At 36.1% G+C, this 72,089-nt stretch overlaps 3 protein-coding genes across 4 annotated transcripts in view; all 3 read left to right on the forward strand.

Annotated features, from left to right (window-relative positions):
- LOC115416261 (vacuolar protein sorting-associated protein 35-like) overlaps nucleotides 1-10,658 on the forward strand; it is a 24,184-nt gene extending 13,526 nt beyond the window's left edge. The window contains 9 exon segments of the mRNA XM_030130012.1: nucleotides 257-353; nucleotides 1,159-1,307; nucleotides 3,193-3,400; nucleotides 3,524-3,679; nucleotides 4,742-4,864; nucleotides 4,962-5,141; nucleotides 6,002-6,241; nucleotides 8,378-8,521; nucleotides 9,853-10,658. Of these exon segments, the coding sequence (XP_029985872.1) occupies nucleotides 257-353; nucleotides 1,159-1,307; nucleotides 3,193-3,400; nucleotides 3,524-3,679; nucleotides 4,742-4,864; nucleotides 4,962-5,141; nucleotides 6,002-6,241; nucleotides 8,378-8,521; nucleotides 9,853-10,032 (1,477 nt within the window). The 3' untranslated portion in view covers nucleotides 10,033-10,658.
- A 1,711-nt stretch (nucleotides 10,659-12,369) lies between these two features.
- On the forward strand, nucleotides 12,370-21,645 carry LOC115417153 (UPF0547 protein C16orf87 homolog). 2 transcript variants are annotated; one of them, XM_030131161.1, is made up of 4 exons: nucleotides 12,370-12,665; nucleotides 15,599-15,698; nucleotides 17,807-17,992; nucleotides 20,981-21,645. In XM_030131161.1, the coding sequence occupies exons 1-4, from the start codon at nucleotides 12,600-12,602 to the stop codon at nucleotides 21,097-21,099; spliced, it is 471 nt and encodes a 156-aa protein (XP_029987021.1). In that variant the 5' UTR covers nucleotides 12,370-12,599; the 3' UTR covers nucleotides 21,100-21,645. The 2 variants fall into 2 exon arrangements, with proteins under 2 accessions (XP_029987021.1, XP_029987022.1); XM_030131162.1 differs by having other exon boundaries at nucleotides 17,813-17,992.
- A 3,551-nt stretch (nucleotides 21,646-25,196) lies between these two features.
- Nucleotides 25,197-43,071, forward strand: LOC115416115 (alanine aminotransferase 2-like). Its single transcript, XM_030129832.1, has 11 exons — nucleotides 25,197-25,650; nucleotides 27,857-27,946; nucleotides 29,528-29,636; nucleotides 31,856-31,989; nucleotides 32,997-33,240; nucleotides 33,455-33,534; nucleotides 35,928-36,064; nucleotides 37,651-37,825; nucleotides 39,228-39,383; nucleotides 40,691-40,803; nucleotides 42,375-43,071. Exons 1-11 carry the CDS (start codon nucleotides 25,363-25,365, stop codon nucleotides 42,529-42,531), a joined length of 1,683 nt encoding a protein of 560 aa, XP_029985692.1. The 5' UTR covers nucleotides 25,197-25,362; the 3' UTR covers nucleotides 42,532-43,071.
- Nucleotides 43,072-72,089: the final 29,018 nt, after the last annotated feature.

Here is a 72,089-nt window from a genome sequence, read left to right on the forward strand (position 1 = left end):
CGGCCTGTTCTAATGGTAGTCCTTATAGGGTTAATATTCGCTTCATTAACACTAACCCAGACAAACCAAACACTGACTGGAACAAAACACAAACCAGAGCTTTAGTTTGAGTTTAATTTGAGGCTGAGTTTAGGGCAGAACAGTGCAATCATTGTCTTCACCACTAGATTTCACTAAAATTAAGACACTAAACCTTTAATTTCATTAGTATGTCTCGTTTTGTCTTGTACATGAGCTGTGGTTTTTCTGTTTTTAGACTGGCCCTGTTTGCTCATCGAGAAGACGGACCTGGAATTCCAGCTGAAATCAAACTGTTCGACATCTTCTCTCAGCAAGTGGCGACCGTCATCCAGGTCTGTCTGCTATTAAACAACATACACCCATTTTTTAAAAATTCAGCCATTTGTTCAATAGGAAAATTTTCAAATCGTTCTGATAGAATAGACCTATTCTTTACATAGACATTGCATTGAGACAAACTCACTATAAAAATAGACAATTTGGGCTTTTTTTTTTTTTTTTTACACTGTTTCCTTGTGTGGTTTTTTGTTTTTCCTGTTATTTCCAGTGTTGTGAGGATTTTCCTTTATTTTTTTTTTACTGTGTTTTACTGAGTTTTGACCATGGAACTGCTTTATGCAGTTAAACAGGTGTCAAAAAACAGCTGGACTGATTTAGAAAAAAAGAGCCCAAAACTAAAACTACTGGGCCCAAATTCAAATCCTTGTTGTTGTTCAGTGTGTTCCAGTTCACAGTTGATGTTTGACATCTTAAATCTCTTATTGATGTCCATTCTAGTGCCTTATTTAGTCCAAACCTGTCAAACTTCAGTTACTCTCTTTTTCTGTTCTTCCACCTGTTTTGACCCTAAAACACAGAGTAAAACAAAACCACTGAAGAAAAGGAACACAGGCACATACTCATAGCAGCTTTAATGAACCTGAAACAGACACAGATTCACAGCAGAACCTTTACCTGGAATCAGGGCTCAGGGGTTAAAGGGTTAATGTGAACAGTGTGTAAATAGATGTAATTTAATTAGCCTTTTATGCTAAACTGTGGACAGAATGCATGTGTTTTCTCTGGTTGTGTTGAGTTTAAGGTTTTTAATGTGTGTTTATTTGTGTTTTGACTCATGTTTTCATCCTCGTCCTCCAGTCTCGTCAGGATATGCCATCGGAGGACGTGGTCTCTCTCCAGGTCTCTCTGATCAATCTGGCCATGAAGTGTTACCCTGATCGTGTTGACTACGTAGATAAGGTCCTAGAGAGCACCGTGGAGATATTCAACAAGCTCAACTTAGAACAGTAAGTCCAATCAGATTTAACACACAATAATATAGACGATGGAGAACAGAAGCCCGACCTGTACTGATTTATACTACTTTTAATACTTTTTCCCCTCTCGCTCTTTGAAGATTGAGGTAAAATGTGGTGGTCTATCCTTGTGATTGATCCTCTGTTGGCAAAATAACACTGTTGTCTTATGATGCATCAGTCTAGTGTTTATCCTAGAGCTCTCATAGGTCAGTGAAACTGTCAATCACCTCCGTTTACATTAACTTAGGTTTACGTTGTTATGTGCTTTCTGAAAACTGGTTCTTACAGCAGCAGGATTTATTGCTTAAATTGGCTTAATCCCTTAAATCCAATTTAAGATCAGTGTTACATTATTTGAAAGGTGATTGAATATCGACTTTACTATTGTAGTATTGAATTTATGACTGAATGGGGTAAGTATATAAAATAAGTTTTGCTTCTTCTTACTCCTTTTCAGGCATATAATATACAGAATAAATCAGATGTATATATGTTCAATTATTAAGGCATAGGTCTTAAGTATTCACATGATAGATTACATGTATCTATATATTATATACTCTATCATTTTATTATATTATCTATATCTGTAATCCACATAGCATCTATATTTATATACTCTTATTTTTTTTATATTGTTTGTCTTTTGTACTTTTTTACTTGCACTTTATTCTGTTGCTGCCTTAGCCAGTTCTAATATAATATAATATGTTAAAATATTATATTATATACAGGGTGGGGAAGCAAAATTTACAATATTTTGAGGCAGGGATTGAAAGACAGTGTATGACCAATTAGTTTATTGAAAGTCATGAGAATTTATTTGCCACAAGAAAATGTACATAATAGAAAATGTTTTTATTCTATGTGTCCTCCTTCTTTCTCAATAACTGCCTTCACACGCTTCCTGAAACTTGCGCAAGTGTTCCTCAAATATTGGGGTGACAACTTCTCCCATTCTTCTTTAATAGTATCTTCCAGACTTCTCGTAATAGTTTTGCTCATAGTCATTCTCTTCTTTCCATTATAAACAGTCTTTATGGACACTCCAACTATTTTTGAAATCTCCTTTGGTGTGATGAGTGCATTCAGCAAATCACACACTCTTTGACGTTTGCTTTCCTGATTACTCATATGGGCAAAAGTTTCTGAAAAGGTATGGATAATAGTGTTAGGTATGATTATGACATCAATATATGTTTGTTTTCAAAACAATTGACGTAGTGCCTGCTGAGAAAAAACAGCTAAATGTTCATTGTAAATTTTGCTTCCCCACCCTGTAAATAGATTTCTTTGTATGTATTTTGGAGTGTAGATTTCTGTATGTGTACATGTATATCTTTTTTTTCTTTTTTTTCTTTCCACTTTCACATGTTCAAAATAAATGATCAATCAATCAAAAATATCACTCCCTACAATAAAAACAAAATCCAACAAACTAATAGAGCTGGGCAATATGGAAAAAATCATATCATGATAATTTTTTTCATATCAGACGATATCAATATGTATCACGATATAAATTAAATCACTATTTTCATCAAGCTTTAATTTTCCCTTACTCATAAGTTAGTTGTGAAGACATCAGAAGGTTATCTTTGATTTAAATACGATTTATTTTCTGTCAGAGGTTGAACATGACAGATGTGCTGAAGAATATTATCCAACTGTTTCAGATCAATAAAACAGGTACATATATTTAAAACTAAACCCTGACCAGCAGGAAAAAGCTACACACTAATGATAACTTCCAGTCACTTGTGAATATTTTAAATTGGAAGTATTACAGATGGCTCCTTTAAAGACAGACAGTGGACGTCGTTTCCTGTATCGCTCTTATTTAACCCTTTAACCGTTCTTCTCCTTTGTACAGCATAGCCACTAGCAGCGCGGTGTCCAAGGAACTCACCAGACTGTTGAAGATCCCGGTGGACACCTACAACAACATCCTCACTGTACAGCAGCTCAAGCATTTCCCTCCACTCTTTGAATACTTCGACTACGAGTCACGCAAGAGCATGAGCTGCTATGTGTTGAGCAACACCCTGGACTACAACACCACCATCGTGGCCCAGGAGCAGGTCGGATCCACAGCTCGGACCTTTATGATGTTAAAATAATATACGTAACGTCTCATTAGTTCATATTAGGAGTCAAAACGCGCCGAATACAAACTAAAGCCTCCTCTTCCACTGTGTGTGTAGGTGGATGCCATCTTGAACCTGGTGTCCACGCTGATCCAGGACCAGCCAGACCAACCGTCAGATGATCCAGATCCGGAGGACTTTGCTGAGGAGCAGAGCCTCGTAGGACGATTCATCCACCTGCTTCACTCTGAAGACCCCGACCAGCAGTACCTGGTGGGTGTTTACGGGACATTCACATTACCACTATTACTATATGACACAATAGTGTAGAGGCCTGCATTGGCTGAGGGGAGGGGTGGAAGTGGGTGGAGCAGAGAGCAGCAGAGTGCAGTCGGTGAGAGAGAGAGAGGCAAGATTTTTATAACTTTTAGCAGCATTTTAGTGAGGATTTAGTGGTGAATTCTTGTAAATAATCATATATAATATTGATAGTGCTGTTTTGGAGTGTTCTACTAGTGCCATGTTTTTGTCAAGTTTAGCTGTTTTTTTTTTCCACTGTTTTTATTTGTATTTTTGTGTTTTTTAGAGTTCATTGATAGTTGTATTTTAGCTGTAAATATTATATAAATGTATCTTTCAATGTAAATCTATTTGCAGATCTATCTAGTGCATACACACATGCAGTTTATGTATTTGAATCAAATGATGAATGTTTTTGTCAGTGAAATGAGGGGCTCTGTCTACAACTAGACAGAAGGTGAACACAGACTATCACAGAATAGAAATGACTAGAAAGAACTAAAAATAAGAAGAACGTGGACACAGAATGATGTAGTCAAAGTAAAATGTTTGAACACGTAAAATAGTTGAAAGTTTGTTTCTTAAAGCTCAAAGTTTCGTTATGAACATCTACAGTTGTTTTTCATAATAAATACGATAAAAATTAGCATCTGCTTTTTTTATTTTTGTGCTATAACACGCTGTTTTAAGTATTTATTACATATAATTATAATTAACGGCCAGATATTGAAAGTTAAGATCTTGCAAAAACGTGAAGGAATTGGCAAAAAGACATTTTGTGGCACTTTTGTTGCAAAAATGTAAAGAAATCTAGGGCACTTGTTACAATGGGAGTCCTTATAGGTTTAATTCTACTAACTGTGTTTTAACATGTTAGACTCAGTGTTTATCATTTATTTGAGCTGGTTACACTACTCATACAGACATATTGGTGGATGTTCTGTATAAAACTGTACCTTTTCCTCCTAAACCGTGACGTATTTCAGGTCTTTGCTGTTTATCTTGTTCACTTACATGTTGTGTTTTTTCCGTCAGATTTTGAATACGGCCCGGAAACACTTCGGTGCAGGTGGAAACCAACGAATTCGATACACACTCCCTCCTCTGGTCTTCGCTGCCTATCAGCTCGCATTCAGATACAAGGAGAACTCCTCGACGGTTCGACACCGTGTTTTATTTCTGAATACATTTGCATTGTGTTTGTATAATTCGTCTGTTATTAAATGCGTCACTGATCACAGTTGTTTCCCATTAGGACGACAAGTGGGAGAAGAAATGTCAGAAGATCTTCTCCTTCGCCCACCAGACTATCAGTGCTCTGATCAAGGCCGAACTGGCAGAGCTGCCTCTTCGACTCTTCCTGCAGGGGGCGCTGGCTGCAGGAGAGATTGGCTTCGAGAACCACGAGACAGTAGCATATGAATTCATGTCACAGGTAAAATGTTTAATAGAATTATCAGCCCAGTGAAGGAGCATGATCCTGATTCCATAGAACAGATGAGACTTTAGTGATCCAACAATGGGGAAATTCACTAGTCAAGACAGCAACAGAACAAAGTGCAAGAAAAAAAAGTGCATGTATAAAGACAATGCAAAATCAGAATAATAGTAATCAGAATACTTTATTAATCCCAGGGGATGTGTGTTAAAGTTGCTCCATTCAACTAGAGCAAAAAGTAGTAGGAAAGAAATTATTAATACAAAAAGAAAAAATATATCTAATCATTACACACACACACACACACATATATATATTATTGCTACTTTGCTACTTGTTGTTTCTACTGTTACTTTCCAATGCGCAATTGCAATTTTTCCATCCTGTTTTTTTATAATTACTGTTTTTCGATTTTCTTGTGGTATTTCTTGTGTGTATATGTGGTGTATGTGCTGCTATTTGAACCTCAAGGGTTCTGCCGGAAGGATCAACAAAGTTCTGTCTAATCTAATGGAATTTAATATCCCAAATATGCATATTAAAAACAAAACACAGTTAGAAGAGTAGTTTGTACAATATGTACTAGACAGTATGATAATTAAAAGAAATATATGTAAATAAGTATGCAAAAATATTGTTGTGTTTTTAAAATTATGTGCTTATACAGTAGAATTAAACAGTCGTAGAAGTAAATAATACAACTCTGTAGGATATATACATTTATCAGCTCAGAGGTGCTCCTTCTAATTTCAACATATGTATAAAAGCATTTTGCCCAAAGAATACACATGAATTTTGGATGTTTATTGCTCCTTCTCATCCATCATCCTTGTCCGTTTCTTTTCCCTCACCACCAGGCGTTTTCTCTGTACGAGGATGAGATCAGCGACTCCAAAGCTCAGCTAGCAGCCATCACACTGATCATCGGTACCTTCGAGCGAATGCGATGTTTTAGCGAGGAGAACCACGAGCCTCTGAGGACCCAGTGCGCCCTCGCCGCCTCCAAACTGCTGAAGAAACCTGACCAGTGCAGGGCCGTCAGCATCTGCGCCCATCTGTTCTGGTCAGGACGCAGCACCGACAAAAACGGGGAAGAGGTGAGTAGGAGCGGGGTTTGTCTTCAGGGATTCAAACACTGAAGGAGGGTTGTGAGGAGGGTGTTATAAGGATTTAACAGCCTCAGCAGTCATGCATGTGTTTAGTGTTTTAGACATTTTTAATGTGGATGTGTGGATGAAATCATATTGTCTGTAACTTATGCTGCTGCTGTCTTGGCCAGGACACTCATGCAAAAGAGATTTTTAATCTCAACGAGTCTTTTTTCCTGGTCAAATAAGGTTAATAATAATAAATAATAATCAGACCAACTTTTGAGGAGAATCAAATTTGTACTATGTGAATAAAATTGAATTGTGTGAGTTATACAGGGTGGGGAAGCAAAATTTACAATATTTTGAGGCGGGGATTGAAAGACAGTGTATGACCAACTAGTTTATTGAAAGTCATGAGAATTTATGTGCCACAAGAAAATTTACATAATAGAAAATGTTTTTATTCTATGTGTCCTCCTTCTTTCTCAATAACTGCCTTCACACGCTTCCTGAAACTTGCGCAAGTGTTCCTCAGATATTGGGGTGACAACTTCTCCCATTCTTCTTTAATAGTATCTTCCAGACTTTCTCGTATAGTTTTGCTCATAGTCATTCTCTTCTTTACATTATAAACAGTCTTTATGGACACTCCAACTATTTTTGAAATCTCCTTTGGTGTGACGAGTGCATTCAGCAAATCACACACTCTTTGACGTTTGCTTTCCTGATTACTCATATGGGCAAAAGTTTCTGAAAAGGTATGGATAATAGTGTTAGGTATGATTATGACATCAATATATGTTTGGTTTCAAAACAACTGACGTAGTGCCTGCTGAGAAAAAACAACTAAATGTTCATTGTAAATTTTGCTTCCCCACCCTGTATATGTGCAAATAATGTGATTTGCTATTAAATACAATAATAATGTGGAGGAAAAAAATGGTGGGAACCTTAAATCACATATCGTCCTGCAAAAAGATCAATGTATGATATTTGCCCAGTAATGTTTCTAGATATCACTTCACTTCATTTTATTAATTTTCCATTAAAGGGGGATTCAGTTTGTGGCAGAATTGTCACACACGTCACATTTAGCAAATAAAGAGGATAAAAACACAGTATGAGCAGCAAAAATGCATAGAAAAACAAGCATGAACAGCAAATGTCACATTGGTAATAAATAATTACAATAAACTGTAAGCATTAACAGTGGTAGCAATTATGCTGTTTGTTCTACTGTTCTATATTCTACTATTTAACCACATAATTTTATTTTTTTAAACTTTATTTATAGAACTTTACAACATTTAACAAATGTAACACCTATAATTTCAAGTAATGTGTTCATAATACACAGATTGACACTGGACATGATAAACAAACAGAACCCATAGGAAAAAAAAATGATACTACAAACAAAACGCACACAACAAGACAGCGCATTCTGGTACATTTAAGGAAAGAAAATAAATAAACACTTCAATCACAATATAAACAACTAAATGTATTTACAGTTCCAGGCCCAGTAACATATTCACATAGTAACCACATAATTTTAATAGCACAACACTTATTTATGTATATTTCTTTTAATTATCATATTGATCATATATTGTCAAGTACATATTGTACAAATTGCTGTTCTGTGTTTTATAGAGTTTTAATATGTATATTTACATATATATACAGGGTGTCCCATAAGTCTCCATACATAGGAGACATAATACATATGGTTCTAACATGTATTTCTTTATATTTCTTCTTTATAGTTCTTCAGCAGTGGAGGACACGCATTGAAATGTGTTCCTGACAAAATGGCAGTCATATAGAGCATATTATATAAATAAAAATGGTTTATGTCAAGAAACGTTTATTTTTCCTATGTGTGGAGACTTATGGGACACCCTGTATATTTATTTTTATTTTTATTTATTTATTTTTTAAATTTATTATTATTTTTTAAAATCTTGTCATGATAATTTCTTTCCTGCTACTTTTTCTTCTACTTGAATGGAGCGACTGTAACACACAATAGTTTCCCATGGGGTTAATCAAATATTCTGATTCATATTTTTCTCTCATTTCTGCTCCAGTACATTCACTAATATTTCCACATCTAACTCATTAACGTTGTCTTTTTAGATCCGTGACGGGAAGAGGGTGATGGAGTGTCTGAAGAAGGCACTGAAGATCGCCAACCAGTGCATGGACCCATCACTGCAAGTCCAGCTGTTCATCGAAATCCTCAACAGATACGTCTGCTTCTATGAGCGAGAAAACGACGCGGTATGAAACCAGAAAACTGTTCCTCTTTTTGCTTTAAACGACCCTTAAAAGCTATTTTTATACCTGTAGTTAGCAGTAAACTCTTTGGTAAACACATGAAAAAGAGATGATCATCTCTTTTCACCCTGTAACAGGCGAGTTTGTCTTAATGCTTTTCATGTCAGTTTTTCAACATAATAAACGACGCAGGGAACTGAAACTATTCCCTTCAGATCAGTAGAACCTCTTCACTGTGCTGTCATGCTAGTGAGGATATGAAGAACAAGATTGCCGTTGGGTAACATTTATGGCAAATTTAGTGAATAATGAACCCGCTGGGCTTCACCACAGATGTACTATTTTAAAAAAAGGTTGAGAAATAGTGTTACTGTCATTTTATCATTATTATCATTATTATTATATATCTTTATTTAGATGGGACAGTGCACATTAATGAACACATTTGCACATTCCATTTCAGTATAAACATGTAACTATGCCGGAGTTAGCGTCAGTGCTAATTTTCATCCGCTGTCCCCACTTAATAAATAAATAACAGTGATCTGTGCAATACAAAGTGATACAGTGGAATAAGTGCAGTACAAAGCAAAACAGTGTAATATATTCCAAAACAGTACAGTTCAATACACTACAATATCGTACAAAATGACATTTGTGCCTACGTGTCAAAGACTAAAATAAACATTACTACTTAAAAGACAATACTGTTGATTAGACAATGGATATGAATAACCCTGATGACTGCAGGATCATCTGAGTTAAAGTGGTTGTGTGTCGTACTGATGCTCCTAACTCTGACCGGCAGGAGTACCAGAACAAGTTTAGGATCAAAACCACCAGTGCATCACCGCTATGTATTTGCAGACAGTCAGAATAAAGTGTAAAGGTCATTGGTAAAACCTCTACAAAAGACAGTAAAACTAAAGGTGGAAAAAATTTACTTAACGACAATAAAACCAAGGTAAAAGATGCTAAATCCAACTAAAGGATGGTTAAACTAGACTAAGAGATGGTTTTAAGAGACTAGAAGTGGGTAAAATATGTATAAAAGACAGTAAAGCTAAACTACAAGATGGTTAAAACAGACTAAAACCTGGAAAAACTAAACTAAAAGGTGGATAAAATAAACTCAAATTGAAAGCACTGTGTCTTATAATGTTCACATGCTGATAGTTTACATTACATTACAGGACATTACTGTGTTTTGGCCCCACAGTAAAACCACAGTAGCCAGTAGTGAAGTTTCCTTTAGTTGATCGTTTATTCCTTTTGTCTTAATGTCAGTAATGGAGACCAAATCCAACACTGTCTGTGTTTATTTTCCCGTTCAGGTGACCGTCCAGGTGTTAAACCAACTCATCCAAAAGATCAGGGAGGATCTTCCCAGTCTGGAGGCCAGTGAAGAAACGGAGCAAATCAACAAACATTTCCACAACACCCTGGAGCACCTCCGCCTGCAGAGAGAATCCCCCGAATCCGAGGGCCCGGCGTACGAGGGCCTCGTCCTTTAAGAAGGAAACACGTTCCAGTTGGATGTGATCTGCATACGTAAATGTTTCACGAGTTTATGAAAATATAACGACAAACACAAAATGACATCCGCTAGGTCAGGAATACAAACATGTGTTGATGATTATTTTTGTCAAGAGCTAAAAGAACTCCATTTTTTTTTTTTTTTTTTTTTTTAAATTCATTTTCGGCATCAATATCCTCCTAACCGACCTTCACTGGCATCATCAGAACCAGGTGTAGAACTGCACTTCTGTAACTGGCACTTGTGACACCATTCCTTTATGAATATGTACTTGACTCATTTGTCTTTAACCTACATGTATTCGTTTTTTTGTTCGGTAGGTGTATATGCGCTCAATCTCACCCCTTTAATGTGCACATTCTTCAAGTTACTGTATTCGCTCAGTGTGCAAAGGTCAGGGAATCTACGTCAAGGGTGTCAAACACGTGGCCCGTGGGCTAAAACTGGCTGCCAACAGGTTCCAATCCAGCCCATGAAATAGAGAAATTACACTAAAGGTATTAACAGTCAAGGATGTATGTTAATAAATGTGATAATAACCTGTAAATAATGACAACTTAGAATTTTTCTCCTTTTTTTTTGTTTTAGTTTGAAAAAAATTATGAAAATAATTTGATGTACAAACTATCTTTTTATAAATAATGTGAACAAGCTGAAATTAAAAGAAAAATAAGTGGAATTGTACCAATATTCTGCCTGTTAGTACATGTTTTGTGTATTTGTAGATCCGCTGTGATCTTAAAGTTATAATGCACATGTATAAATGATAAACTGAGGCAGAATATTGTTAAAATTGCACTTGTTTTTCTTATGAAATTTCCGGTTGTTTCTATTATTCATTTTTTTAAAAACATAGTTTGTAGATGTTAACATTTTCGTCATGTAATTGTACTTTTTTCACGCTAAAACATAGAGAAATGTTTGGAGTTGTCATTATTTATAGGTTATTATCATTATTATTATTATTATTGTACTTATTTGAGATCATATTGGGTTGAATGTGGAACCTGAACTAAAATAAGTTTTGACAGCCCTGATCTACGTGTATAGATGCCCGATTCCATCCCTGAACGGTCGATAAATACAAGACTGATGTTCTTTCTACGTATGTTTCAATAAGAACATATGCAGCAATGACTCAAACTACACTGTTCGCATTTATTTAAGTTATAGATATTTTACAACGTCACTATTTGGCCATTGTTTTCTGTAACGGAGGGGTATGTGGGCGGATTTTTGTATCCCTAGAAAGATCCTAAGCAGTGTTTCTTCTAATTTAACATCACATTTGTCTTTTGGTCGCTCTGATTCTGTTTATTTTTGCCTTTTTCCCTGGATAATTGACACATACAGAATCCCTGCACCGTGTGTTTGTACGCTTTACGCTTCAGTGTGCCTGTATTTCAGATATCTAATGTAAATGGATCCCACCAACTGCAACGTCAGGCTTGTATTGTTTAATGTAATTTACTGCGCGGTATCTGTGTCTCTTTTCGGGGAGGGTAGGGGGGCGCTAGTTTAGGACTAGTTATTCATTTCTTTGTGGCAGTATTTGCATTAATGCTCCCTTTATGAATCTGTGTGTAAACGGGCTTGTAAATCAGATTTAAAAGAAATACTAAATAGCAATTATCAATGTCATTTACTGAAATAAAATTGAAGTTATTAACAAATCATTTTGGTGTTTTCATGTGAGAGCTGATGTCTGTTGAATGCATTCAGTTAATTAGTTCATTTTGGATTAGCACATGCTGAAGAATTAATATAAATGTATTCGCAGGCAACCCAGAGATGAAGGTAATCAATAGAAAGAAATCAGGCTAATTATTGAAAACCTGAATGTTTTAAAATGAGTAATTAAAATTTTTTTAAGCATATACATTTTAAGAACTTTTATTTTAAGAATTAAATTGTATTTATGAAAATGACTAAACCATATCTTACCATATAAATTATTTTTATTTTTGTTATTAAAGTATTAAATAACTTAATAATAAAGTATTAAATAACGTAATAAAGCCTTAAATAACAATAGCTGTATTCATGCAGTTCATACAACACGTGAACGCCTCCTTCAGTTTGTAGTATCTGTTTCGTTCCCACAACTTTCACCAATTTTTCTCTTCTCCACAATATCTACAGGGATATAAATTCACCCCGTCTAAGTCGTCTGTTTGTGGTTTTCCTTGTAATTATACACTGAATGCTGTAAAAAAAAAAAAAAAAGAAAAGAAAAGAAAAGAAAAAAGGGGGAAAAAAAGCTTTTTTAAGTATTCGTCATTTAACTATAGACGTTGAACGCGTCACCCCAGCGGCTTCGTTTGCGCATGCGTGTAACATAGCATTATTAGGTGAAGAAGTAGCGTGAAAATTTCTCATAAAGTCTGTGTTTTTATACATTTTAATCAATAATATCTGGATTATCTGTGCATGTTTCATCTACGAGTCGCCGTATGTCGGAGTAAATCACCCGACGTGCCGCCCATGTATTTTGGAAACGAGTATTAGCTTTGGACCTGTCGTTGGAAGAAAGAGATTAACGTTATGTCGGCAAATAAAACAAAGAAAGTCAAAATGGCCACGAAATCGTGTCCCGAATGCGACCAACAGGTGAGTCCGTCTATTCAGCTGTTTGGGGGTTTATTTCTGATCATGTACTTTGTTGTCTGTAATATTAACACGCATAGAGAAGTTGTCAGACCTTGAAATTGGAATGGAGATCAGGGGCAGAAGTTAGCTAGCTAATGTTGGCACTGATCTCCTATTATTCACACAATAAACTCTGACACCTTTATTCATATTTACTCTTTATATGTCAGTATTGCATGATTAAACATGCACCTAAATCATATTATGTAGATTACTACTTTAACCATGGTGTCAAATCAAAGTTATCACTGAATTTAAACTATTTAAGCTACAAAAGTAGGCAGAATTTAATGTAAAACCCATTAAAGTACATGTTTAATTGGTTATTGCCTCTAATTTAGACATAAAAACTAGGCATAAGAAGGATTAAATAAACCAGAGATTGTTCATATTTGGGCTGAGATTGTGTCATATTTTTCCCCAGATTTTACAACAGCAGGATAAGACTCCCCTTACTTGGAAAACATCCCATATGAGTCAGAGTTTTACTATTTGGATTGTTCACATGAAGTATTAACATATGGTAGATTCAAATCACTAACTACTAGTTGTTATCCTTTTCTGCATAAAAAAAAGTAATAAATAAATTTAGGTGATTTTCACTTTTGTAATCATCTAAAACTCTCTGAAATTTGCACTGATGTCAGTGTTTTATGTGAAAGTTGAAATGTCTGTGTTATAACAGTTGGTTTAACTCAGTCCAGCTGCAGTACTGTGGAAAAGTCCTGGTACAACATCAGGTTCAGTAATAATACATTTAACTTATGAAAAACTTTACATTTATACAATCTCAAATTGTACAATAAAAATAAAAACAGGAAACCACAAGAATTAAGCAATAATTTGTAGTTTTTTTAAGTTCTAATGTCCACACATATACATTTGTCTCTGTATTTAGATCCAATCTAGTGTACGTGAAGTATGAACAGCAGGAAAAAATAAAGTTTAATGGAAAAAAACACCTCCTATAAACCATAGTGGTTGTATTTAGTGTGACTACCCTTTGTACGTAACATGCCTTTAACCTTTTTGTTCAGACAATATAAGATTTATAGGATTAATTTTCTGATGCCAGTAACAAATGGACCAAAATAATCAACATGAAATGAAACAAAGATTAACTGGGAAAAAAATGGACAAAACAATCAACAAATCAAATAAAAAAATCAACAAATGGAACAAAAATGAACTAAATAACAAACAAATCAATGAAAAAAATGAAGAAAGTGAAAAAAAATGAACAAAATGATCAAAAATTTGCATAATAAAATAATTAACAAAGTTAACAACATAATCAACACAATGAGCAAACTAATCAGCAAACTGAACAAAAACAAACCAAATAATACGGTTTGATTCAACACATGTCAGATGTTTTAAATTGTTGTGCTTCTTATCATGGGGTCAGAGGTCACAATAAATAGTGACATTAACCTTTACAACACATTCAGTTCAGTTTTTATTTTCAGTTTCAGTTATTATTTTAAGGCTGGACCCATATTTCCTGTATTTTTTAGTTGTGTGTAAAGAAAAGAGAATGAGAAATAAATATGTATGTTCATTTCTACTGTGAAAACCAACACATTACTGTTTTTCAGATCAGTGGCTCTAATGCAGAGACTTGTAACAGGAAACTATATTAAAAATGCAAGGGGTGTACGCAGTTTTGGAAGCTACTGTAAATCGTGTCAGGACTTGTCATATTGAGTAAATCTGACGTGTCTTTGACTGAGGAGGCTGGTTTTCTCTCACTTCTGAAATCTTTTGTTTTTCAGTGTCATCTTGCAGGATTTGATTTAATTCCATGGATCATTCTCTTATTTCTCACTTTTTAAGACAACAGACATCTATTTTCTGTATTTCTCAGATTGTTCAATAACAATTAGGTTAAAATTTCTTGCTTTATCTTTTACTCCAGGGTTTCACCAGTCTCTGTCGTGTAATCAGAGTAACTTATATGCATGTATTAGACATATTTGAGTAGATATTTAGAAGCACTTTAACATTATGTAGAGCAAAATTTGGGGAGATAAAATTTTAGGTTAAAAATGTCAAATTACTGCTTGTTAATATGTGGACTTTAAACATATCAATTTTTTAAGCTTTACGCGAACATTCAAAACATGCGGTTCTCAACAGAAATTAATATTAAGTAGGACAAAACCTTTAAGATATTATGTTCAACTATGCTGAAAATAAATTTTGGAGTAAAATATTGAAAAGTCTCTGTTTTATTGACATGAGAATGTGGTAACATGTGGACAGGTTGCCATAGTAACACGTGGACAACTCTTTGCCATTGTATGCATCACCCAAAATATATCCAAAGATCATTTCTTTCTGAAAGTTTCACTCAAATATCTGAATTATAAGGAAATTGAAGATTTAAAAATGGGTATTTTTGTGGTAACGTGTGGACAGGGCCTTTTAAGCAACTCACAAATGTTCAAACTCATAAATATCAATAATATTTACAATATAATGAAAATCTAATTCTTGAAATTTAACAATCATCTATATAATCAACAGATTGAATACATTTTCACATTTTTAGAAATAATTTTTAGCGTCAAATTCAAGCTATGGCTATGGTGTAAAAAGTACAATTGTTAAAATCAATTGTAACTTTTTTCTACAAGTGTTTTTTTTTTTAAAGGAGAACAGTTCCATAAAATAGACATCTGTGGCTAAACAATGAGGCCAATTGATAAATGATGTGTGCAATTTTATTTTTTCATGTTGATGTTCACTTTTGCTTGATCGGACCATCCAGTATTTGGAATACAACGCAAGTGCAGTTATAATAATTATTTTTAGTCAATGTTACAGATATTTCTATGTCACAGAAGCCTCATAATTAACTGTAATCTATTGTTTCTTTGCTTATTTTCCAGATTCCTGTTGCGTGTAAGTCCTGTCCATGTGGTTTTGTGTTTATAAGCAGAAAACTCCTCAATGCCAAGTTAAATGAGCGCTCCCCCTCAGCCATAGCAGGTAAAGCTCCGCACACGTTGGAATAATGTGTTAAACTGTGATTTGAGCCGGTGTTTAATGTGTGATGAGCAGAGGCAGTTATTCAGGTGCAGGTTTTATTATTGAACGTACGCTGCCCACATGTTTCCACTTCTACTCAACCAGGAACTGTCTGTCTGTTATTGTGCAGAATAGTGTCATTAATATGTGTGTTTTTGTCTGCATTTTTACTGAATGACTCTGATGTTTGTACTGAACGTCCAAGAAACACTGAGAGTCGTTTAGAAAATGCATTTATAAGTCATAAAACCGCAAAGAGACCCATGTGGAAAGAATTCAGCTGGAAGGTTAGGGTGAGATCCTGTAGGATTCCCTCGATCACATTTAACTTTGGAAAAAAACAATTCAAATCTGTGTCAGAGAAACTGTCACTATATTGGGGATCATACACATAGTCTATGGGACTGGTCCGTCCTCAGACCACTTTGGCAGGGGGTTCTGGGGGAGATACAACCATGCTAAAACATAACTTTCCATTAGAGTTTGTTAATTGTATAATAGGGCTACCCCTGGGGGAAGGTCTATGTAAAAGGATGTCAAATTAATACAAATTCTATGATTAGTGGCAAGAAAAATGATAACCAAGTCATGGCTCAAAGTCCTCCCCCTTCACTGGAGCAATGGCAGGAGGGTTTGAAAAATATATAGACTACCTAATGGAGAAAATTACAAATTTGATCAGTTTAGTGATATTTAGGCCCCGGTAATCAACCATTTTGGTAGGACAAAATAATATTTTATGTCTGTGAATAAAAGTTAGGCTGCTGTTTTTAAATGTAATTCTCATTGTCTGTTTTCTTTTCTTTTTTTGGGATGGATAGATTTAAAACTAAGTATTTCTATTGATTTCTACTTTACTGGCTGCGACATTGCCATTTATTTGCATTACACCTGAGTTCTGATTGTTCAAAAGATGTAAACTATGGTGCACATTTATTCAAGTAAAATACGTTTTAAAAAAAAACAAGAACATGCATTTATGTTAATAGTTGTTGGTGAAATTAAGTTCCAACTCAAACTCATTTCTGCAGGTGGAAACAGTCCCAGACCAAACGTACACAAATCTGAGACGAGAGCTCTTCAGAAATTGCAAAGTCTCTAGTTCACATGTAATTTATTTAGCTCAGTTTTCAGCAAGAAAATAGAACAGTAAGGCAATGCAAGTGCATTTCTATAGTACATCTGATGCATGAAGGCAGGTTAGTGTTTCTTTAGACATAGACAGATGTGATTTGTCATTCAGATTAACATCAAAATGAGATTTTGATACCCCATGTTAAGGTGATGTCATCCAGCTTCTGACTAAGGTTTATACTAACAACCTTATTTTTGGAAGTGGACATTATTTGTTTGCAGTGATTGTTGTTGTATTGTTTAATTTCCATCTTATGTTGCCTATGGAAGTTTGTAAGAATACACATACAGCTGAGAAAAAAGGAAAGAAATTAACTGAACTGTATGTAAATCTATACATTGTATTGTACTGATAAAAAAAGAAAATCTAATAAAAACTAAGTTCAAAAAAAGAAAATAAGACTTTGATGCAGGAATAAATAAAACAGACACTATATATACAAGATAATATAAATATGAATACAAAACAAGGATGTAGATGCTTGGTTTATGTTCAGTTAATGATATATTTTACAGTAAAAGTCACTTTTTCTTCAGTTTTCTCAGTTTTGATAAAATAACCTTTGAATTTACACTGAGCTTTAATGAACATCTACATAGACAGTGAATAAAATATAGGAAAATACATGATTTACACTGAAAAAATGCAAAATACAGAGGATAATATTATAATAAATTGTGAAAAATCACATGGGAAAGAAAAAAAAATCATTTTGAAGTTGTGACAAAATAACTGTGGGTCTTTAAGGGTTAATGCTCCTGTTAAACCATGTCCAGTCATGTCCAATATACGGCTGTGTGACTGTCTTAAAGTATTGTATCTATAAAAACAGTGATCATGAAGCACTGCAGCGTCTCTTAATTAAATCATAAAACTGATCTGAGACGTTTATAAAACCTCTTAATACGTGTTCCGATGTATTTGACGTTTTCTGACTCAGAAAAACTGGAATCAAAGCGAAGGAGGACGGAGCGAATCCGCAGAGACCGGATCGACTCGCCTTTACCCAATGACATGGAGAACAGGAGACGGTCTCGGGCCAACAGCCAATCAGATCCCGCCCGACGAGGACGAGGACGACCCAAAACAGTGGGGATGAAGAAACAGGAGGACGACAAAGGTACAACAGGGTCCATTTGGCTCATGTGGAAGGAGTTCTCCATCAATAGTTTCATATGGGTATCAGACTAAATAGTATAACCTTCATTTAATGCTGCCTTCAGGTGCTATCGGGAAGACGAACCTTTCCCCTTGTGAATTCAAAATTACAAGTGCGTTGTAGTCAAGTGCTTTTGTTGCCGAAGGAAAATGAAAAATGACTGACACAAAATTTATCCTGACCTGTTACTTGGTTAAAAGAGTTTTGGACGTGTTAATTCATCTGATGCGGCACTTTTATTTATTTATTTATTTATTTATTGCAAGTTGTGTATGATATAAATGTGTAAAATTATCAGCTAACAGCAGCAGAACATTAATAAAAGCATAGTTTATAAACTTTTTTCCCAGTTCTTCAGTGGAAAATACGATGTGAGGGAGGGCATTCATGTGCAATTTTGAAGTTCATAACTAGTATTTACCATAATTCCCATAGCACATGAAGGCATCATAAGGTGAACACCCCATTTACAATAAAACAAGAAAGCTAGTTAATTCTGGAAACAACAATAAAATCTACCAAATAGAAGACAAATATTACACTTATATATGGTTCATCAGTGGTAGTAAAAGCCGAACAAACACTAAAAAGATTCAATTAAAATCAAATAAAACATAAATAATTAAACTGAGCAAAAGCAGGAACAGTTTTCAGTAAAATCTAAAAGTATTTCATGTTCTTCTGACTTTACTTTTGCGAATCAACAGGTTTTATATCCACTCAGATTCCTTCAGTCTGAGTCAGACACACAGACACAGGGTGATGGTGCATTCAAGGGCACCTTGAAAAATTAGAATTCGCTATTAAGTGTGAAGGTGAACGGACTGATTTTGTAATTTGTTGACAGAGAAACAAGAGAAAGAAGAGACAGAGGTGGATGTCTTTTAAAAAAAATGTGAATAACATGAACAACCTGAAATTTCTTCAGAAAAATAAGTTCAATTTTCCCTATATTCTGTTTTTGCTTATCATGTCCACATGTACATTACAACTTACAGATCTCAGTGGATCTACAAAAACACAAAACATATAATAACAGGCAGAATATTAGTGAAATTACACTGATTTTTCTTAAGAAATTTCAGGTGATTCACATTTGTTTAGGTTATTCACATTTCTTGTAAAAGGATAGTTTGTAAATGTAAATAATTTCATCATTTCTTTACACTAAACCTTAAAAAAGAGAAGAAATGGTCATTATACTCACATGATGGTGAAGCATGATTATTCCATTCATGTTCTGTCACTAATTTCTGTTTCTTTGACAGATTTATAATACAGGGTTCATACAGTGCTTGAAATCCTTGAAAATGTTTGAATTTCAATGTTGTGTTTTCAAGGTCTGAAAAGTGCTTGAATTTTAGTTTCAATGCTTGCATTTCTAATTCTGTGATGTGATTTATTTATTGATTTTTAATATGAACTCAAGCCAAAGCTACTTACAGAGAGGTGATACATTTTTAAAAAAACTTTGTCAAAAAAGAAAATTCCCATGTGTTCTCAGGTGGACATGTGCATCTTAATCTTTGTCTCGGTGCGAGTGTGTCTGAAGATCGCCAAGTGGCTGTTCCCTATTTTTTAATAAAACGTCATGTGCTCTTTTAATTTCTAAAATTTTTGCTACGATGAAACATAATTTTAGACGTTTATGGAGACTGACCTGATGAAATGACGTTGTATGTCACGCCAGTTCTGTTATACTTATGTATTTTCAACCTTTCGCATGTTATTCAACGCCATTTGATTGCGTGTCAGTTTACACCATGATCTCCAGCTCACATATCCCTGACCCTAACCCTCAGTGTGTGGTATTTGACATATCTATTCAGGTTGGACAGGCGGCTACTAACAGTGTGACCACACACACAGAAAGCTTATAATGAGTACAGATAAAACACCAATCAAAAGTGATATGTATACTGAGGTGAGTCATGATATAACGTTGGTTTATGGCATAATACCATGTACATGATTGTGATAAAAAGTAAATAAAACAATGCTGAGTATTAGGGATGTAACGATTACAGTTATAGTGATAAACCACGGTAAAATTTCCGACAGTTAATATTACTGTTTAAATTCAAATTATCATGATAACCGTGTTCAATTACCGCACCTTGAAAATCACGGTGATACTGCTTATTTCCTGGACAAGCAGGTCAGCCTAACATGTTTTAATTCCTCATTCTTTCAGCATATTTACATTTGTTCATTAAACAGTTCAGGAAAATATGATTGTGTTTCACTTTCTGTTTGTGTGTGTACAATAGTGTACATGTGTGACACTGTGAATGATTTGATCTGGAAAATGGCCAAACAAGCCCCACTATCACCTCTCCAACTACTTTTTTTCCCACTCAAACACCACTCAGGAATCAGTTGAAGAATTGATAAGGAATTGGATTGGTAAACAGAATAGACAATGGCATTGCTATAGATCAAATCCTACTAATTCCCTCCCCTGGTGCAGATATCTCTTATGGCCATAAGGTGCCATCTTTAATGCACATTTGTATGTTTGATGTTTACATGTTAATATTTTAATGTTTCTTCAACAGAAAATAGATTGTGCATGTTATTTCATACTTGGTTATATTATTTCAGTGTGTGTATCAGTACTTTTTGAACATTTTGAGCACATTTCAACAATACTACGATAATAATGATAACCGTGATAATTTTGGTCGCAATAACTGTGATATGAAATTTTCATATCGTTACATCCCTAGTGAGTATGTGTATTCCTGTAGATCTGGATTTGACCCCAATGATAAGATGCTGTGTTGGAAAAATTTGAAAATGACCCTTAAACGTGCTTGAAAAAGGCTTGAATTTGACCTTGAAAAATGTGTATGAACCCTGTACAATAAATAAATCTACATAAAAAGTCTCATTTTTAGTAGAATGTAGAAGCAGGTGGAAGTATTGATTTTGTTTTTTTATTCACAGACAAACAGGAGAAAGAGGTGGACGTCTACGCCAGTCTGTCTGATGAAAAGGCCTTCGTGTTCTCTGTGGCTTTAGCTGAAATCAACCGTAAGATCCTGGGTCAAAGACTCATCTTATAGAAAAAAAAAACAAGCCTAAATGAGCCCAGAACACAGAACCTACAGAAGGAGACGAATGGGACGGAGCGAGGACGACCAAAGACGCACAACTGGAGTTTCCAACAGCCCGGCGCCGGTTTCACCTTCCACAGACACGTTTGTAAAAGGACTAAACGCATCAGCGCAGTTTCAAACGAGTCCGCTTCACCTGAGGTACACGGACGGTTACGGAACGAGCACCCTCAGCTCCTCATCAGTAGAACTAACAGACTTCTGGACATGTTGGTTTGTTACTAAAGAAACCCAACTGTCTGTGAACGCATCGTCTCCATCAGTGAATGTACAGGACGCCTCCGACCCGACGTCACATCAGATTCAGACTGAGAACATCAACACACCAGTGGATTTGAACTCCATGAACTGTTGGAAATGTCCAGAACTGTACCTGTGACGTGACGTGGTCGACTGTTTATGTCACGGCCAAATCCACACTAATAGTCATATTTGTCTCAACGGGTTTTTACCGTCTTTTCAGTCTGTCCACGTGACCTTGTACCGGATATCTACGTACACAGTATAACAGAAACAAACACCAAATCTGACTGAAACATAGGTTTGTTTGATGGCGTGGACGCTGTGGATCTTCACATGATACTGGATGCAGCAGATGGAGGTGTTTGAATGTGTCATGAAGCAGCAGCACATTCATTACTAAACTGAACTTCAAGTGTTTTGTTTTTTTTGTTCAACTCTATTGGTTGTATTATCTACACCAGGGCTGTTAAAGTCAGTTTAGTTCAGGTTCCACATACAGACCAGTATGATCTAAAGTGGATCAGAACCAGTACAATAATAACAGAATAACCTGTAGATAATGAAAATATCCAAACAATTCTCTATGTTTTGATGTGAAAAAAGTAAAATTACATGATGACAGTGTTTAAATCTACAAATTTTCCTTTAAAAAATTATGAATAACATGAACAACTTGAAATTTCTTAAGGAAAATAAGTGGAATTTTACCAATACAATGTCTGAGCTTCTGATTTATACATGTTTATTACAACTTACACATCACAGTGGATCTACAAATACACAAACCATTTAATAACAGGCAGAATATTGGTGCAATTACGCTTATTTTTCTTAAGAAATTTCAGGTTTTTCATGTTTGTTCAGGTTATTCATGTTTTTTGTAAAAGGATAGTTTGTAAACATAAACATTTTAATCATCTCTTTACACTAAAACAAAAAAAAGAGAACATTTGGAGTTGTCATTTATAGCTTATTGTCACATTGGTTTGTTTGTTGAACCTGAATTAAAATGAGTTTAATTCTTGTGTAGTGTTTACATTTCATGGACCGGATTGGACCCTTTGGCAGACGGTTTTGGCCCGCGGACCGTATGTTTGACACCCCTGACCTACATGTGTGTCCATGTCTGCACTGATGGTCTACTCATACCCACATCCTACAGTGTTTCAGATGTCGTTCCAGCTCCACATGGACTCCAACACAAACTGGGACTTTTCAGAAGATATTTACAGAAGTCTGTTTCAGTGACAAGAAACATGTTAATGTGAACGAGACGTTAAAATATGTGTATTAGTGTGGACGGACGAATCACACCCACATGAGAACGTGTTCAACAAAGCAGTTTAATAAACCTGAGCTGCTGTGGAATGACTTGTGTTTTTTGTCTGAGGGTAAATATCACATTCAGTCGCATTAAATTATGAGATTTTGATGCCAAAAGCTTAAATTGGAAACAGAATATCGTTTAACCCATAAAGACCCAGTGCTTTTGTAGTGGCTGTTCCTTTGTAACTTTTCTCTATTTAACTTTTTGTAGAACATTCATCACCATGCTCGTATTATTTTTCACATTTTTCTTAAAACACCATAAACTCCCACGGAAACAATTCATTCACGAACGTCGGCTGAGAAGGAGTTTGTGTTTATAATGGATGATCTAAATGATTCCAATGAAAATTATCAGCATCATTAACCATCCGGTATCCAGGTGAGCATCATATGCACACTTTACATTTCATGTTATAAAAGCTTTTTTTTTTTTTTAGCAATTATTTTTCCACTGTTGTTTTTAGTTAGAATTAAAAAGTTGTTCATTTTTGTCTGATTTTTATGATTACCCAGCCACTAAAATCAGCACATTGTAAACAATAGAAAGTTACTACATACACCCTTCTATCAAGTGAGTAAAAATGCACATTGATTCATTTTAGTATTAAACATTTGACCTAGCACAAAAAAAAAATGCATAGTAACCAATGTTACTGTTAATGAAAACATAAAAAATAAGTAACCCAGTTTTTATGTAGTATATCTACATAAAAAAAATAATAATAATAAAAAAAAAAGTTTTCCTGTCTGGTTTAATGGTTCCATCTTCAGACAGTTAACAGATCATTGACAGAGACTGTTACCATGACGACACCTCTGTGACTTTAAGGTGTGTAGTCTATAGATTTTCAGTCTGATCCTTCAACAGTTTTACAACAAATTCACCCTTTATTCACCTGGAAAATTATCTTCAAACTGACAGACATCATATGTGGAAATGATGGAAGAATCCACACAGGATCTAAACATTTCTTGTCTCAATTATTATTCCAAAATAAAACCACATGGGACACAACCGGAAGGGGCGGGGCTTCGTCTCAAAATAAAATTCTAATTATTAATTAAATAAATTCTCTCCGCATATAATATCGTCATCCGTATGAGGTGAAACAAACTAATTCTGTAACAGACTTAATAAATCTTTATTTTATCTTTTTTTTTTGTCTGATCAGTGTTTTTTCTGACTCACGTGGATCTATTAAATAGATCCACGTGAGTCAGAAAAAAACACTGAACAAATAGATTCTATTTGTTTAACACTAGGGTCTAAATGCAGTATTAGATGAATATATTTGTGTATTTGTACTTGGATCTGATATTATTTCGTGGGTCTGGTTTCCTGTCGGGCCATCCACACAATCTAAACATATTTTATCTCAATTATTTTTCAAAATAAAACCACGAGGCACAAGCGGAAGGGGCGGAGCTTCGTCTCTCTCTATAAAATTCTAATGATTAACTAAATAGTTTTTCTCCGGATAGCATGAGGTGGAACAAACTAATTCTGTAAGGGACTTAATACATCTCTATTTTATTTATTTATTTATTTATTTTGTCTGATCAGTGTTTTGTTTTGTTTTTTTCTCTGAATCACGTGGATCTATTTGTTTACCACTAGGGTCTAAATGCAGTATTAGATGAATATATTTGTGTATTTTTACTTGGATCTGATATTGCTTCGTGGGTCTGGTTTCCTGGAAGTCCATCCACACACGATCTAAGCATTTCTTGTCTCAATTATTTTTCCAAAATAAAACCACATAAGGCACAAGCGGAAGGGGCGGGGCTTCATCGCTCTAATTCTAATGATTAACTAAATAGTTTTTCTCCGGATAGTATGAGGTGGAACAAACTAATTCTGTAACGGACTTAATACATCTCTATTTTATTTATTTATTTTGTCTGATCAGTGTTTGTTTTGTTTTGTTTTGTTTTTTTTCTGAATCACGTGGATCTATTTGTTTAACACTAGGGTCTAAATGCAGTATTAGATGAATATATTTGTGTATTTGTACTTGGATCTCATATTACTTCGTGGGTCTGGTTTCCTGGAGGGCCATCCACACACGATTTAAACATATTTTGTCTCAATTATTTTTCAGAATAAAACCACGAGGCACAACCGGAAGAGGCGGGGCTTAATCTCCATATATAAAATACTTAAGATTAATTCTCTCCGCATATAACAAACTAATTCTGTAACGGACTTAATATATCTATATTTTATTTTATTTTATTTATTTACTTATTCATTTATTTTTTGTCTGATCAGCGTTTTTTTTCTGAATCACGTAGCTCTATATGTTTACCACTAGGGTCTAAATGCAGTATTAGATGAATATATTTGTGTATTTTTACTCGGGTGTGGTATTAATTCGTGGGTCTGGTTTCCTGGAGGGGGACCGGGTGGTTAACCCCCCAGGGACATGATTATCCCCCTCCTCTGGTTGTGATCCGGTTCCACACTCATAACCGTGCGCCCCCGGCGGGCTTTGGAGATGGCGCAGCGGCGATCGGCACACGCACGGACTGCCTAGCACCCCCTCCTGAAATAATTTTAAAAAGAAAAAAAAGAACCAAAACCACCGACAACAGCCCCGGATCCCTGTTGGTGGACCGTCGAACCGAGCCGCCGGAACTATGAGTCTGTCCCGGAGGTCTGCGCTGGTCCTGCGCCGGAGCCGGTGCTTTTATCCGCGGCTGTGGGAGCAGGGCCGCGCCGGGGCGCACGGGCCTACCCGCCTGGAGGACGCACCCAGGCGGTTCAGCACGGCCGAGGTGTCCAAGGTAGAACCCGGAGACCCCGGTAGGATGCGGGAGAGGACCCTGACCATGGCCACCCTCAACCCGCAGGTGAAGGCCGTGGAGTACGCGGTCCGGGGACCCATCGTCCTGAAGGCGGCGGACATAGAGAGGATGCTGCAGCAGGTGAGCATCCCAAAGAACACACTAAACACACACTAAACACACTAAACACACAAAACACACACCTGCTGGAACATCTACAGGAGACACAACCACATCAGGTGTTTCTTTGTGTTGCTGCAGAGCTGCAGAAGTTGATGGTTCATGTGTTGATGCTGTTGAAGGCGCAGACTGGACACATGCACTCACATCTGTGACTGTTTATTAACATTAGCATCATTCTTATTCTAGTTTGTGTGTTTTTTTACATTAAACACTGGGCATGTCTGTGTCTCAAACCCATTCTGATCCTAAATAAACTGATCCTGAATCTGCAGATGGTTTAGAAATGACCATGAGGACACATTCAGACACAGTTGCATCATCCTGGTTCATCCTGTTCAGTATCAAACTGACGCCAAATGGATCAGTTTCATTTCAAAAACATCCATAAATATCCTGGGATGTGATGTTGAAACCTCCTCTGTGTCTCTGTAGCAGCTCACACAGCTTTTAGACTTTTATTTACTCTGTATTCTAACACAAAACTCATCGTCTGTGTTGTTTATTGTGGGTGGAAATCAAACAGGAAGCAACCACAAACAATTAGAAAATAAGAGCTGAGAGTAAAAAGGGAAGTGACAATCGGTTTCAGTGACAGGTCTGTGTATTTTTAAAACTGTTTGTATATAAAAAATTTTTAAAAAAAAATACAGATAATTGGTTAAAAAAAGTATATTTTAGAAATCCAGGATGGTAATGTCAGTGTTAGAATGAATGAATGAATGAATAAGAACTGTTTTGTTCTGTTCTTTAATTAAACTTCCTTTGAGTTGTGCGTAATGAGAACATATACATTAATACTTCTGCTCCTCCATTGTGATTCTCATTTATGTTTATTTTTGTCTTTTTTTGCCTGTATTGTTTGGTTTCAATTAATTTTGTCTCATTTTGTTCATTTTTCATAGATTTTGCTGTTTTTTGTTTGGGTTTTTTTTTGTCATTTTGATGGTTATATTCATTTTGTTCTTTATTCTGTTTTTGTTTTTGTTTTTTTACTTATTTTGTTGCTTATATTTGGAATTTTTTTAAATTCATTTGTTTAATTATCTATCTGACAATCTGACATTTTTCCATTATTTTGTCCATTTCTATTAATTTTATTTATTGTTTTGTTCTTTTGTTGCTTATTTAAGTTTATTTTTGTCCATTTAATATTTTATATTCATATTATATTTTTGTTCGGCTAATATAGTGGATGATTATTTAAAATATGGGTGCTTCTATGAAACTGGGTTTATTTTAGTATCTGTCACTTTTCCATCTTTTTAGACCCAATAATAAAAGGTAAATGTTGACATATTTCCCCCCAAGATGGACCTAATGATGACCTCAGATAAATGCAAAAAAATTATTCTCCTGCTCTGAGCCATCCCATAATTAATGAATTTATAATAAAATATTGGGTCCAAAAATAGGACCCAAATATGGACATTAAATCTCCCTAGGTGTCAGTGCAGTAGATGTGAAAACGTGTGTAAATGGTCTTCTATAGACTCTAAATAAAGACACTGTGTTAAATGTGTCAGTCCTAGTGGTTTTTCTAATCCACACATGTGGGTTTTTCATCATTCTCAGTCTCATTCCAGGTTTGGTGTGGAACCCATCATGTCCACTGGTGTTACATGCAGAACCTGCCCAGTTAAACACAAATAAATCGCAAATGATTTTTCAAGAGCAGTCATTTTTGTCAAACACTCTGCCTTGAATAATTTGTTCAATTCCCAAAATGTACCTGTGAGAGAATACAGAGATATTCAAAAAAATAGTAGCGTGTTATTTTCGTGTCCTTTTGACTGTGTTACATACAGATTTTTGTATTAAATGTAATGTAAAATAATATAAAAATGTGTTTTATCTGAAAAATAGTTTCTCTTTTATTTCATTAAATATTTATTTTTCAAATAGATCCAAAGTGCTTCCAAACCTGCTTCATAACATTCGTCTACATCTGGTTTGAATCCTGTTTTTAGGACCAGTTTCATAGAAGCACCCATATTTCTTCCCTCTGTGGTACCACTATGCCCCCCCCCCCCCCCCCCGGTATCACTGACTATAACAGCGTGGCCGATGGGGGTGAATGTGATGTCGATTAAAATGTGTCTGAAAAGTGTTAGAATTAGTATTTTTAAATTCCGGATCACTAAGGTGTCATCTTCTGTGTCTTCAGGGAGTGAAACAGCCGTTCTCTGAGGTCATCAAAGCCAACATCGGTGACGCTCACGCCATGGGTCAGCAGCCAATCACCTTCCTCCGTCAGGTGAGCGTTTTACCTGCGCTCAGGTGGTCATGTGACCTACTGTCAGCAGGACCATGTAACTGTAGGACGAGGTTCATTTTACACAGATGAGTGATGAGCGGAGGTGGACGAGGCTTTGGTTTGACCTGCCTCACACTTCGTTGTCAGAGCGTTTTTATTCAGACCAGTGAAAGTGAAATTTGAGTTTTATGTGGAATCTGATTGATTGTTTTCAAGTTTAAAAACAATGAAATGCTGTTTAGCAATTTCATTAGAAGGCAGCGGGGTACAAAATAGAGTTAAAATAAAGTTAAAATGTGTTTATCTTCATTTACTCGTGTATATGTACCTTTTTTTCATCTCTATTTTCTAGTTAGCATTTTCTTTTTTTTTTTTTTCTTTTTTTTTTGGGAGGGGGGGGGGTTCTTAAGTTGCCTACCAGTTCAGAAACTGTATTGGAATACCATAATGGGAGAAAGTGTGGGCCCTTTTCTAATGATGTGTATGTATGTGTGTGCATAAGTATGTATGTGTGTATATATGTTTAAACATTTATATAATTTTTCCTTTTTTAAAATTAATGTTATTTTTATTTTAACTCTTTATCTACTTTCTTTTCATTATATACAGGGTGGGGAAGCAAAATTTACAATATTTTGAGGCAGGGATTGAAAGACAGTGTATGACCAATTAGTTTATTGAAAGTCATGAGAATTTATTTGCCACAAGAAAATTGACATAGTAGAAAATGTTTTTATTCTATGTGTCCTCCTTCTTTCTCAATAACTGCCTTCACACGCTTCCTGAAACTTGCGCAAGTGTTCCTCAAATGTTCGGGTGACAACTTCTCCCATTCTTCTTTAATAGTATCTTCCAGACTTTGTCGTAATAGTTTTGCTCATAGTCATTCTCTTCTTTCCATTATAAACAGTCTTTATGGACACTCCAACTATTTTTGAAATCTCCTTTGGTGTGACGAGTGCATTCAGCAAATCACACACTCTTTGACGTTTGCTTTCCTGATTACTCATATGGGCAAAAGTTTCTGAAAAGGTATGGATAATAGTGTTAGGTATGATTATGGCATCAATATATGTTTTGTTTCAAAACAATTGACGTAGTGCCTGCTGAGAAAAAACAACTAAATGTTCATTGTAAATTTTGCTTCCCCACCCTGTACTTTGTTATGACTTACTGTCATGCACTGAAGAGCAGCATGTATAACTCAATTTTATTCTAATGAAAAGTTTAATAACAAAAATAAATAAAGTTAAAATGTCACCCCAGTTCTAGTGAAGTTGGGAGGTCATGTAAAAAATAAAAAGAGAACACAATGATTTTCACATCTTTTTAGCTTACCGGCCGACAGGTCGTAAGCTGTTGTCGTCATGTGGCATCTGTCATCGTTATCATCGTCTGTCATCTGTTACAAAAATTTAAATCGTCTTCTTCTCTGAAAGTACAATTTCGATTGACTTCAAACTTGGTATACAGCTTCTTTATGATGATGTCAACAAAAGTTAGTGAAATTATTTGGATCTGGATTTGGTGCTGGTTCTGGTTGTGGTTCTGATCCTTGTTCTGGTTCCGTCCTGTCCCCAGGTGGTGGCTCTGTGCTGTTTCCCTGAACTCTTGGACAGTCCAGTTTTCCCCGATGACGCCAAACAGAGAGCTCAGCGGATCCTCCAGGACTGTGGAGGCCAGAGTCTGGGTCGGTTCCTGTTCCATCATTTACCTCCTAGAACATACACTAGAACCCAAACCGGTCACTGATACCGGAGTCAATCATTCGTGGGTTTAATGTGATGTGGAAAGTCCATCTGATTCCATTCCACATTTTATTTCACCTTTAGTTTTAGAGTCTATGAATGTTTTTACTGTTGCATGGGACCTCTTATATTTAAGTATTTAAATATTTATTTGTTTTGTTTCTGTTTTGTTTGTTTGTTTATTTCTAATTAGGGCTGGGCAAGTTAATGAGTTATTACCACGTTAACACATTCATTAAATAATGCCGACAATTTTTTTTATCCCATGTTAATGCCGTTTTATTATAACTCCTGTTCTTCTGCCTCTGCTTGTGTGCGTGTAGCGATTAGCTCGGCAGATAGACAACAGGTTTACCAAGAAAAGCCGGATGCTGAAAACTTCTGATCAAATCTTTTACTTGAGACTCACTGTAAAACTGCAACATACAGACAAAATATGCCTCAGTTCTGTTCATTGCCTTAGTACATTTACATGGCATTATACATTTAAATGAATGGGAAAAAGATAGCTAGCTCGATGCTAACTTGAATGGGAAAATCCATAGACACGCTAACGATTAGCATTTACAGATTAAGATTTACGTTTTTTTATCCAGAAACAAAGGTTCACATCAGAGATATTTGATACTATTCATTCTTACAACAACTGAACATAAAATACTCACAGGCAAACGTTTTCGGGCCGTACAAACAGAGTGAAAGAAATGTGTCTGTTAGTTCCTTCTTATGTCCGAACTGGCTACGGGAACACCGAAAGGACAAAACATACGTTAGTGCAATTTATTCCGACCACTAGAGGGCCCCCTTTGCTTGCTTTTAACAACTGAACATCACATATTATTGGGCTTATTGGTATTAGTACTTATTAGTGGGCTTAAGACTCCTGTCAGTCACTCACAACCGGAAATAAACTGGTGTGGACATAAACATGGAGAAAAGTACCGGTCTTTTCCGTGAACATTTTCATTTTAAATGTCTTCAGATGGTGGGGTTGAGAAGGACAAAGTTGTTTGGAAGCACTGACATGTGGAATTATTTTTTATCACTGGAGTACTTCAAGTCTGAAATATCACTTAAAGGCAAAACACGCTGTTGATGCTGGCAACCCCCCCTGCATATAACTATGCGATTAATTGTGATTAATCGCAGAAATCCACGCGATTAATTGCGAATAAAAATTTTAATCACTGCCCAGCTCTATTTCTTATATAACATTAAAACCAAACAACAAAAAGATTTATATATTGAAAAGAAAAGGAAAACATTTGAAAAGGAGCAGGATGAAGTTTAATTTAGAATCTCCCGCCCCCTTACCCCATCGTTCTACCTCCCCTACATTCCCATGTCAGATCTCATAAGTAACTTGTTTAAAATATCAGATTTGTAGTTAAAGTTCTTTAGCGTCGTTGAGCAAAAATTCCCAAATTGTTGTGTCATCCCAGTGAACTGAGAGGACAAGAGACTCTGCATCTTTGCCCTGATTTTGTTCAATCACAGGTGTTTTCAGACGGGTAGGAAGGTCAAATACATGATTGACAGCTACAACAACCAATCACTGATCAGATTCTGTGAGCTGTGACCTGGACATTAAATAAAACACAGAAACATATGTTCTGTTAAAAATAACCCTGAAGTTAAAGAAAAAACCCCTGAAGAGTCAAATAAACTTGATTCTCCTCCTGTCTGTTCTTATATCCGTGGTATTTATGAAACACTAGAATAGGGTTCTGCTGCTACACTGACTGAACACATATACCTGATGACAGAAGGATTTTTCTTTTTTTATAACTATATATTTTTTTGGACTGTGGTGTACAGTTTAAACATTGAATATTCACTTGTACAGTTTTGTTTTTACTATACAATTTGAATACATGTTATTTTGTCCAGGGCCATAGCCTTAAACCAACTTTTTCCAACATAGACCCATCATCCTTTTGGCCTGTAATTTTACAAAGTCTAAGAATTTGTAGTTGGAGATTCTATTTAATGTTCTTTGGATTCAGGTGTAGTAGAATCAGCTTGGTGTTGAACAGGATGTTCAAGGATAAAATTGTCGTAGTGTTCATGATTGAATGACTTCTTTGATCTGTTGATGTGTTTTTGTACTTTTTTTTGTATCTGTTTGTGCTTATTTTTTTTATGTGTTTTTGTGGTCCAGGTTCGTACAGTGCCAGTCAGGGGGTGCAATGCATCCGTCAGGACATTGCAGACTACATCTCCCGTAGAGACCAGGGCGTTCCTTCAGACTGGAATAACATCTACCTCACCACCGGGGCCAGCGATGGCATCATGGTAAGAACTACAGCAGGTCAGAAGTGAGGAGTCAGGAACGAAGAAACACCAGCACTGAGTTTAAGGAGGATCTACTGGGTTATCTGTGGTTTTTATCTGACTAACCGATGGTTCTGAGATGATGTGAAGGAGCTGTGTCTGTTATCGTCTTTACTAGCATGTTCTTCAAACATCTTCTCATTATGAAATTATATATGTATCTTCCGTGAGACAATGTCTACAAAATTTGTTCAGTTTTGAGAAATTTTGATTTTTCAACTTTTGATATTTGAAATATTAAATCTGAAGTATTAAGATTACTTCTAATGGTCTGTATGTTGATGGTTTATAACATGTAAAGGGTTAAAGATATCAAAATAGTTACTACTGAGCACTGATGGGAACGCATACACGGACATGTATACTGTGTGTGTGTGTGTGTGTGTGTATATATATATATATATATATATATATATATATATATATATATATATATATATATAGGCAATAAATCTGATTATTTGGTTTATTTTTGTTTGTTCTTTTTTCAATTATTTTATTCATTTTGTGATTAATTTTAGATTAGATTCAACTTTATTGACTTGTTCATTTTGTTTTTATTTGGCTTATTTTATTAATTTAGTTTAGTATTTTGTTCTTTTTTTCTATTCATTTTTGCTGCATGATTTTTTCTTGTTTTTATTTTTGTTTGTGGCTCATTTTTCTTATTTTTGTTCAATTTTTAACCTCATACAATTGTCATAAATCTCATGTTGTCCGAACAAAATGGTTAAAGACATGTTAAATGCAAAGGGAGGTCAGACTAAATCCAATCACTTTGGTTTATAGAAGCTGTTTTTAACCTGGAACTAGTTTTTCCTGCTGTTCATACTTCACATATATCAGATTTTATCTTTAAAACTATGGTCTAGTCTCATTAGTGCACCAACAGCACAACTGCACCATGCATTAAATCATTCTGTTCTTGTTTCTCGTCTGTTTTAATTGACTGCATGTGTCGTCTGCAGAGCATCCTCAAACTGCTGGTCTCAGGTCACGGCAGCTCCAGAACCGGTGTGATGATCCCCATCCCTCAGTACCCGCTCTACTCCGCCGCCATCTCCGAGCTGGAGGCGGTGCAGGTTAATTACTATCTGGATGAGGCTAATTGCTGGGCGCTGGATGTTGAGGAGCTGCAGAGGGCTTATCTGGAGGCCAAACAGCACTGCCAACCCAGAGTCCTATGCATCATCAACCCTGGAAACCCCACAGGTAGGATGGTTGAACCAGTTTAACCAGTTAACCACTGGGTCAGGGGATCTGAGTGGGTGGGTATGGAGGGGAATGGAAAAAGGGGCAGGATCCTATTGGATCAGACAGATGAGGACAAATTTATTATAGTTATTAGATTAGATTAGATTATCTGTTATATCTCTCCTGTTGGGTTATTTTAATTATTTTAACAGTTCTTCGTTCCGTTGTGCAGGTCAGGTGCAGAGCAGGAAGTGCATAGAGGAGGTTCTGCACTTCGCCTATGAGGAAAACCTGTTTGTCATGGCTGATGAGGTAACCACTACTACTACTAATCCTACTATAATGCACGTTCTGTGTCCGTCCAGTCGGTCCGTGTCCGCTCGATGTTGCAGCACAGGAGGGCGTTTGTACGGGTTTTCCTCAGCCTTCACAGGCCCGATCACTGCCAAATGAATAGAAACATCACCTGACTATCTACTAGCCACAGTTTTATGTCCGTACTCAAATGTTGTGAGGTATGCTGGGCAATTTTATCTGTCCTGGCTCGCTCAGCCAGGCACAAGAGATGTGACGTTCGCGGACGACTCGAGTCTTTTGAATGGCTTTTGTAAGTGAACAGTAACAACCGATTCGTTGCGATCCGTTCATTTACATTCGTTCTTATATTTAAATTCCCCACACTGCCTTCATGCTTCACTTGTGTGTCCATGAGTCCGAGTTGTCTGAGCTGCCTTCACCTGAACAACTAATGACATCTACGAGTTTGAGTTGTCCGCAGCACACCTCATCCACTTGAACGCAGCTACATGCACAGCTAATTTAGGGGAGGAGTTATCAGTGAGTCTGACTGACTGGACTGAAGACATTTACCGCTGTATCAGGGAGGAGCGACTGAAAAAAGTGGAGATGTGGGATTAACTGGAGGAGCATCTTCTTCTGTAAATGCAGATATGCATTCATGTGGTGGAAACGCCGGGCCCTGGTGGACCCCAGCCGGGCCCTGGTGGACCCCGGCCTCACCACAGTCCTGGTATTCAGTACCTGTCTGCTGTTCTACTTATGCTATGGGCCGTCAAACACGCTCAAAAATCTGTTTCCTTTTACACATTTGAAGGTTTTTCGAAAAAGTAACGCAACAATTACTTTCCCTGGTAACTAATTACATTTATAAAGGAGTAATTCTGTTACTAATTCAATTATTTTTTTTGAAAAGTAATTAGTAACTATAACTAATTACTTTTTCAAAGTAACTTGCCCAACACTGGTGGTTACGCTGCCGTTCATGAAATTTCTACTCCTACCAGCCCATGGTACAATGTGAAGGCTGCAGTTCACTACCGCTGTATGAATGTAATCATGCCTGACAGCCCAAACAAATACATACTCTTCCTTTCATGCCTCACATGTTGCCTCAAATAATCACCTGCACAATGCATGATTAAATGGTAGTTTACAAAAGGATAGTGGTGGCAGAAAACTTCTGCTTATCATGCTATTGTACATTGGCACCACAAGTACAATGCCACTAGTTTTACTACTACTAATAATACTACTAATACCACTAGTACTACTAACACTACTAGTACTAATACTAACACTATTAGTACTACTAATATTAATAATACTAACACTACTAATGCTACTAGTACTACTAGTACTAACACTGCTAATATGAACACTACTGGTACTACTAATACTACTAACACTACTCATACTACTAGTACTACTAATATGAACACTACTGGTACTACTAATACTACTAACACTACTCATACTACAAATACTACTAATACGAACACTACTGGTACTACTAATACTACTAACACCACTCATACTACGAGTACTACTAATACGAACACTACTGGTACTACTAATACTACTAGTACTACTAATACTACCAGTACTACAAACACTGCTAATACTACTAATACTGACACCACTGATACCATGAATACTACTCAGCATAATCTTTTAGTCATTAGTCCTCATAAAAAACAAGTTTTTAAAGCACACTTTTGTGTAGTTCTTCACACACAACACATGTATTTTAGTGTACTTTTGCATAGTTTTTGTATATTTTAGTGCATTTTCATGTATTTTTCATGTGTTATAGTGTGTTTTTCTGCATGTTGGTGTATAGTAACCATGTCTAAATATAACCAAGTCAGAAATTCAGCTTCATCAGACCTTCCTCAGACATACCCCAATTATGTATTTAGTGTATGTTATGTACATTCTAGTTTAGTTTTTGTGTATTTCAGTGCATTTTAACTTTTTTTATATACTTTACTGTATTATTTGTGGGGGTTTTTTGTTATACATTTTGTTTGTATTTGTATTTTGGTGGGGTTTTTTACATAGCTTTTGTATATTTTGGTGGATTTTAGTGTAATTTTTTAAAATCTATTTTAGTGTATTTGTTTGTGTATTTTGGTGTATAATAACTATGAGGCCTATTGTACTAGTATTTCTGTGAATGGAAGGTCTGAAATTTGACCAAAGACATTGACACAGACGTCGTAAAAACTCATAGATTTGGTTTCCTTAAAGCTCAGGTCCTGTTTCTGCTGCTGTGTGTCTCAGACATGCTGGTCCAGTAGTCTCATTGTAACACAACTGGACCTGTGGTACCACAAAGATGGTAAATGGAACTTAAATATTGTATTTTTTAATAGTTTTCTGTCTTCCTGTGTGGTGTTTTCCAGGTCTACCAGGACAACGTCTACTCCTCAGACTGTGAGTTCCACTCCTTTAAGAAGATCCTGTATGAGATGGGCCCGGAGTATTTCAACAACGTGGAACTGGCCTCGTTCCACTCCACCTCCAAAGGCTACACCGGAGAGTGAGTGTCCTCCGCTGATACCGTCAGGGTCTGGTTCACAGTCTTATCCTGTTCTTCATAGACCAGAGTCCATCCTTCTGATCGATCCTCTTATGTATGGATCAGTCTATGATCAGAAAAGGTCCAGATCGGTAACACATGGACTCACATGACAGTAGATTTATTAGAAAACTAAGGACAATAATAAAGAAAAAGCAACATTTATGCCAAATAAACTTTATTTCCATTTATCCCAAAGGTGGATATTTAGTGGAGCTCTGTTCAGTTTGTGTTCTACTCTTATGGAAATATGTATATAGTCTGTTGGGTTTTATTACCTCTGCCAAGGAGGTTATGTTTTTGTTGGCGTCTGCCTGTCTGCCTGTCTGTCTGTCTGTCTGTCTGTCCGTGTGCAAGATAACTCAAAAAATTATGGACGGATTTGGATGAAAATTTCATGAAATGTTGATACTGGCACAAGGAACAAATGATTACATTTTGGTGGGGGGGTGGGGGGGCACTGATCTGCCTTGGCGGAGGTCTGTGCTCTCTTTTCTAGAAAAGTACTTTTTTTTTTTTAATTAAACCATTATTGATAACTAAAGCAGTAAGTAGAAGGATGCAACATTTAACAGAAATAAGCATCATATAAATTCAAGTATTGATGCAACCAATAAGCAGGTAATCAAAAAAGTGTATAAACAAAAGTTAGCAAATATTTTTTTAAAAATTAATTGCAAAACAGGTTGAGGGAACGTTCACATTTGTGATATTTTGCTAAGGCTAATGTTTTATAATACATTTTGAATTCTTTAATAAATATGTTAAAGTTAGGGAGGGATCTGGAGAACTTTGTTTTATGAATATGATATTTGCCCATCAGTACGATTAGATTAAATAAGAAAATTAAAGGTTTATTAGAACATTCAAATCTAATTATCATTTCACCTGGGGTTAGGATTTTTTTTTTATATATATAAACCTTTATTTCAAAGATTACAGTTAACAACTAGAGGCACTTGGAGAGTGCAGACCTCCACCAAGGCAGATCAGTGCCCCCCCCCCCAGTGATCACCACCAAAATTTAATCAGTTGTTCCTTGTGCCAGTATCAACATTTCCTGAAATTTTCATCCAAATCCGTCCATAACTGTTTGAGTTATCTTGCACACAGACAGACAGACAGGCAGACAGACAGACACTGACAAAAACATAACCTCCTTGGCAGAGGTAATAAAGTCTAATCTGATTTAACCTAATCGAATGTAAATCCGTTAAAACCTTTGACTTGCCATATTTCTGTGACTGAACCTTTCTTTCATTCTTATTTCTCTGTATTCAGTGTTAAATTCAGGATGACTCTTCCTTCTCTTCATCACTTTAAACATTACATTAGTCTCTGCATTAGGGTTTCATCTATTCTCTTCTTTTGTATGATTTTATTTTCCTCTGGACGTTCCATTTTCTCCATCCAGTTTCTCTATATAATGTAAATAAACCCGTCTCATCTTGTCTAATCCGATCTAATCACATTTTAACATTTAACATTTGACTTAGCACAAAAACATGATAATGTATATGAACTCCTGTTGGTGTGGGTTCCTTTAGGTGTGGGTTCCGTGGAGGATACATGGAGATTCTGAACATGGATTCACAGGTGAACAGTCAGCTGGTCAAACTGTTGTCTGTTCGTCTCTGCCCCCCCGTGTCTGGACAGGCGGCCATGGACGTCATCGTCAACCCCCCCGAAGAGCATGAGCCGTCCTACAGCCAGTTCAACAAGGTCCGTCTAAGAGAGTACTTTAGTCCACTTTTACACAGTTTGTGTGTGTTTTAGTGCATTTGAGCATTCTTCATATAATTTAATGTATGTTTTTGTGTATTTTAGTGTTCTTTTACATGGTTTTGTACATTTTAGCTTCTTTTTTTGTATACTTTAGTGTATCTTTTTTTTTTTTTTTTTAGTGTATTTTTATGTATTTTTTTGTGTATTTTAGTGCATCTCAGCATTTTTTGTAGACTTAAGTATATTTTTTGTGTGTTAATGTACTTTTACATAGTTTTTGTGTTCTTTTGTGCATTTTAGTTTTTTTTTTTGTAGACTTAAGTTTATTTTTTTGTGTGTATTTTAGTGCATTTTTGCACTCTTTGTATACTACAGTTTATATTTTAGTGTATTTTAGCATTTGTTATATACTTTAGTTTATTTTTTTGTGTATTTTCTTGTGGTTTAATGTTCTTTTACATGTTTTTTGTGCATTTTTGTATAATTTAGTGTATTTTTTGTGTAGCTTTATGTATTTTTTTTAGTGTATTTTAGTGCATCTCAGCATTTTTCATTGACTTAAGGATATTTTTTGTGTAAGTGTATTTTTACAGTTTTTGTGTTCTTTTGTGCATTTTAGCATTTTTTGTATACTTAAGTTTATTTTTTGTGTATTTTACTGCATTTTTGCGCTCTTTGTATACTATAGATTATATTTTAGTGTAATTTAGCATTTGTTGTATACTTAAGTTTATTTTTTTGTGTATTTTCGTGCATTTTTGCGCTCTTTGTATACTATAGTTTATATTTTAGTGTATTTTAGCATTTGTTGTATACTTTAGTTTATTTTTTTGTGGTTTAATGTTCTTTTACATGTTTTTTTGTGCATCTCAGCATTTTTCATAGACTTCAGTATATTATTTATGTATGTTAGTGTATTTTTACATAGTTTTTGTGTTTTTTGGTGCATTTTAGCATTTTTTTATATACTTACGTTTATTTTTTGTGTATTTTTGTGCATTTTGTATATTTGCGTATTTCAGTATTTTTTTTTTTTCTATATTTTAGTGCATTGTAGAGTATTTTTGTGTCTTTTAGCATATTTTTTTGCACATTTTACTACATTTCATTGTATTTTTTTTGTGCATCTTAGCATATTTTTGGTGTATTTCAGTATATATTTTAGTGTATGTTGGTGCATAATATCTGTGAGGCCTGTTGGACTGTTATTCATGTGAATGTAAGCTCTTAAATTTGACCAAAGATGACAAGGTAGATATCTTAAAAAGTCAGAAATTCAGCTTCATCAGACCTGTAGATAACCTGATTGTATATTTAATGTATTTGGTCGGAGATAGTGACGTTACAACTTTTATTTTCTATTTTTTATTTTTGTTTTGTTTCATTTTGTCTTGACCAGGAGAAGAGTTCCGTCCTGGATTCTCTGGCTCATAAGGCCAGACTGACGGAGCAGATCCTGAACTCGGTGCCTGGAATGAAGTGTAACCCGGTCCAAGGAGCCATGTACGCCTTCCCTCAGATCTTCATCCCACCAAGAGCCATTCAGGAAGCCCAGGTCTGGAACTGCACACAGGACTCATTCATGTGGACTCATAGTCTTATAAGTTCTGCAAATATACCATGTATGTATTCTAATAATTAAAATCAGTGATCAGACTTTAGGTCAATTTAGGAATTTAGTTTGAGTTTATTCATATAATTAATAAACTGTCCCAGCACATGAACCTGGAAATAGCAGGTAAAGCTTATTGAAAACTATAACACAGTACTGGGCTTTATTTGTAGGGGGCGCTGTTGAGCCTTTTTCCAACAGATACAGGCGTCAGGTTTTCTGAAGTTTTCAATGCTGAAAGAAAAACTACTTCAAATTAGGATTGTCTAATAAGAAAAATAATCCTAAACATCCACTGGTGACCAAAACCATCTAATCCTATCAATCTGTGTCAATAATTGGTGTAAAATACAGTTCTTCATCTTTTCATGGTCATCAGATATGACCCATTTGGACGTTCAGAGGCTCCGTAGTTACCATGGAAACGCCGTCATCTTCTACAACATTGATTCACCAGTAAAACCTGTGGAGTTGGATCAATGACAGTGGATGGACACACTGGGTTTATAAATATTAAATAATAAAGTGAACAAAAACTTTACAAATCCTAAATAACATGGAAAAAATAAGCAAAAAAATTAACCAAAATGAAGTAAAAGAAGAATAAAATAAGCAACAAAATGAACAAAAACAGTCAAAGTGATTAATAAAATTAACAAAAATGAATAATAAGTCAACAAAATAATAAGTAACATGAACAAAATAAGCCACAAACTGAACAAAATTGAAGAAAAAAACAAGAATTAGCCCAATCATTTAATGACAGTGGATGGACACACTGGGTTTATGTTTAGTTAATGATAGATTTGCACACCAAAAAAAAAACCCACTTTTTGTTTTTGTTTTTTTCTTTTTTAATAATAACTTTGGAATTTACTCTGTGCTTTTATGAACATCTACATGATCAGTGATTTAAATGTAAGAAAATACATGATCTACACTAAAAAATGCAAAACATGGATGATAATATTATAATAAATGGTGATAAATGATTTAAAGAAGGTTAAATAGAGAGAAAAATTCATTTGAGAACAGACACAAAAGTAGCAGTGGGTCTTTATGGGTTAAATATTTATATTTATTAAAGCACAAAACTACTAAATGTGGGTCATTTTAAATATTAGGTTGTGTGTGCGTCATGTATTTAACCATCTTTACTTATATTTAAACCCCTGTATTATGTACTAACAGACTAAATGAACAGATAAATAATGTTTTAATTTCTGCTGTTTCTCTCCTTTTCTCTCCAGGCTCTTTCTGTGGCTCCTGACATGTTGTACTGTCTGAAACTCTTGGAGGAAACTGGTATCTGTGTTGTTCCAGGAAGTGGGTTCGGACAGAGGGAAGGAACATATCACTTCAGGTTAGAACGACTCACTTAACGACCGACACGTCACATTCAGGCTCAGATGTAAACTCTGAATTCTCTATACTCCACATGCTCATTCAGAGTCCGTTCAGACTGCAGGGGAAATGTGACCCAAATCTGATTTTTTCACCCATATGTGACCTGTATCCGATCTGTTAAAGACAGTTTGAACGGCACTAATCCAACCCAGACCACTTTCATATGTGGTCCGAAATCTGGTACGTATCTGATATTTTGCAATACGACTTCAGTCTGAACGGCCAGGTCGCATTTATCCACCTTTACATCATTGAAATGCGACAACCGTCACAATTCTGCGTTCCAGGAGGAGGAGCGGCAGGAAAAATATATTTACTTCCATAAACGCAGTGTGTGTCTGCGTGGTCATGTATTCCATCAGGACCTCTTTTGTGCATGTTGGTCACTTCAGGGTCACTTTCAGTTCAGACTCAAAACTGATAGAAGTCGCATTTAGTAGGTAATATGAACAAGCACACAAAAAAATCGGATTTCACCAAAAAATCTGAATTTTGCGTTAAGACCTGTTGTCTGAACATAGCATTAGATTAGATGAGATTCGATTCGATTCGATAGAAAATTATTGAACCCTAAGGAAATCAAAATTCTAACAGCAACCCAATACTGAATATATACACATAAAAAATATTATAAGACAACAAGGAAAGGAAATAGTAATAACAATAACTATTAAAATAGTAGTAGTAATAATAATAATAATAATAATAATAATAATAATAATAATAATAATAATAATAATAAATAAAGTAAGTATGTTATATTAGAGTATGCACACTATGTGTATGCATACGTGTGTGTGTGTGTGCTTTGTTGGTAATTTAGTTTTCTTACTGCTGCTTATCATAATACTAAAAATATTGATTCTCCTTCTCTTCCTCCTCCTCCTTCTTTCTTCTCTTCCTCCTTCTTCTCTTCCCCCTCCTCCTCCTTCTTCTTCTCCTCCTCCTCCTCCTTCTTCTTCTTCTTCTCCTTCTCTTCCTCCTCCTTCTTTTTCTCCTCCTTCTCCTTCTTCTCTTCCTCCTCCTTCTCTTCTCCTCATCCTCCTTCTCCTTCTTCTCGTCCTCCTTTTTCTCCTCCTCCTCCTTCTTCTTCTCTTCCACCTCCTTCTCCTCCTCCCCTTCGCCTCTTTCTTCTCTTGCTCGTCCTCCTTCTTCTTCTTCTCTTCCTCGTCCTCCTTCTTCTCCTCCTCCTTCTCATTCTCCTTCCTCTCTTCCTTCTTCTTCTCCTTCCTCTTTTCCTCCTTCTTCTTCTCTTCCTCCTCCATCTCCTCCTTCTTCTCTTCCTCCTCCTTCTTCTTCTCCTCCTCCTCCTTCTTCTTCTTGAGAAAACTAAATTACCACCACCAACAACAAACAAACGTTGCTCACTGGAATAAACATTTCACCACAGAACTCCCACAGTTCACCTTTTATAGAACATCCTGAACCTGCACCATGGCCCATAGACAACTATGTGTGTGTGTGTGTGTGTGTGTGTGTGTGTGTGTGTGTGTGTGTGTGTGTGTGTGTGTGTGTGTGTGTTTTCAGAATGACCATCCTACCAGATCCAGAAAAGCTGAAGGTTCTCCTGGAGAAGGTGAGGGAGTTCCACCTGCGATTCCTGGAGGAGTATTCACACCCGGAGCCTCAACTCAACATTTGCACTGAAACTGAACACAGAGAAACGTCCAAACAACCCAACTGACGTCCAGCAGGTGGCGCTGTCTGGAAACTGATTAGTGGACTTTTTCAGGAGGATTGTGTCGTAAAGAGTCTTAATTCCTGAAACTCTCACAGTGGTCTTAATTTTTAGTCGTTCATCTGTACCTGCTGTACCAGGATGCTCTTTATATTAAACACATTCTCTGCCAAGGACTTCGACCCCTTAAAACTACATATATCCACACAACCATGAGAATCAAACTTGATTTTTCCCGAAATATCTTCATAAGACCCATATTTGAAGATCTCATCCTACTTTAGCTGCTTCATAACAGATGAAAGTGACGAATCTGCAGAGATGATCTGAGTTTATGTTTAGTTGGTTGGTTTTTAACCTAGAAAGACCCAGTGTTACAGTTATGGGAGCTCCCACAAGCATTTTTCTCTGTACTTAACCTTCTTTAAGTGATTTATCACCATTTATTATAACATTATCTTCTGTATTTTGCATTTTTCAGTGAAGATAAGGTGTTTTCTTATATTTAATTCACTGATCATGTAGCTGTTCATTAAAACTCAAAGTAAATTCAAAGGTTATTATATAAAACTAAAAACAGAAGAAAAGGGACATTTTCAGTAAAGTCTATCATTAACTGAATATAGAACAAGTGTCTCCAACCACAAACATTCACTGTCTAAAGGAAAAACACACAAACAGTAAGAGTTCACACTAAAAATACCTTATGTTGCTTTGAAATTGCACTAAAATTGCACTATTTTTAGACAAAGAAATGGTCAAAAGTGGACTTTAACCCTGAAAAATGTAGGAGTATTACTGTGGCAGCTGCTAAATTAAATTTTCCTCTAAATTTAGTCTTTCCTAAGTTATTTAACATCATTAATTCTAACATTATCCTCTTATATTTTGCATTTTTCACTAAAAATCAGGTATTTTTCTATATTTAATTCACTGATCATGTAGCTGTTCGTTAAAACTCTGAGTAAATTCAAAAGTTATTATACACAAAACAGAAAACTGAAGAAAAAGTGACATTTAGAGCAAAATATATCATTAACTGAACGTAAACCAACTGTGATGTTTGGGTCTTTATGGGTTAAATTCAGTTCATGTTTATTTTCTTGTGAACAGATCACAGATACTTTACATTTTTTGACTTTTTCTACGGCGCCACCATCAGGTCAGTATTTCTAACCACTGTATTTCAGTGAACTACTGACCCTGCCGTGTTAGCATGTTGCTATGTTAACCTAAGATGGTGAACTGTCTGCTTAGCATTAGCATGTTAGCATATTAACATATTAGCTTCTAGATAGAAGCATTAAGCTCAAAGGGTCCTATAAACATCCCATAATGCTGTTTACATGCACTGACTCCAGTTTCGTTCCAGTTTTGTTACAGAGTATGACTTAAACCTATGTAGAACTGTACGTGTGAAGGATCGTACGCCTTCATGAAGGAAAAGAACTACAGTCATTTGAGTTTTTAATTTATCATTTTGTCATCAAGGTGCGTAAATAAAAGAATAACATGCATTGATCCATGGAGCAGTTTGTCTCTGTCTACATACAGTATATATATACAGGGTGGGGAAGCAAAATTTACAATATTTTGAGGCAGGGATTGAAAGACAGTGTATGACCAACTAGTTTATTGAAAGTCATGAGAATTTATTTGCCACAAGAAAATGTACATAATAGAAAATGTTTTTATTCTATGTGTCCTCCTTCTTTCTCAATAACTGCCTTCACACGCTTCCTGAAACTTGCGCAAGTGTTCCTCAAATATTCGGGTGACAACTTCTCCCATTCTTCTTTAATAGTATCTTCCAGACTTTGTCGTAATAGTTTTGCTCATAGTCATTCTCTTCTTTCCATTATAAACAGTCTTTATGGACACTCCAACTATTTTTGAAATCTCCTTTGGTGTGACGAGTGCATTCAGCAAATCACACACTCTTTGACGTTTGCTTTCCTGATTACTCATATGAGCAAAAGTTTCTGAAAAGGTATGGATAATAGTGTTAGGTATGATTATGACATCAATATATGTTTTGTTTCAAAACAAGTGACGTAGTGCCTGCTGAGAAAAAACAAATGTTCATTGTAAATTTTGCTTCCCCACCCTGTGTATGGTATCATCCTCATCTATCCACCAAGAACAGCACAAGAGAAAAGTCTATTTAAATCTGTTTTTATCGACAAATGTTACATTCTAACAGGGTTTTAACACCTGTAGACAATGTGTTTAATTTCACATTCCCCCAAAATGCACTTTTTGTCTAAAATATCAAAAGTTTATTATATTTAAAGGAGGGAAAAAGGAAGGAAAGAAAGTCCAATCCCATGCTGTTTTGTAGTTTATTACTTATAGAGGTTTTTCCAACTAGATAAAATGGTGTTTTTGGTTTTAATGATCAATCTAGTGCTTTTCATATATCTCCGTTTAAGAAAGAAAACTTTCGTGTTGAATTTATGGATGGACAAACTCTTAAAGAAACTTTAAAGAAGAATGTTTTACACTTTAATATTTTTCATTAATCTTTTTTTAAATATTTCAGGTTTGAACAAAATGTTCTCATGTAAAAATGCGAATATAACTTATCACTTACAATCTGATGCTGATGTTTTTTCTTTTTTATCTTTATCTCCTGGTTTAAAACTCAATGACAAAAAATAATCACATGAATTTACTGAACTACTTTCAATAATTGCTTACATTTTCAACATCTGCACCTTTTCTATTTTTGCTGTCTTAACATGTATATACGGCATGGGTGTCAAACATATGGTCCGTGGGCCAAAACCAGCCCACCAAAGGGTCCAATCCAGCCCATGGGATGAATATGTCCCATACAAATATTACACTGAAGAAATTACTAATCATTTTAGTTCAGGTTCCACATTCAGACCAGTATTATGATGGCGTATTAGGGCCACATAAGAAAATAAAAACACTGGTCATAATGAGAATAAAGTTGTAAAATATTGAGATAAAATCCATTCTTTTATGAGAATAAAGCTGAGCACAAAAATAGTCATAATTTTATGAGAATAATGTCATGATTTAAAAACAGACAAGAAAAATATATTTCACGAGAATAAAGTCGTGCCCACTTGTCGCATAATGAACTTGGAACATTTTGTGAGGTTCTACTTTCATTTGGGGTTTACACACAAAGGCCAAATACTGAGCCTATTAGCTCCGCCCACCATCAAAACATTAGCATTATTCATAGGACTTTGAAGACAGTTCGCACACATTTGGGCTTGTTTCGTCGTAAGAACCGAATGGATTTGGAGCAAATTACTTAACTTACTTAAGGCATACAATTTCTAAATTATGACTTTTATTGCACTATTGCAAATTTATTTTCTAAATATTATGATTTTAATCTCATAAAAGTACAATATTTTTGTTAGATTATGAGTTTTTTTTTTAAACTACGACTTTATTCTCATAATATTATGGCTTTATTCTTGAAATATTACGACTTTATTCTCATAATATTATGGCTTTATTCTTGAAATATTACGACTTTATTCTCGTAGTGACAAGTGTTTTTATTTGTCCTATATGGCACTAATATGCTGTCATACAATATGATCAAAAGTGGGTCAGACCAGTAGAATACTATAGTACAGGGGTCACCAATCCTGGTCCTCGAGGGCCGGTATCCTGCATGTTTTAGATGTTTCCCTCTTCCAGCACACCTGACGGTCATTATCAGGCTTTTGCAGAGCTTGAAGATAGGCTTATCATTTGAATCAGGTGTGTTGGAAGAAGGATACATCTAAAACATGCAGGATTCCGGCCCTCGAGGACCAGGATTGGTGACCCCTGCTATAGTAATAACCTCAAAATAATGACAACTACATGAATAAAAACGTGAATAACCTGAACAAATATGAACAACCTGTCATGTTTTAATTGAAGTTAGTGCAATTTCAATAATATTCTGCCTGTCATTAAATGTTTTGTGTATTTGTAGATCCACTGTGATCTTTATGTTGTAATGTACATATCATGATATTATTTTTACATTGATATATTATTACCCCCCCCCCCCCCCCAAGGGAAGGCAAGGGCTATAATTTTTGGTTCAGTTTGTTTGTTTGTTTGTTTATTTAACACTTTAGCAGCAAAACCATCAGTTGAATTCATATCAAATTGGGTTTATAGATTGCCAGTGACCCAGAATAGATGACATTACATTTTGGGAAAAGTAGGTCAAAGTTAAAAATTTTTTATGAATTCTTAAAATCTTTTTTTTTTTCCCCATTTACTTATAATGGGCAAAATTAGTAGCAAAACTATTGTTTGAATTCATACTAAATTGGGTTTATAGATTGCCTGTGGCCCAGAAAAGATATGGTTACATTTTGGGAAAAGTAGGTCAAAGTTCAATTTTTTAGTGAATTCTTAAAATCTTTTTTTTCCCATATTTATAAAGGGCAAAATGTCACGTCTATAAAAACATAAATTTTGTTTCAATTTTTTTCAAACTTGGCACATATATAGAGGCAACTGATATGCTGACATCAGCACACGCATAGATATGACGACATCAGCTGGATACCAAAATAATCTACAACACATGTGAGGGGCGGGGTTTGTTGTGCCTGGAACCACTGGTTATTATTTTATAGTTCTGACCCATTTGGGATCATAATGGTCTGCATGTGGAACCAGAACTAAACAGACTTTGACCCCTTTGGGACCCTGTCTACAGTGTCTGTGTGGGATGCTGGTCCCTTGTGGTCCTTAGTGGACCCTCTGTGACCGGCCCCATCAGCCCCCTCTGCCCCCCCTGCCCTGTCCCTGTGTACCCCCCCATCCCACCCCACACCCACCCCACCCCTCTCTATTTTGGTGCTTCCTGGCGCTGCCAAGCCCCTGACGTAATGGTCCTCTGTTAATGATTAGCATGTGGAGAGGAGCCTCAGTGTGGAGACAAGTCCGCCATGACACCACCGGAAGTAGAGACCACAGGCCTTCAAAATAAAACAGCTGCAGTCTGACAGGGGTTATTTGAGGTTGCACAGAGGACGGAATCTCCAAAAATAACAGCTGGATTTATTTATAGAGGGGGGAAAAACACCAAAATACACTGATGGAGTCTTAGACAGCTTTAAGCATTAAACTACTGGTTTATTGGTGTAAAATTTCATGTCAGTAAATCTTCAAATCATCATAATAAATCAACAACTGACTGTATGGCATCAGTAACTTTAGTTATTTCAATTTTCTACAGTTTCATGTTTCTAATCATTGGATGTCAAGAGTAAATATTCTATATTTCACTCAATTACATTTGTCCGTCAGCTTTAATTCCTGTAAAAAAAAAAAAAAAGAAATAAACACATGAAATGTACAAGTAAACATGTAAAACATATAATTTGCTTGTTTTATTACGATGCTGTATGAATACTGACTACAACATAATACAGCATAGTTTTTAATTAACTGACAAAATATGACACTGTAGTGTTACATTACATGTATTATTTAGTGATTAAAAACACAGTAATAGACTTCTAATAATATGATACTCCTTACAGTAAACAGAGTACTTTCAGTACTTTATGATATGATGATTTTAATGATAATAATTCAGCATGTTTTGTTCTACTTAATTTTCATTTTGAATTCAGGATTTTTTTTTATTATTATTATTGTAATTAACTGTATTTCTACTTATTCTACTCCTAACCTAATGCGAGAACTTATTTACATTTTTTCTTAATCTTCCTCTTCTCTTTACTAGTAATGTTAACATCACTATCCTCATCAACAACAACAACAACAACAACAATAATAATAATAATAATAATAATAATAATAATAATAATAATAATACATGTATTAATTTCTTTTACAACCACAGTACTATTTGTACTTGTCTAAAGTTATATTCACATCAGATATAGTACCTTATATATAGATATAGTTTTCAATTAATTAAAACTAAGGTGTTAATAATAATAATAATAATAATAATAATAATAATAATAATAATAATAATAATAATAATGATAGTAATGGGGTGACACGGTGGTGCAGTGGTTAGCACTCGTGCCTCACAGCAAGAAGGTCCTGGGTTTGATTCCAACACCAGTCGATGGGGGGTGGGACCTTTCTGTGTGGAGTTTGCATGTTCTCCCCGTGTCTGCGTGGGTTCTCTCCAAAGACATGCACTAATATGTTGATTGGTTAATCTAAATTGCCCATAGGTGTGAATGTGAGAGTGATTGTTTGTCTCTGTATGTCAGCCCTGTGATGAACTGGCAACTTGTCCAGGGTGTACCCCGCCTTCGCCCCTATGTAGCTGGGATAGGCTCCAAGCGAATAAAAATAATAATAATAATAATTATTATTATTATTATTGTTTTTGTTTTGTAGTAGTTGTGGTAGTAATGGTAATATTTTTCAGTCGTACAAAACCCAAATTCTAAAACCTGAGTAAAGTTTTTTTTTTTTTTTCTCTCTCTCTCTCTCTCTCTTATGAATAAAACAAGACTCTCAAAGGAAGTCATAGCTTTTATTTTGAAATAGCAGACCGGATGTGTCTTGTGCCGCTGCCGGTGATTGACAGCTGAGTTTTAGACCAGAGCAGGCCGAGTCAGTCCCAGAGACACCGAGGGAAAGTTAGTCAAGATGGCAAACCCCGCCGGCCCGGAGTGAAGGGGCGCCGCTCCCCGAACAGCCCAGCCTGTCGCCCGCCCCGACCGACCAGTACCATGCGAACCGCGGCCGGAGGTAAGCCCCGGGGCTCGGCCTGTCCCTGAACGGACTCTCCGCGGAGTTCTGCTAACACTCTGTCGCTGTCTTCGGACTTTGTTTCGGCGGTAAAACACTAACGTTCACCCGGAGAAGAACCGGAGAAGAACCGGAGTGTGAGCGCGGACTGATCCGGGCTCCGTGGTGCGTTTGAGACCGGTGTCGGAGTAAGTTTTTTAAAAGTGTGGGGTCGGTCCGAGTTCGGTTCGGGGAAAGTTTAACCCGTGTTTGTACTCTGGGTGTTCTTTCTCGTTTTTTTCGGCGGATGGGACCCGGTGACAGACCCAGACACCGGAGCTCTGAAGCGGCTCCAGCCCGCTCCGTCCCCGGCGTCCCTCCGAGCCCCTGCCCGGTGTCAGACCCAGCTTTACCCCGCTGATCTGTGACTAAACACCCGCTCGGAGCCTCTAATGTGTCCCCTGACATCGGTAACCCTTCCTGCGTCCTTTCCTTTTGGAAAATTCCGGGATGCAGCGCCACTGGCTCAGACAGCTGTATTTTTAGGAATGGGTGGATACCAAAAATTATTTATTTTTGTCTCGGTGGTGAATGCCACAAGCCTGTGCGCGTAGGGAACGGCGCTGAGGCGACCTATAAATGTGTGTTTTATTTTTTCAGAGCTGGTTTTTCTTCAAAGAGTCTCTGCAGAGCTGAAGCAACAGGAACACTGCTGTTTCTGTTTCTGTATTGAACTGAGAAAGTGTCCGTGAACGCATCAGTAGCAGCTGCTCAGGGACAGGTTCAAGGTGTGTTTCCTCATGTGAACATGTCTAACATCTCTGTCCATGTATGTCTGCAGGTCTGAGAGGGATTCCCTGAGGAGAAAGGCCACTGAGATCCAAGCTGATGTGACACAGTGTCTGCTGGGAGAACGCTGACTCATCAAATCCCAAACCCTCTGGAGCGACTCAACGTTTTCAAGACAGAAGAGGACGCTCTGACAGAAATATCTCCCAGAAGGCCTCTCTCCTGCTGCTCCAGCTGATGCCAGAGCTCAGAATGGCACCTCAGAGCTTCAGCTGAGCCCCATCCCCTCCGTCACCCCTTGAACCCTCCCACATTCAAAGGCTTCAACACTCCCTCCGTCCTCCATCACTTACACAAAGTTTGGGGGAGCCTCACCTTTGGCCTTGCCCTCAGTACACCCCCCTCCCCCCCCCCCCCCCCCCCCCCCCCCCCCCTCCCTGCAGACCATGATGTTTCGTGATCAGGTGGGCGTGTTAGCCAGTTGGTTCAAGGGCTGGAATGAGTGTGAGCAGACAGTGGCTCTGCTGTCTCTGCTGAAGAGGGTGAGCCGGACCCAGGCCCGGTTCCTGCAGCTCTGTCTGGAACACTCCCTGTCGGACTGCACCGAGCTGCACGTCCTGGAAGGAGAGGCCAACAATCCAGGTAGGATGCCACAACACCTGCTGATGCATGGATTTTTAGTGGTGGGAAGATCTGGGGTGTAATCATGAGAGTCAAGTAAAATGCTCTGATATTTGTCCAAATCTTCAATCTGTGAACTGATGGTCTGATGATGCGTTCAATGTCTTTGGTTTTGAGTTCGAAAACCAACTGTTTGGCACTGGGTGATGGTCAGGTTTGGAGTGGAAGTTGACTTGCTTATTATTCCTTTGTCATTGCCATAAAAGTGGAAATTTTGACTTTCATGTCACTATAGTTAGCATTCTTGATATGGAGATCAGGAATATGCATGGTCTCAGGACTGACCCCTGAGGAACACCACTGTTTACAGCAAGTGAACCAAAAATGAAGCTGACTGTCTGTGCACTTCAGTTCTACTTGGGCAGTAATTATCAGGTAGGATGCCACATTATATGGATGGATTCATTTGGATGGGAAGAACACTGAAACTTGCTTTTTCAGAGATGTAAACACGTGTAATCATGGTTTCGAAGTGATGCCAGCTCTTTAGTTTGGGCAGTCAAATCGACAAAATATCTATAGCCATATGTTGTAGTTCCCTGTGGGAGTCAGTTAGGTTTGTTGTTGTCATAAAAGTGGAAATGTATGTTGGAATCATAATCATTAACATTCTGGATTTGGAGTATAGGAGTAGGAGTGGTCTTAGGTCTGACCCCTGAGGCACACCTCTGGTTATAGCGAATGAAACAAAAATGGAGCCGTTTGAAGCTGGAGACTTAAGTTCTATGTGAGCAGTAGTTATCAAACCAGCTGACGGTGTTTTCTGACGCTGATGAGTTTGTTTTTTTTCCCAAAAATATCTGATACATGGTGTCAAATGCTGCTAAAGCGATGAAAGGGAATGACTTCGGCAAACCTTGTTAACGGTGTTGCAGTGTTAAAGCCAGTTTGTTTGATAACTTCACGAACATATTCTATTTATTATTGCTGTTGTTTTGTTTTATTGTATTGCTGCACTAAACAGATCTAGTTTGGTACAACTAAATCAACTGCTATTTTTTGATGGACTTTACATATTTTGCTGCCGACTTGAAGCTGGCAGGTTTATACTAGAAAGATTATGTCCTTTTCTGGCAACATGACCTGAGACATGAGAGAGTAAAACTGCACCTACTGTATATGGCCATGTGGTCAATTTAATGCTGATGAAGCAAATGAGGTGACATCTAAACACTGCAAGTAAACCGTAATTAAGTCAAACCCAATCACAGTGCTGCTTTAGTCTCGTACACTTAGCCTAATATCGACATTGTTGAAGACATTTAATACCGCGTTTCCACTACGTGGAACCGGCTTGACTCGGCTCAGTTCGACTCGACTCAGGTACCAGGTCCTATTCCTGTAGACCATTGCCATTACAGGATACTACCGACTTTACAGAACCTGGACATCATAGCGATGCGGTGCGTTACTTCTGTGTCGTCTGCTCAGAGAGTCGCTGATAAACTCATTTGTTTCGTGTTGTCTTATCAAGCTCATGCTGAATTTTTACGTCTGAACCTCCTCGACAAACCATAGTGTAGTTTTCAGGCTGTTATCATGTGTATTAGCCTACCGCTATATTTACTGTAAACTTCCGCATCTGTTTTTTGTAAAATTGCGGGTCACAGAGACGACTCTCTGACCAATCAGTGGTCTGCAGTGTTTACACGTCACGTTTTAGTATCTGCTCCTCAGTCCTGGAATCTCGGTGGAGGTGATACCAAAAAACTAGTACCGGGTACCAGATTCCAGGTCCTTTTTTGTAATGGAAATGCAAAAAGGCCGAGTTGAGTCGAGTCGAGCCGATACCACATAGTAGAAACACGGCATTAGTGTTTACTGATAGTTGTAAAACCAGCTTAGAGGATGCAGTACTGCCACCAAGTGGACTGGAGTCACTACCCTTTTAGTCATGGGCTTTGGTAGTCTCATTTCTTTTCTTCTAATGTACTGGTTGGATTCAGTGTTTGGCTTCATATCACATATCAACCCAACCCTGTTTATTTCTAATTTCAACTTCCCATTTGATCCTTTTCTGTTGTTTCTGACCCCACTATTTCTCTAAAGCAGAGTTTTCAAACTCATTTCTTCTAGGGGCCAAATTCAGCCCAATTGGATCTCAAGTGGGCCGGACCAGTAAAGTAATAGCATCATAACCTATAAATAATGACAACTTTTTGTCTGTGTTTTAGTGCAGTAAAAAGCCTGAAATTATGAAAATATTTACATTTAAAAACTATCCATTGACAAAAAATGTGAATAACCTGAATAAAATGAAATTTGTATGAAAAATAAGTGCAGTTTTAACAATATTATGCCTCAACTTTTCATTTATGCATGTGCATTTCACAAACATTTGGTAACAAGCAGAATATTGTTAAATATTTGGAATTCGGAACTAAAATAGGAACAATTTATCATTCAGTTTGTCATTTGCCCAGCTCATTGTTCTTCTTGGTAGTTCTTCGAGGATCAGTTGGACTAGTTTTGCTTCAAAAGAGCAAAACTAAACTAGTCCAGTTAATCCTAGAAAAATGGAGTTGTCGCTGTTTATAGGGTATTATGTTATTATTTTACTTTAGATCTTATTGGTCTGTTTGTGGAACCTGAACTAAAATGAGTTTCACACCCTTGATTGTTAATATCTTCAGTGTAATTTTTTCACTTTGCAAATTCATCCCACGGGCCAGATTGGACCCTTTAGCAGGCCAGTTTTGGCCCCTGGACTGCATGTTTGAGACCCCTGCTCTAAAGTGACAAATAGGGGTGTGTATTGGCAAGAATCTGGCAATACGATACAAATCACAATACTAGGATCATGATACAATATATCATGATATATCATGATACTGTTAAAAAGGCAAAAAAAAAATTTTTGTTTCTTTTTTGCAAAGGATTATTTCTTTGAAGAATTGATTTACACCAGAAATATGCACAAATGCTTAACACATTTTTATTTGATCAGAACAGGATCTGATGCTGTATCACAGCATTTTCCTGTGATAACACTTAAATTATGTTTTACAGACATTACAGTTTAAGATCCTGTTCCTATTCTATTAGTTCATAACTAACATCAGAACATTATTTTTGTGCAGTCCCATCAAATGAACTAACATTATTTAATAAAAGAGTGTTAAATGATAATAAATGAAATATAAACAAAAAAGAAAAACAAAAAACAAACATGAACCTCCACAATATCTGGATTTGAATATATACCTAAAAATATTGATACAGTACTTTTTGATATCGATGAAGAATTGTGAAATGAAATATTGTGATATATTGCACAACCGATATTTTCTTACACCCCTAGTGACAACCTGAACTAATTATTGCTCATGCTAATTGCTAATACTGCTCTTCAGTTTCTTAAAGTTGATATGAATCTGGAAACGTACTTGACAGTGAACTGAGCTGTTGTAGTTCAGGTAAATCCTACTGCAGTGTTTATTGTCATTTATTGTGTTTCCAGTGTATCTTTTGTCACAGTTCACCATCCGCACATACCTGTATTTCATGTAGATCCATTCGTTGACCCAGGTTCTGTAACTTGTTAGTACTTTTTGCTGTATCCGTGCCTATCTCTGTACAGTATGAGCTCAGCTGTTCGGCAGTGCCCGTCCATAGTGCCGTAGTGCTCCCGTGGTTGGTATTGCGCCAAGGCACCCAAAGGGGGTGGGGGGGTGGGAATATGGGGTAGAGTGGGGGGGTTAGGTCTGGCTGGGTTCTATTGCATCAGACTGCAGCGTGTCCATGGAAACAAAAACCCTGGCAACCAAGCGGGCTCATGAAAAATAGAATGAAGGGGTGCTGGGATGGAGAGCAGGCGTCTCTGTGTAACTATGGCAACATCTGCATGCAGTAACACATATACAGGCTTAGCGTGGACGCCGCGGGGCTGACATAAGGCCCCGCCCTCATTACAGAGAGTTTCCATCAGGGTTTACAGTGGGCAGCGGCGGCTCCGTGAACACTGGGATCTGTGAAGGGTTAAAGATGGAGTTATTAATGAGGGGTGGCGTCACACACATAACTATGGGCTCATGTTTTTCATCTTTTCTCTCCGTTTTACTCATTTCAGCATAAAACTGTTCATAACACCATATGTCATATGATCATAATGTTCAGACTTTGGCTCAAACTTTGGACATGAGGATAAACTGAAAGATTTTGGTGGAAAAAGCCCATATTTTCCACATCATTGACCAACACTCAATTCAGAAAACTGCATGAATATAAAGAAGCACTGATATATCTGCTGATATTTGCTGATTTCAACCAGTATTGGTATCGGCATGCAATATAGAAGTCTCATATATTTGTCTATGGTGTTATATTTAAGATTTTTTCATAAAAGGCTTTGTTAACGGGGGATAAATAACAACAAAAAGCAAAATAAAGAAAGAGAAAATCATATGTTAAGCTTAATTTTAGTGTCATCCAAAACACTACTTATTTTCTTTTATTTCAGCTGTGTATAGACTTATTATGTATCCCATAAGTTATATATTAAAGCATGAATAAAAAATACAATCCAGAGTCTCAGGAGAGCACAATAAAATAAGGACACATGCTGGTTAGACCAATCCTATCAGAGACATATGGCAATATGTAAAATATAAAAAAACATATTAATTTGTACATAAAAGAGATAAATAAGTTCATGAAAATAGAAGGCATCTAATCCAGTGTATAGTAATCAAGAGTATAATAATTTTGGATTTTTCATAGTTTAGTTTTATTTAGTTTAGACTTTTTTTTCCCTCTAATTCAGTTAGTTTTAATTAGTTTTTAGTTGGGCTGTGTATTGGCAAGAATCTGGCAATACGATACAAATCACAATACTGGGATCACAATATGATATGTCACAATATATCATGACACTGTTAAAAAGGCTATTTTTGTTCGTTTCTTTTTTTAAAAATGATTATTTCCTGGAAGAATTGAGTTACGCCAGAAATCTGCACAAATACTAAACACCTTTTTATTTGATCCCAACAGAATCTAATGCTTTGTCACGAAATGTTCCTGTGTTCAAACCGAAATTTTGTTTTACAGACATTACAGTTTAAGATCCTGTTCAAATGTTCATATTCTATTAGTTCAGAACTAACATCATAACATTATTTTTGTGCAACCGCAACAAAGGAACTAATGTTATTTAATAAAACAGTGTTAAATAATAATAAATAAGATGTAAACAATAGAGATATAAAGATATAAACAAAAAATAACCTCCACCATATCTGCATTTGAATAAATACCTAAAAATATCGATACAGTACTTTTTAATATCAATACAGTATTGTGAAATGAAATATCGCGATATATTGCAGAACCGATATTTTCTAACACCCCTAGTTTTTAGAGCAGGTTTGCTAGTTTTTATTAGGTTTTTTTTTTTTTCTAAATGCTTAGTTTTAGTATTGGTTTTAGTTTTTTCATATCTTTTATCTTCCTCGCCGTCATATTTAAAGAAATCCCATACAAAATTCGACTGCTTTCTCCCAACTTTAGAGTGGGGACCAGAAGCTGACTCTAAACGACAACTGACAGTCCGTGAAGTGCCGTATGGTGCCGCTAGCTAAAATTGCTTAAGTGAAATAAACCGATTTCATATCAATCTGACATCGACAAAGACGAAAACAAAGGGAATTTTATCCATAGTTTGTATAAATTTTAGTTAGTTTTATAAGCACACAATACGGTTTCAGTTAGTTACTGTTTTTTCTTTTAATTATAGTTTTTATATATATTTATTTCATTTAACAAAATTGTTTTTCAATTCTAATTTTTGTCATTTCATTAGTTTACGTTTACAATAATAGCCTTGATAGTAATAATAAGTAATAATGTTGCAAACCCTAATAAGTCGTGTAACCTTCTGATTCCTTTCCTTTCCTTTCCTTTCCTTTCCTTTCCTTTCCTTTCCTTTCCTTTCCTGTTTATGCAATCAGGTGTTATTTGCTGATTTTGTGTTTTTGTGTGTGTATTAATAGCATAAACACAGTCAGATAATTCAGTTGCATGTCTTAGTATTTAGTATCCCTTTCTTCTTGGGCTGAAGTCGTCCTCCACCTCCGCCTCCAAACCTCGCCCTCTTCCTTCAAGCCACACCCACCGCTTGAATCCCACCTGCGTGTGCTCGCCGTGGCGTCCTTCTGCTGATTCAGCGCAGTGTGATGGAGGCAGCGGCCTGTCGGAGCTGTAGACTTAACGTCAGGACACACACTGAAAGGGTTAGGGGGGTTACGAGCTCGTCTGGTTACGTGATCCCTCTGGTATGTTGTGGTAGCTTGTTTGAGTGCGTATGTGCAAGGGTAAGGCTAATATCGGTTTACGGAATCACTGGGACACTATTATCCTGGATCGATTGCTGGATATCCTCCTTTTCTAGACTTATCTGTAAAAACGATCGTTGTTTAGTAGTTTTGGTTGAAGCAGGTGGTAGAGGTCGACAGTAGGTTTAAGACTGTGGGGAAAAAGAAACACTTCTGCAGATAGATAGATAGATAGATAGATAGATAGATAGATAGATAGATAGATAGATAGATAGATAGATAGATAGATAGATAGATAGATAGATAGATAGAAAAAATATGAAAGCTGAACAAAATGGTCAAGAAAGTGAACAAAAATAAACATAAATAAGAAAAAGAACAAAATAAACAAAATTAATAGAAATTGACAAAATAATGGAAAAAAGTCAGATTGATAGAGACATTAGTTACTCAACCAAATGAATAAGAATTACAAATATAAGCAACGAAATGAGTAAAAACAAATGAACAGAATAAGGAACAAAATGGACAAACATAAGCATCAAAATGAGTAAAGACCAAAAAAAAGCACCAAAATCTATGAAAAATGAACAAAATCAGTCAATATTAATAAAAAACTGAACAAACTAGATCAAAAAAGGAAGAAAAGTAAGCATAAATAAGTAGCACAGTGATGGGTAGATAGATAGTTTTTTTTATTTCAAACATGTTAAACATTCCCAGTACTTCCACAGCACTTCTACATTTCCTTTTCCTCTCATGTTTGTAGAGCAGAAGTATAAACTTATATATTCTCATTACACACAACTCAAATTAATTAGTTTAATTAAAGAACAGAACAAAACAATACAGCTGTATTTCTGTCTCTAAATGCTTCCTCATCCTTATATTTGTGTAAAACTTGTATATTCCTTTAAACTGCTTTATGTTTTCACTTTGTTTTAATGCAGCTGTTTGACTGTTCCATAATTTTATTTATTTTATTTTTAACAGTGCTAAATTCAGTTTCTTTTTTCTCTCTTTACAAACAATTTCTGTAATTGGAAGTAATTTATGTGTTGCTTTAAATATTAGCTTCATTTTAGAGTTTTGAATCTTAAAAAAGCTCATTTGTTTGGTCTCTATATCTTGCATTATTTTTCAGTCTAAAGGCCTTTTTCTGCATTTTATATATTATTCGTATATTGGTTTCATCTGTGTTTCCCCACAGTTTAACACAGTAACTCAAATACAATAAAAATAATGTACAGTATAACATATGTACTGCTTTCTGAATGAGGATATGCCTTGTTTTGCTCCGTACCACCTTCCCCAAACATATTTAACGTGTGATTTCCAGAAGATTTTTTTTTTTCTTCATTTTGTGCAAAGTGAACAGAACTTCACGTCATTTTAATTTAATGTAAAGACTCTTAAACTACTGAAATCAAGTCAAAATGTGACCAACATTACATCTTCATGGTTTTCACCTTGCTTTGTCAGCAGTGGGTATATTTTATGTGTTTTCTTCATTTATTTATTTTGTTCATTGATGTGCATTTCATCAGCAGACATTCAGTAATCATCAGGTGAACAAACATTTACACACCCATGCTCGAAAAGGAGCAGGATGAAGAACATCTTATATTTCCTGCCTCCTTCTAAATAATAATAGCCTTAATGGTTAGCTATACACAACTAGCGATAAAGTCATACTGTATAAAGTCAGACAAACCAAACAAAATACATCCAAAGATAATACAAAATCAGTACAAAACCAAGTGCAAAACTACATATCCATGAAGTACAAAACAAACAAAACATAAGTAAATATATACCTGACCAGATGATGCAAAACAATGACAATACCAAACCAAAATAAGTAAATAAATATGTCACAAGATGATGTTATGTATTAATCTTTTGTCTTTTTGTTCTGCGTTTTATTCCCTGATTGATTCCCCAATGGTTCATCGTTGTTTGTTAGGTTGAAATCATTCCCAATGTTTGCTTTGTAATTATAAAATTAACAGATAATCACCTCAAATGCACCAAAACTAAGGAGTACAGTGACACAAAATGTGTCAAAATGTAAAATTGCCATAAAAATAAACACTCACAGTAGAGGATCCCAGTGTTTTGTGTTATAAATAGATTCGTTTCCTGTTCTTTTCTATGGGAATGAAAAGCTTAAAGTCTGTTTTTAGAAGAAAATGAAGTGGAAACCATGGAAACCTGCTGCTTTAAATCACAGGTTCATACTTGGTCCATTTCATGAACCTGTTGTACGGGTTCGTAGGATCCGGTTCTGGTGCAGAAAGGAGCCTCGGGGCATTAAAGGGTTAACCTGCAGCTGGACGTCTGGGGCTGAGTGGAAAAGCGCAACTATTTGGAAAGCAGTGTACAAATGAATGGAATCCTCAGTGACCTACTTCTGTGAGCGCTCAGAGGACGCCTTGTTTTCAGACTCGGCCTGTGATGCCTTTATCGGAGACTTCGGAGGTGAACATATCAAAGCGTCCACATCGCATCCCAGCGCTCTGGCTTAGTTATTATTTACACGGTTACATGTTACATTAAAGCGTGACTTTAACCTGTTCTGCATCAGTTTGAAAACGACTACAGAGTCTGTACCAGCATCTGAACGTCTAGGTGTGGAGGTGGACAGGACATGAAGATCTGAATGGATTAGTCAGAGTTTTTATTTATTTATTCATTTATTTAACTGGTGTATTTAACCCATAAAGATTCACTGTCAAAAGGAAAAACACAACAACAATAAGAGTTCTCAGTAAAAATACTTTTTTTTTTTTTTTTTTAGAAATTACACTAAAATGACACCATTATCAGGCAAAGAAAATGTAAAATGTGGACTTTAACTTTATAGTGATATTGATCCGACTACATTTTAGTGTACTACCACTCAATTAATTTCACTGAAATGTTTTACATCCCCAAATAAGAATAGTTGGTACAGTGTCAAAACTGTATCAACTAAAATAAAGTCAGTAACACAGTAGGAACATGAATACTTCACTTTCAATCCGTACCCATATTCAGGTAAAACACAGTCAAGACAAATAAGGGAATTTGTTATTAAAATAATGAAACATCTGATGTGTAAATATGTATATAGTCTGTATAGTTCTAATTACTATTATTAGTTTTTTTTTTTTTACTTTATTGCCATTATCAGCAAAAGATAGGTAATTAACAGTACAGAACAAAATTACCTTGACAGTGGCTTTCACCTTATATAAATGTATGTATGAGATGTCATACAATAAGAGGAAAGCCAAAAAAAGGGGGAAAAAAATGCAGCCCTTTCATATATATATCTTCCATTTGTATAAATGTATATTCCTCTGGATTACAGCGTAAAGATAAATGTACATTCCTATCATATATATATACTCCTACATTGTCCACATTTAGACATACATATTACAGTATGATGAAACCTATATGTACATGTACCATCAAATATATATCCACCTTCGATTACATCAATGGGAAGAAAGAAAAAAACCCTGAGATAATCAAGAACTGAAGCCCATCTCCTTTTAAAAGTAGGGAGTTTTAGTTGTAACCTGGGCTGTTCAAGCATTCCATCATATACACGTTTGACTTTTTGTAACCACTATTATTATTATTTTATATTGTTTTTGCACTATCTTGTTTTTTACACTCTTGCGCTCATTCTTTATCCTGTACACTTTTTCTTGCTGTTTATTCTGTTGCTGCCTTAACTATGGAATTTCCATGTGTGGGATCAATAAAATCTAATGTAATGTAATCTAATCTAATCTAATCTAATGTGATGAATTGGTGGTTTTAGTGCTGATTTGGTCCAAAATCAGCGTCCAGGAAAGGTCTAAAACCTTTAGGAACAAACATGGACCGTGAACCACCAGTTGGACAACAAATGTATGAGAAAATTTTTGAAATGTTTTGAAATGAAATGTTCATTAAAGAAAAAATCACAAGAACTGTGTGTATTTTAGCCTGTGTGGAACCTTTATCCAGATCTTTAATCACTTGTATTTATTTATTATTACACTGTTGATTTTTCAGAAGCTTTCAGTAGTTGTTGAATGGTTTCGTCAGATTGGAGATGTTTTAACCGACTTTTCCTCTGAGTCCGGGTCCAAAACCCCAGTCGGAGTGTGTGTTTCAAGACGGATGACATGGCGGGAAAGTGTGTGTTGTGTAATGGTTTGTGTTAATCAGTGAAATTGTACGGTGTTTCTCAGCCTAAACCGGGTCTGATGAAAACCTGGGCTGGAAATCAGCATTCCAGGCCGAGGCGGTAAGCGGTTCCGGCGCTGGGGATACTGTCTAGGAATGCAGGCCCGTCGCAGCGCTGGGGGGGGGTGGACGGGGGCTTTTCCAGCGTGGGGGGAAAAAGACACAGTGGAAAGGAAAACTGATTCCACTTTCAGTGGGTCTCCTGAGTCCATCGGTGGTATGGAGTGGGGGGACGGTGAAGAAGGGAAAAGAGGAAAACTCACAACCCTGGTCCTGGAACAGCTGAAACCCACCCAGTCCTGGGGGTTTATTAGAGTCCAGCAGTCCTGAACCAGCATCTGACAGGTCTTTAATTAAAGTCAAGAACTGAACCTGAACCATAAAAGCATTATTATTATTATTATTATTATTATTATTATTATTATTATTATTATTAAACGGGGTCAGGATAAATCAGTAATTATTATTACAAGAAATGATGATTCATTATTTCTTTCATTTTTAAAGGTTTATATATATATATATATATATATATATATATATATATATATGATTTTTTAAATAGAAATATGAAGAAATTGGACAGTTAGTAGTGCTGTTAAGGTCTTATTTTATGGTCGGTACACAACTTGAAACAATTCCTCTTGATATAATAATTTTAAAAATCTAAATATACATGAGCATAATTAATCGCGTCAGTTCTGTTTGTTTGTTGTTTTTTTAAATTCAAGTCCAGCAAGGTTTTGCTGTGGCTGTTTTCAGTCTAAAAACAGAGTTAAGCTAACAGAGCTGTAATGTAAACTATCAGCTGATGCAGCACATCAACATTACAAGACGCATGTAAATAAAATGTACAAAAAATGCACAAAATATTCCCTAAAACTAACAAAAATCCATGAAATGATCAACAAACTAAACAAAAATTATCACAAATATCAACAAAATGAACAAAGGGGCACAAAAGAATCAGCTAAGCTAATGGCTAAGTTAACAGTTAAGCTAACAGAATTATATTGTAAATTATCAGCTGATGCAGCATGTGAAAATTATAAGACAGTGTTATTTTGAGTGACTGTTAAAATAAGCATCTATGAGTTTTAGTTTGAAGAAGAAAAACTTGGTGACACCATAATACAATATGTGGAAAATGATGAGCTTTATCTGTTATTCAGTGACTGGTTCAGTCTGTGGATACATGGGGTTTAATTCGTTGGTGGTTTTGGTCCTATGGTTCAGACTAAACTACGGTTCATGTCCCCCCTCGTCCCTGTGTCCTGATATACATTTACATACTCGTACAAACGCTGGCTGGGTCAGATCCAGCAGGGACACGTGTCCTGTTCAATAGTCTCTGTGTTTAAACTAAATAACTTACATCCATGTTTAATACATATATGAACAGGTCTCAGGATGTACTTTCACATGACACATGTTACAAATTGCAGAAATGAAATTTTGGGGTAAAAAGACTTAAATTCTTGCTGCTGTGACACGGGACTTAAAATGAATTTTTTTTTTTTTTTTTCCCACTTTATTCAAATGTCTAATACATGCTGTTCTCATCATAAATCATAATTGGATCGTAAATGAAACATAGGGCTTTAGCTCTGATGTTAAACTACAACTATGATCAATATTGGATCAAAGTGTTGAAATGATCAGTTTGTGTTCAAGTGTTCAGTATCACAATAAAAGACTGACTGGAACTAAAACACTACAAATATGATGATAAACTTTTATTGAACAGACATATTACAACTGAAGTGATATATACAGATAATAGCAGAACATATTTGACTAATAATTGGATTGGACTGAACCTTTGTATATTCATGTACTGTTGGAAATAATTAGTTCACAGATTCACTGACTGAAAATATCACTGAAGTTGATAATACATTTACGTATATGAGTCTGAACAAATATTATTAAAGTTAATAGTGCATTTACATATTTAGTTCTTTTTTAGGTTTCATTTTATATTGATTATATCTTTTTTTCTACAAGTGATACTAAAATGTTGTAAACAGTTCCATAAAATAGAGTTCTTATGCTAAAAAATGAGCCTATTTGATAAATGGATAGGTGACACTTTATTTTTGACACTGATTGTCACTTTCACTTGATCTGGCCCAGCTGTGAAACTGCAGTACGGTTCTGTAACCACGGTGACATCAGTGGCGTTCTGTATCTAAACCTTCAGACGTCGGCGTGCACAGCTTAGTGTCTTTCTCTAACTCTCATTGACTGTTCTATCAGTGACTGAAAACTCTTGTCTCTGGTTTGGCGCCAAACTATTTCATGTCACCCACGCATGAGCAAACAGTTTATTTCTGGAACTTGACGGCGTGTTCTGTGAACTCGTCCTGAACCTCAGGAATGGGGACAGACGGCCTGCCAACACCACCAGAGGGAAGACGAAGAAGGCCCCCGCTCTTCCTCTCGTCTTCACTGTAAAAGCCCTTTTCTTTCCTCTTCCATCCCTGGTGGCTGTTGGGGATTTTGTGTTGTGTTTTGTGTGTTTGTTGGCATCCAGATCTGCTGGAAGGAGCTGGTTTAGTCTCCGAGAGGCAGACAAGGTGTCACTGATAGCAGGATTATACAATCAAGCGCTGTATAAATCCCTCAGATTTGGTTTCTTAGTTTCTTTTGAACTCTGATCCCAGATCTGCTTCCTCCACCTGGCTGGATTACAGCACAGAGCTGCATCTGTGTGTGTTTACAGGCAGCATCCAGCAGGTATGTGAGGAGCGGATTTATACTGGAAAATAACAACATACACAGGATAATTTTATAATAAATGGTGCACCTGCGCAGATTATGCACTTTCTGTGATTAGGAAGGACCTCTATGGGTGCGATACCGGAGGGCTAAAAAATACCAAAAATATATGTAAAAGATCAAAGTATGGAGGATTACACTAAGTCATATACTCTAAAAATAATTGAGCATTTTAATTGGAGCTTCTATCATAATTAATCATCATCACTCAGTTCTTATACTTGTTAAATATGCTTTGTCGGGGGTGTGCCAAAAAAATCGATTCATATAAAATTGCGATTCTCATTTACTACGAGTCAGAATTGATTTAAAATGTCCAAAAATCGATTTTAAAAAATAAAACAAATCCGCCGGCAGTCTGCCTCTGTTTTGTATGCAAGACATCCTGACATCATAACGGCAGCCGGTTCTGGAACATGCACATGCACGGTAAGCACCAAAACAAAGATGAAACTAATGGAGGGGGTAGGGCTAGCGGCTAGTGTGATCAGCGGCTAGCGTGATCAGCGGCTAGCACGATTAGCGGCTAATGCATTGACATGCCATCAAATGGTGTTAAAATAACACACGAAAGGATGGAAATTGCATACGTATAGCACGCCAAATGCAATAAACCTGGCGTCACATACAATGGTATTTGATGAGCTCAGTTTGTCATCTGCATCACCCAGAGCTTAAGGACACACTGCAGAGTCAGCCATCAGCAGACAACCAAGGCAACACTGCTGTGCCTCACCAAACTCCCAGCCAAGCATGGATAAATATTTAAAACTTAATAAATGTGAAAAAGACATTTTAATAACAACATTTGTCATTCTGTCTTGCAAAGCAGACTGGAGTAGATTATGAGGATCCTTTGCACAGCCTGTAGACTGAAGCAGACATCAGGAATAAAATCATTTGAATCAAAAATCGATTCTGAATCGAATCGTAGCCCCAAAAATCGGAATCGAATCTGATCGTGAGATCGTAAAAGATTCCCACCTCTAATGCTTTGGTTTTTATTTTTTGTTTATTTTGTGTTTCTTTCAGTTTGTTTTTTGATTTCTGTTCAGTTTTACTCAGTAGTGTGTTGTTCATAAGTATTTTTGATTTGATATTGAGATGCCCAGATTTGGTCAAGTAAGGGAATCAGTTAACAGCAAAAGAGGATTATGTACTACAACTCCCAGGATGCATTTCAACAACAAGCATATAATTACAGAGCTTCACAGCCTCCTGTGCAAATGTATGTCCCGTCCACAGTAACACAGATATTTTTCTAATTAGATGTTTATTTCTGTTGTTCGTTTTACTAAATATCTCTGTTCACGCCATGCCGAAAAATACATTTAGATTAAATGCTGATGATAGGTCCTTTAAATAAATCAGACATAGGAGTTGTGTAGATGAAGAAAATTTACCTCAGAATGGGAGGTTTGTTTGACTGGTTTTGTAGGTCCTCTCATACTGAAACTTAAAGTCTAATGAAGGACAGAAACAGAAACAGAAGTGTGTGTGAGCTGTAATGAACTGTTCATGGTTCAGATTCAGATGTGAGTGGTTCTGCTTCGTGTCTCCACATAAAGGTTTGGAAAAGTGGTTTCACTTTTCTACAGTGGCGGGAGACGGTGTCAGGTTCATCTGGGTTTATATTTAGTCTTGATTAGGACTGAGAGCTGCAGGAGGAAGATCTGTAGATCAGATCTGTTGGACAAAGGTCTGTTTTACACCTGATTTTAGCTCCTGCAGAATGTGAAATAATGGCAATAAATATGCAGATTATTCATATATTAAAAAAAAAAAATCTGTAATTTCTTTTCTGTGAGAGTCTTTAGTTATAAAAATATGGACATTCATACCTTTTAACTAAAAATGAACATGTAATAATTTAATAAAACATTTAATCTGAATTTTATTTTTCAAAATTGTGGATGATGTAGAATTTTGATCGATTGTTTTGTGGCTACTTTGTCTTCACTAAAAGTACATGTAGTATATGATAAGATAAGATAAGGATTAAGATAAAATAAGATAAGGATTAAGATAAAATAAGATAAGGATTAAGATAAGATAAGATAAAGATTAAGATGAGATATGGGAAAATATAAGAATAAAAAAGAAAAGATAAGAATAAAGAAAAGAAAAGATAACGGATAAGATAAGGATAAAAATAAGGGAAAAGATAAGGATAAAGAAAAGAAAAGATAATTTTACAGTTACCAGCAGAAAAGTACAAGCAAGTGCAGAGAAGACAAGTAAAAATGAGTGAGTGAAACATGAAATATAAAGAGAAAAAGAAATCTAACATTTATATCAATTTAGATTCAGATATTATTTACATATTTATATTGTAGTTGCACATGTAGTATATAAATTAAAACACATTCACAATTAATGTAAAGGGGTCATATTTAGAATTTGTGTGTATGTTGTGTGTATTTGTGTGTCTGTCTACATATGTTTGTGAGTCTGTGTGCATATATTTGTGCATTATTGTGTGTGTCTGTATTTTTGTGTGCCTACGCATATATTTGTGCATGTTTAATGTATATTTGTGTGTATTTGTACATGTGTGTCTCTGTGGATGTGTCTGTATGTGTTTGTGTCTATTTGTGCATATATCTGTGTATGCCTGTGTGTGCATGTGTTTACATGTTTGTGTGTATTTGTGTGTCTGCCTACATGTGTTTGTGCATCTCTACATATATTTCAGCATTTTTGTGTGTGGTTGTGTGTTTTTGTGTCTGTGTGCATATATTTCTGTATGTTTTTAATGTATTTGTGTCTGTTTGTGCATATGTTTGTGTGTATTTGTGAGTCTTTGTGTGCGAGTGTCTATTTGTATATCTGTGCATGTTTGTGCATGTCTGTGTGTGTTTGTGCATATGTCGGTGCTTGTTTGTGCATGTCTGTGGGTGTTTGTGCGTATATTTGTGCATGTCTGTGGGTGTCTGTGCGTATATTTGTGTATGTGTGTGTGTGTTTGTGTCTATTTGTGCATATATTTGTGCGTGCAGTGTGGGAGGGTGAGAACAGGTGAAGGGATACCAGTGTGTCTGTTCAATGACCAGTCAGCCTGGTCCCGACCAGATCAGACATACACACGTATAATGTTTCCTCATATATCTCACACACACACACACACATATTACCCCCCCCACCCCAGCAGCTGGCTAAGCTGGGTGGTGGTGGGGGGGCAATGGGGGGGGTGAAGTACAGTAGAGTTGGAATAGTTGGAGCAGTTTTGTAAAGCAGTGATATTCAAATGTGTTCATGTTTATTAAGGTCACATTAATCTGTAAATCCACATGTATTCCCAATCACAGTGTGATTTGACCAAGTGATGATTATAATCAGGATTTGTTACAAAATTATGGATTCAGTTACATCATCTGGATATCGATGTCAGTATCAGATATGTTTGCACCGATAGCAGTGTCTGATGTTTATCTTTCATTCATAATGTGATGAAGGATTGAAAGCTGACCATTTTTATATAATGACCTCTTTATTTATTACATGGCTCATATTTATCTAAACCCACTTTTCTTAGTCTGTGGTTCATTTATTTGTGTATTTGGACACTAATAGTTCATGCAGTTTGAATTTGAACCCTCCAGCTGCCGCAAAGCTATCTTTACATTCATTTGGGCAAAAATCCAGTGGATTTCTACAACCTGTTTTAATTCCTTCTTAATTGTTATGTTTTATAACTAGTTCCGTCATGACATTTGCACATATAAGGTCCAGACTTCAGACGAGCATTTTGCCAGTTCGACATAATTGTTTGTCAGCAGCAGCGGTTGTAGTCCATACTGAAAATATGTCCAAACTTGGAGCCCATTACCTAAAATGTTCAGTTGTTGGTTGAACGAGACAAAGCAGCGCAGCTAACAACCTGGAGGGGGCGGGGCCTGAAGTGGCTCGTGTGCATTTAAAGGGCCAGCGCTCCAAACCACCTTTCTGGTGTCATTACTCAGAAATAGGGTTGAAGATGCACCTGTGGAGTTGAATTAATGAAGAATTCAGACCCAAGCAGAGCATTTACAGTTTATGGAGACCACAGGGAAATGTTGGAAAATGAAGAATCCTACTGTAATGCACGTTCTGTGTCCGGCATCCGGTGCTGCGTCCGATTGATGTTGCAGCACGGGAGGGTGTATGGGTACGATGCTGCTGTTGCACCACAGAAGGGCATTATCGTACAATGGCACCTCGGGTACAATGCAGCTAGTTCCATTTAAAAAAGCAAAATATCACTCCTTTAATATTTAACCTCACACAAAAAGTTAGAATGCATATTAACTAATGTTGGTGTTAATCATTGACATATGCTGGGGTAAAAAAATCTGAAAAGAAAAATCCCATTTTTATGTAGAATATTCGGAAAAAAAGTGGTTTTTTTTGCATCAAAAATAATGGTTTGGTCCATTTAAAAAAAGCTAAATATCACTCCTTTAAGGGGATAAATAACAATGTAAAAAAAACAAACAAAAAAACAGGAAGTAGCAACAGTATCAGCGTCAGCCAAGAATTTTCATCACTGTACAAAGTTATGATTTGAGAATTCTCGAAGTGTTTCTGTTTCCTGGTTTTAAAGTGTTGGATTTAGTGGAAAAATGATCCTGGTGACTTCCCTATCGACTGGTACTCCTATTTTAATGCATAATAACTAATGTAGTTTTATGTACTACTTGTGGTATATTCCCCTCTGTTACTTTGGGTTTGATCTTGGATGATTTATATTGTACTGTAAACATTATATTGTATGTATATGTCATATATTAATCTGTCATTCATACTTATGATGAAGGACTGAAAGACTTTAAAATCGGATCTGTTTTATATTTATGAAGAATGTTTCTGTGCTAAGGGGTTATAAATGATAACAAAAACAAAAAGGAACAGGAAATCAGAAAATCAGTTTATCCATGTATAAAGTTATTGTAGAATCTTTGTGTGAACATGTTTGATTTAATAGAAAAATGCACCAATTAATTATCCCAGTTCACATGTTGGTTTGATGTCTTAAAACAAGGTGTTTTCATGCTTCTTGACGACTGTAGCAGAAGGATTGATTTATTTTTTATTCGTTTTTATTTTTTATCTTTTTTTTTCTTTGTTGATATGTTAAAATCCTTTTGGAATGGTTCCTTTTTCTATGGTCATGATGGTCACCACCTCAGTGTTCATGACACTTCTATTTTATTTTAGTTTTATATGGTTCTTCTAGTTTAGTTCCCCTCTGTCACTTTGGGCTTGATCTTGGAGGATTGGTTTGGGTTTGGGTCTGTCGGCTTTTTAAGACCATAACTTGGATTTATGTTTAATGATAAGTGCTAAATGAATGTAACTACGAACTGAATTAAAATGAATTGCATTATTCACCGACCCCTGTCCACCGCTCCCAACTGGTCACTTCCTGTCAATCAGCAGCTCTAGTTTTGTGGTCACATGATCTCAACCTGTGCCGTTTCACTCACTAGCTCCACCCAGTGGCATTTTAATCCTTCTCACTTAGATCTGAGTGCAAAACAAACAAACAAACTGCAAAAACAGCCAATAGTAGTATCTATACCAGTCTTAATCAGCTGTAGAAGAACTGGAGGAAGAATCAAGAAGGATAGGAAACTTTTTAATCATATTTGTATGAAAAAAAAAATCATCCTGAACATGCTGGTGGTCATTACAAAGATTACATTTTAAATGTAATGTCTTTATGTAATAAGAGTGTTATTCTAAATCAATTGCTTATTTTCAATAATCTGGAGTTTTTGTTTCTCACTGAAACCTGGTTGGAGGATGGAGATGTCAGTCATCTTACCAAGCTCTGCCCTCTTCTCTTCAGAATAGAATAGAATGCATCTTTATTTTCACTGTTACAGCAACAATGCAAGTCAGTTTATCAGCGCTGTTTCTTGTTTAGCAGCAAACATATAAAGTGCAAAAAGAAAGACTGTACAAACTAAACAAAAACTACAAAGAAATACTGAAAAGATACAAAAAGCCAACTCTATACTACAGATATAAGATAAAAGCATATATACACCATATAAGGATCTGTACAGGCAGTATAGGATGTACAAGGTAAAATTAAAAACAAGGTGCATGGGTTGTGATTTTACAGTTTATAGTAAACTCAGATTTAAACTTATTGAAGTTAAAGTTGATTTACAGTGAGTCTGGTGATCCATCCAAGGTGTTTTTTTTCATCAGAATTTACCAACTTTCTCTGCCATGTGAATTAAACTATGACAGACATTATTACAGTGGGTTTTAACCTGTTATGGATATTTTATCTGATACTACTGCTGCAGAATGTTCATATATTACTCAGTTCTGATACAATATTCGAGGTTTAAATATGTTATACAGTAGTATCCATATTTAACCTCAGTATTCTTACTTTCTCTGTTAAAACCTCCGTCTCTTTAATGTCAGGCTTCCTTCTGTTTCTTTCTCCACTCTGACCACCGGCTCTCAGTCGATTCTCCACAGCTGGTTGATGAATTCAATACGCTGTGCATTTCTATTTTAGACACTGTTGCTTCTTTTCAGACTAATTTAGGAGCAGCACTGAAGAAATCCCCCTGGATCAGTGAGGAGATCCGAGTGAGAGCCCAAAGAGCTCAAAAAACTAAAACGACTACGAATCTTTAGCTGTTGAAGGAGATTTTATTTTGTACCAGCCTGGTGCTTTATTCTGATTTATTAATACTAAACACAACCTGACGATTAATGACCACGTTAATCCTGTTCTTCAGTCACTGGTATTTAGAACTTGTACATGAGGATTTTAAACCTCATTTACAAATAAAATAAATGAAATTAGGTCCATGATTAGGGCTGGGTAAAAAAATCGATTTTATCAATCTTAGATCAATCTCATTTTAATTTTGCGTAATCGATTAATAGTGGATGAGATCGATTTCTCCGTGGGCAGCTCCATCTTGCGAACCCCTGGGGAAGACTTGGTCTTGCTCGTGAAAAAGATGCGGTGGGGAAACCCTCTCCGCTGGAGGTCCTCCGGCCTCAAACTCGAACCCACAGTGTGAAGGAAGTGGCCGCCCGGCAAGTCGCGGAAGCCGGTCGTTCTTTGAATAATAACTTGGATCCATACTATCACCTATGGCTGAGTATGGAGTTAGAGGAAGAGTAGAGCGACAATGTCTGACCGCTACGCTACGCCCCGACCAACATTCACGGAGCGCGTGCACTCCCCCCACAACCCCCAGTGAGTAGTAGCCTCCAGCCATAAAACAGAATAAAGATGATGAAGTCCGTTCTTAATCACTGTAAAAACATGGCAATGTTTTTGTCCCATTCATTATTTAAGAGCACATTCAGCAATTTACCGCTGAAATGTCATATTTATTTCCTTTCTAATATCAATATTGATACCAGTATTGATGTGTTGCATGACTGCGGTACTTAAATAATCAGGTTACAGCTCAAAATTGTACATTGGTATCACTAAATTACTCTGAATCAGTCAATTAATACTGAATTGAATCGATATTGAATCGAATCGAATTGAATCGTGATTAATCGATTCAGAACCTTATGAATCGATATCGAATCGATTATGGAAATTGGCCATGATACACAGCCCTATCCATGATGCACCTTCAGTCTTATGAATGTATACACATAAGCAATATCACAAGACAAAAGGGGAGAAAATAGTAACTATAACTATTAAACAGTAGTGAAAAACAGACAATTGCACATTAAAAATAAATACTGAAGTAATAATGATAAGTAATTATGTTATAACATTGTAATCTGTACAATATGTTGTATATATATTAGGGCTCAGCGATATGGCCTAAAAAATAAATAATATATTTCTTAAGGAAAAACTTGATTTTGGATTCAATTTTCTATCCTCTATTTAAAAGAACACAAGTGCAGCCTGCAAATAAATTGAAAAAACTTTAGCTTTATTGTTTCCAGCTTGAATGGATTGAGACAGACCTTAAAAAAAAAGCAAAGGCAGTCATTGGTTTCAACAAAGTGACACCATGCACCCTCCCTCACATATTTTACAGCAGGGATTTGCCTGTTCCATATCTGATGCTGTGAATCCAAACCAGTTCCAAACGACTGAAGTCA

Source organism: Sphaeramia orbicularis, chromosome 3 (assembly GCF_902148855.1).
Source record: "Sphaeramia orbicularis chromosome 3, fSphaOr1.1, whole genome shotgun sequence".
NCBI classification, from domain to species: domain Eukaryota; kingdom Metazoa; phylum Chordata; class Actinopteri; order Kurtiformes; family Apogonidae; genus Sphaeramia; species Sphaeramia orbicularis.

Excerpts from the sequence above, each read along its gene's own strand:
- LOC115417153 (XM_030131161.1), top strand. The coding sequence starts at position 12,600 with ATGTCGGCAAATAAAACAAAGAAAGTCAAAATGGCCACGAAATCGTGT. Across the intron at positions 15,699-17,806 it reads CTCCCCCTCAGCCATAGCAG|ACTCAGAAAAACTGGAATCA; the intron begins GTAAAGCTCCGC and ends TGACGTTTTCTG. Across the intron at positions 17,993-20,980 it reads GAAACAGGAGGACGACAAAG|ACAAACAGGAGAAAGAGGTG; the intron begins GTACAACAGGGT and ends TTTTATTCACAG.
- LOC115416115 (XM_030129832.1), top strand. The coding sequence starts at position 25,363 with ATGAGTCTGTCCCGGAGGTCTGCGCTGGTCCTGCGCCGGAGCCGGTGC. Across the intron at positions 25,651-27,856 it reads TAGAGAGGATGCTGCAGCAG|GGAGTGAAACAGCCGTTCTC; the intron begins GTGAGCATCCCA and ends CTGTGTCTTCAG. Across the intron at positions 33,241-33,454 it reads CAACCCTGGAAACCCCACAG|GTCAGGTGCAGAGCAGGAAG; the intron begins GTAGGATGGTTG and ends TCCGTTGTGCAG.